The 71,098-nt window shown below is 39.1% G+C and overlaps 6 protein-coding genes and 1 pseudogene across 12 annotated transcripts; 3 read left to right on the plus strand and 4 right to left on the minus strand.

Annotated features, from left to right (window-relative positions):
* Positions 1-662: 662 nt before the first annotated feature.
* LOC130434944 (regucalcin-like) lies at positions 663-3,942 on the minus strand. 5 transcript variants are annotated; one of them, XR_008908740.1, is made up of 6 exons: positions 3,681-3,942; positions 3,138-3,223; positions 2,889-3,056; positions 1,612-2,736; positions 1,294-1,449; positions 663-1,214 (listed from the first exon to the last, which is right to left on the minus strand). XR_008908740.1 is itself a non-coding variant. In XM_056765367.1 (4 exons), the coding sequence occupies exons 1-4, from the start codon at positions 3,708-3,710 to the stop codon at positions 2,453-2,455; spliced, it is 564 nt and encodes a 187-aa protein (XP_056621345.1). In that variant the 5' UTR covers positions 3,711-3,942; the 3' UTR covers positions 663-2,452. The 5 variants fall into 5 exon arrangements, 1 of the variants encoding a protein (XP_056621345.1); XR_008908741.1 differs by having other exon boundaries at positions 663-829; positions 1,019-1,214; positions 1,294-2,736; XR_008908738.1 differs by having other exon boundaries at positions 1,294-2,736.
* A 5,881-nt stretch (positions 3,943-9,823) lies between these two features.
* Positions 9,824-15,171, plus strand: LOC130434564 (meprin A subunit beta-like). The gene is made up of 14 exons (XM_056764791.1): positions 9,824-9,880; positions 10,171-10,189; positions 10,308-10,367; positions 10,458-10,501; positions 10,648-10,726; positions 10,837-10,954; positions 11,668-11,846; positions 11,961-12,179; positions 12,338-12,490; positions 13,471-13,686; positions 13,781-14,248; positions 14,360-14,545; positions 14,656-14,904; positions 15,046-15,171. Coding segments are annotated over exons 1-14 (2,049 nt in total). The 3' UTR covers positions 15,048-15,171.
* Positions 15,172-17,523: 2,352 nt separating this feature from the next.
* Positions 17,524-20,646, minus strand: LOC130434565 (regucalcin-like; annotated as a pseudogene).
* A 248-nt stretch (positions 20,647-20,894) lies between these two features.
* On the minus strand, positions 20,895-26,470 carry LOC130434530 (uncharacterized). 3 transcript variants are annotated; one of them, XM_056764737.1, is made up of 7 exons: positions 25,455-26,470; positions 25,040-25,376; positions 24,102-24,690; positions 23,715-23,903; positions 22,659-23,125; positions 22,379-22,521; positions 20,895-22,296 (listed from the first exon to the last, which is right to left on the minus strand). In XM_056764737.1, the coding sequence occupies exons 3-5, from the start codon at positions 24,259-24,261 to the stop codon at positions 22,758-22,760; spliced, it is 717 nt and encodes a 238-aa protein (XP_056620715.1). In that variant the 5' UTR covers positions 24,262-24,690; positions 25,040-25,376; positions 25,455-26,470; the 3' UTR covers positions 20,895-22,296; positions 22,379-22,521; positions 22,659-22,757. The 3 variants fall into 3 exon arrangements, with proteins under 3 accessions (XP_056620715.1, XP_056620716.1, XP_056620714.1); XM_056764738.1 differs by having other exon boundaries at positions 20,895-22,521; positions 25,040-25,458; positions 25,544-26,470; XM_056764736.1 differs by having other exon boundaries at positions 20,895-22,521.
* An 8,011-nt stretch (positions 26,471-34,481) lies between these two features.
* On the minus strand, positions 34,482-35,861 carry LOC130434566 (zinc finger BED domain-containing protein 5-like). The gene has a single exon (XM_056764792.1). The coding sequence runs from the start codon at positions 35,859-35,861 to the stop codon at positions 34,482-34,484; it is 1,380 nt and encodes a 459-aa protein (XP_056620770.1).
* A 1,132-nt stretch (positions 35,862-36,993) lies between these two features.
* Positions 36,994-37,956, plus strand: LOC130434568 (paraneoplastic antigen Ma6E-like). The gene is made up of 2 exons (XM_056764795.1): positions 36,994-37,321; positions 37,551-37,956. The coding sequence occupies exons 1-2, from the start codon at positions 37,296-37,298 to the stop codon at positions 37,954-37,956; spliced, it is 432 nt and encodes a 143-aa protein (XP_056620773.1). The 5' UTR covers positions 36,994-37,295.
* Positions 37,957-57,431: 19,475 nt separating this feature from the next.
* mysm1 (Myb-like, SWIRM and MPN domains 1) lies at positions 57,432-66,186 on the plus strand. Its single transcript, XM_056765337.1, has 20 exons — positions 57,432-57,491; positions 57,920-57,992; positions 58,115-58,185; positions 58,333-58,398; positions 58,780-58,852; positions 58,975-59,073; positions 59,901-60,348; positions 60,438-60,648; positions 61,189-61,319; positions 61,420-61,523; positions 61,641-61,718; positions 62,778-62,863; positions 62,966-63,020; positions 63,168-63,218; positions 64,095-64,169; positions 64,325-64,513; positions 64,614-64,746; positions 64,839-64,944; positions 65,045-65,102; positions 65,670-66,186. The coding sequence occupies exons 1-20, from the start codon at positions 57,433-57,435 to the stop codon at positions 66,000-66,002; spliced, it is 2,499 nt and encodes an 832-aa protein (XP_056621315.1). The 5' UTR covers position 57,432; the 3' UTR covers positions 66,003-66,186.
* The last annotated feature ends 4,912 nt before the right edge of the window (positions 66,187-71,098 follow it).

Below are 71,098 nucleotides of genomic sequence, written 5' to 3' on the forward strand. Positions count from 1 at the left end.
AATAATGATTTGTATTGCGTGTTATTTTGGCGATAACGGTCTTGATTTGCTGTTCGGCTTGTTGCGTTTCAAGTCTAAAGTAGTATTGCAAATGATTCATGTGGTAAGTGTGATGGTAAAATTTTGTACTTCTATAGGGAAGCACAGTATAGTAAAATAAGGTCAAGTGTATGGGTTTGAAAGAAGGTTCGGGTTGCACGTGAGCAGAGGGCCAAGGCTCAAACGTCACTTGATAGAATGATTGACGCGATGATGACCTCCAGTGGTAGAGGTCACCTAGTGATAAAGCCACCCGTTTGTTCCAATTAAAAGTCAAAATGAAGTTATCTTGAGGCAATTGAAGAAAGTGAGGATTCAGTAAACCTTTTCGGATGACCCCCAACACGTGTTGCATCTGTGAAAGAGTGAAACGGGCATACTGTAGCTTCTAAACGTGATTTGTAATCCATGTTCTAGCTTCGCTAGAAGTCGCAGGCCATGTTCACAATGAACAGAGAGTTCGCTTTTTCAGTACGTGTACATCCAGGTGCTGTTGATTTCATTGGTTACGTGGCGAAAAGAATACCAAACACACCCGTATACAAGAAAATATCTTTATTTGGAGGAGTGCGCTTTTCGTTATTAAAGCGCTACGGCCTATAAAAACATCACTGGGATTTAAACTCATTAAATACAGCAGATAACCAAAAATGTCAATCCAGCGTTTTCTTCACTTTCTCTGGGAATGTTGAAGATTCACATAAACATGAAGTCCACCTTTTGCCCCACGTTGAGATGATCAATAATAAACATTGCAAATGTGGAATCAGGATCGCTATCAAATCCATCCCTGGAAATCATTCATAAATACTTTTGTTCACAGAGTTGGGTTAATGTAAGCAGGATTAGAAAACGTTTACAATTGTTTTACTTTTGTGAGGTCACGTCTAAACAGTGGATTTGTGAATAATTGCATTTTATATCCACTGATCGGGTCTATCAAATCAGTTTACGGCAAATATTTTCCTGTGTGTAATACCACGAAAGAAAGATTTCCATCCGTCCCACGTTATCTTGCATTAAAGCGACGGTTGCACGGTTACAACGGTGGTTAAATAATCAATGCTGATTCATCAGAAAAAATGGTAACGGATCAACAAGCATCATCGCTGTCTTCTTGATTTTCATCCAGAACACGAGAACGATGGATTGGCCGTCACTCCCACACCCGTGCCCTCGGGTGAGAATAAAGGATGTTATGTGTCAGTCATGATGTCAACCCGTGATGTCACCTTACAGTATGTGTTATGTCACCTTAAATAGGCAGCAAGCCGAAGGCTGTATGGTCAGTGAATTTCCATCCATGTCTTCAAACGGCCTGTTGGTGACGTACAGATCAGCGCGATCCTTTCCACCTGCACAACACGAGGAGGTCTTCTCCTGCCACTTTCACCGTCTGCAGTCTGGTGCCTGAAAGAAGTCTGTTAACTTTAGGTATTGGCCGAAAGCCATTTAGATAAAGACGGCCGCTTTAAAGACTTTACCCCATTAAATGGTCTCAAAATGCAATTTTAGTGGGGTTCATTTTCCTCCGGCAACACAAATGGCAAAGATATTGAGAAACTCACACACCTGTTTGTGGGTCAATGAGCAAATCTCTTCCTCCATGGTAGAAGGCGACCCACTGACACCCTCTGGGTCCATACACATACCGTCTGGTATGTCTTCATCGGGCTCTGCCCAGAAAACCCCTCTGCGGTCAGCTTAATTAAACACACACGCGCACACACACACGCGTGCGCGCACTGTGGGAATATGTTTTTATATCATGACATTTATTACAGTGTTTTGATTATCATTTTATTAAATGGTTTTATTATTATGCTTTTCTAACAAAGAGTTGTTAGTTTAAATAAGATCTTATACTGTCATAGATGTGAAACAGCTATATGCCTATTGATGTGCTTCGCAACAGGAATGTGTGTGAAAGAGGAGGCCAGCCTGAGGTGGAGGCAGGGGAGTTAAGATGAGAGCAACTGATAAAATAACTTCTCCTCCTCCTCAGTTCAACAAACACACACACATGTACTATAATAGATGATAAAAGTGCCTGAGATGGGAGATGTAATATGCTGCTCCGCAGAAACTACAGAGATACTGGGTGGGGGATGTTGTGTATGTTGTTTTGCAGAAACTATGCAGGAAAAGAAGTCAGTGATTGGAGGAGAGGAGACAAAGAAGACTTCTGGGATTGGTGGAGGCAGGGGGGATCCCGGCCCCCAGCGGAGGAGAGATCGGCGTGAAAAAACAATAAATGCTGTGAATATGTGCTGTGGGGGGTTGTTGTTCCTGGGAAGGACAGAGGAGTGTTGTCCAGCAACCCAGCGCGCTGTATTTTTGTTAATCTGATTAATAAACCTCAGTTTGATTAGAAATTGCCTTTCTCCAATTTTTGGACATGCAGGACATTTTTTTAAAGTCCAACAGCACGCACACACACACGCGCGCGCGCGCACACGCATGTACGCACGCACGCACAAACAAACACACACACCCTAAAAAATAAATACAGTACGGACATCTTGTCTGGCTGTGGATGTGGTGAAAGAAGTGGTGATCCAGTGACCCGTCCAAAGTGTTGGAGATGTCCACCTGGTCTGAGTGATGAGGAACGGTCAGGATAAAGCGTGTACAGAGACCCCTGTTTCCTCTCCATCACGGCCGGCGGCAGTTCCATTCCCATGGTACAAGGACAGGCTGGGGGAAACGTGGGTATAATAAAATGAACTGCAATACATTACACTTTTACATCACTATACACTTAGCATACAGCAAAACCTAATGCACTGTTCTAGTGTAGAGTCTCCCACATAAATGGTACTTTTTTCGAGTAAATCCCTGCAAAGTACCTCCCGGCTTATCTACTTTTCCATCACTGAAGCAAGCGTTGGGTTTTTCCTTGTCCAGCTGGGCAGCTGTTGTAATGGAGTGCATGACCCGTTGCACAAACACAAAGCGCATTCCGCCCTCGATGACGTAACCGCCTGCTTTTCGCACCAAAGAGCCTACAGGTTTCTCTGGGACAGTAAAAACACACAACGCCCTTCTCACAGGCGCTTGGATCTCATAAAATACTGAAAAACTTTCTGATGCCTCACCTGTAGTGATACTCTCCTCACGACCAGACGGGACTCTCGCCAAATTCATTCTTTCCTGGGGGGTGTCCTCAGGGATGCGGGAATGTCTGAAAACGAGTGTGCATTATAAGTGTGTTTGTCAAACAGTTACACAACAGATTTATATTAGGTTAACTGTCCCTTTCAATTTCTAGCACATAACAGACATGGACTTTTAAAGGTTGTAAACGCTCGGGAGATCTTGTCAAAACGAGGAAGTTAAAGGTATAGAGACACTGACAAATAAAGTGTTTGTGTATGGTGTATTGTGTGTTTTTGTTTTATTTTCAATGATCTACCACCACGTATAAACAGACGTTGAAAGCCACACAGTTTACCGTGAATGATTTATTTCATCATTCTCTCAGAGAAGTTAATTGACTCGGTCACCATTCACAATATGCACACATTTGTGCCTAATCTTATCCTTAATAATACAAGCCCAAAAACGGCTCCGTTATTGTCTCGTCGGCGCACTGCTGACGTTATTGCGAACAGAATCACACGTGTGATGACGGGACTTACTTACACCCCTCCTAGCCTCGAAACCGCCATCGGTCCGGCGAGGGAGAGACGAGCTCGCAGCCTCTGCGTGCACACACAGCTCTCCCTCTAACAGCTGGCCTCCGTTACACGAGAAATGACAGATTTTGCATCTACAACGGTGTTTTGTGGTTTGCATCGGTGGATCCTTTAGCTAAAAAGTGCCCGCCGTTCGAACTGTAATGTTGTTTAGCCATTTCTACGTCGTGCATTGCGCTCAGTCTTCTTCTTCTTCGCAGATAGGTTGTAGCTAGAAGGGATGCAGCTACGGCCGGAAGTGGTGCAACATCTCGCCATATAATTCCAATAAATTACATTAGCTAACCCCTACACCTACCCAAACCCTAAACCTAACCTTACAATAATACAAAATATAAATCAATTGTTTTTAGAGTGACGCAAATTATACGGTTTTGAAGTGCGCGTGCCAAGTGGAGGTGGCTGTATCCCGTCTATTATGTAGAGAAACAAATACGTACAGCACTGAAATATGTAACGTGTTGATAACGTTAGTCTATGAACATTTGACATTACGACCTTTACAAATAAAACCAAATGATTGCTTCCATTGTGTTACATCTGATCTTTGACCTTACGTCCGTCCAGTACGTTACGTGATGTGACTTGACGTGCTTCGGCTCGTTGCCGTTGTATCAAAGTCGGCTTTAAAGCCTTACGTGTGAATCCATTTGTGTGTGAGGGCTTCCAACGACGTCAACTGGTCATAAGACAAACACAACACGGTGTATTTACCACGATCAATCTATACTTTGTTAAAGCACTGCTTGGTCTGCAGTTGGAGCGTTGCCATTGGCTGTTGGTTTGAATAATTAATGAGGGAGGTCTGTCACAGTTGTTCTTTAACGATTTTCGTCTATAAATATCATTGTGTTTCGAGTTGCGTTTTGAACAATAGGGTGTATGATAAGGGCTCTGTCGGGATCGTGTTCACAACGTTAGACGTTCATTGAAGTTCGCCTCCTACCGTCGTCGAAAGTAGCAGTGCCGATGGGAGGTATAAATAGCAGGCGCGCGAGCCGTTGAATCGGCTGGGCCAGAGAGCGTCGCCTTGGCAAAGCCAACATGCTACTAGAGTCGCTAGCTGAGTGGCGCGCTATTGCACCTCTGACCCAGGCCCCTGGTGCCGTCGGTACGCCGATGGGCATCAGGTTTTGCTTCTTGCAAGTTTATAAAAGTCACAGGTTATTGTTTAACCTATACTTTATTTAACCTATTCAACGGCAAGAAGTGAAGCCGTCCCACCGGAAGTAAGTCGAATCCCCTGCTGTAGTCGTTTATATAAGAAAACTCAGCATTATAAAGAAACTCGGCAATAATCTTAGAAAAAACGCCATGCAGTGTGTAAACCACCCTCTCGGAACCCACCAACCGTGACGCTCTTGAGGCTGCGGTCTTTCTCCTCCTCGTTAGAGTTCCCGCCCGTCTCCCGCCCGGACCGACGTCGGTTCGAGGCCCGCGCAGAACAGGTTACGTATGCAGCTTGTGTTTTGGATCAAAACGTAGGAACATAGGAAGAGATTGGTATCAAAATGAGTTATCACATCAAGTTTTTCTGCTTGTGCGTTCTGATTAATATCAATCAAACTGCAGTTGGTTTGTTTTGTTTTAAGCCATATGACTTCAAGAAATAAGAGAATCTGGTTTACTGAATGAGCATTGAGGAGGAGAGCCCTACTCATAAAATGTCCTTCTAATGCATTTCTTTTTTCTCTATTTCCTCAGAATATTTGTCATTCTTATTGCTCTCTTATTGCCTTTTTTCCCCGTGCCTTGCTTAATGCCCGTTTATTTACATCAATCCTTAAGTGCCTTAATGCAGTATACAAAGAGTATGGTTCCAAAATGAGATAACTCGGTTCTTTAAAACATTTCTAAAATCGTGTTTGTCATGATGTTTTGGGTGCCTTTTTTTTTACTACATTTAAAGTTTCTAAATATATTCCATTTTGTTCTTATAGAAAAGCATACATTTAAGATAGTTATAGAGGTTCATGTACCTGTCTGATTTGAACAAAGGCTATAGGCCTCATAGGACGGGCACCAAGCAGATATGGACCTCACATCTGCTTAGCATCAAACACACACAAATGCTTTTGAAGACACTAGTTGGTACCAGTCACAGACGAACACAGTATACGCTATTGTATTGATTTGAGCACATGTTCACCCTTTAAATACACTAAACACTATGCCAGGTGTAGTAAATGACAACGTGCAACAATGTGCCTTTCGTTTTAAGATGGATGGATGTATGTGCATTTCTTTTTTAAGCTTTTAAAAGGTTTTGCCACAGTTAAATACTGATATATGGAGCTTGACATGTAACTGTGGAAGGTCAGAAAAGGATGGACTTACAAAAATAGGTGATGCCATGTGAAACCTGTTTTAAACCTGGTCTAAACGGTGAGAACAACGTGAGAACAATGTATAAAAGATGGAGTCAGATATGTAATGGTCGGAGATCTTCAGATGATCTCTGTATGTCTCACTTTGACTTGTTCGAACAAATTAAAGATTGAAACCTTTGAAACTTGGCTTCTTGGTCTTCGTGATTTCTCTCAACATTTGATGATCGATTTCGCCACAAAACTGCGCCTCCCTTCACTAGCTGGCCTCCGTTACATCCGGTACATACCGGATGAACCTAAAGATAAGCTTCATTCACCAGCTAAAAACACAAGTATGAAACTGAGCCATCTAGTGGTGAAGGGGGGTAAACCGAAAATTAAAATGAAGCGAAATTGTATCAGATTATCGGTTACTTTACGGGACAGTAAAAGCCGGTGTTAAAATAGATTTTAACTACCTCTTGCATTGTTTAATAACACATTGTTAAAAGTGCAGCGCAAACAAATCTCAACGAATATTGTTTGGCGTCGTATAAACAGACTGTAAAAATCCGGCCAACTCAGTAGTTTGCCCAGACTTGAAAACATACAACATATCCATTTCGAAGAAAGTTGGTCAAGGTACGAAACATCCAGACTTCCATTTCCATCGTCTTTTGCATAAATTGCTATAATTTATTAAGTTTTGGGGTTAGTAGCCTAGGCTAATGGTTTGCCAATTTTTTTCCAAAGCAGCTTTACAGGGGCAAACAGGAAAAACATAAAAAGAAAAAATACAGAACAGTGCATGGTGTTTATAGAACGAGCAAGATCATTCTAATAAAAAATATCTAATTAATAAATAAATAAATCCAGTCTCCCGTTGATCAAACACTGCCCTGCTGTGGTGGGGAACCCAAACTCCAATGATTGATTAATGGAGAAAAAACCTTGGGAGAAACCAGGCTCAGCAGGGAGGGCCAGATCCCCACTTACGTGTCATAGATGCACTCAGCGACCCCGACCAAAAGCCACCGAGCAAATATCCACGAGGAAGAGGGAGAGCCCACCATCCGCAACCCAGAAAGATCCCACTCTCCGAAATACGTACAGGTTCAACCTGGTCCCACTCCACGATCGACACCAGAAAACAGAGGAACAACCAGGGAAAATAGCAATGGCATGTTGTAACTTTATTCCTCTGTTGTCCGACATCGACCACAAAACAAGGCCAAACTGGACCCACACAGCATCAATAGTATTTAGTTTGATCACAACTATTCAAGACAGATAAAGCATCCGCTTATTTCTGAAAACAGTCGATCTCCTGGACGAGTGCAGTGCATTGGGAGCATACACTGGTTGTGGGTGTGGGTGTGCCCTTTCTCTCGTTCTCGCTGGTTGTCATGTGGGCTTGCTTGTCCAGGAGAATTGTCCAAAAAGGGACCAAGAACCCTTTTATCAGTGTAAAGAAGTATGCATGAAATAGCTTGTTTTTTTACCCCTGTTTTTTTAGCTGTGTTAACCCTCAAGTGCTGTTAATTACAACTGCACAAATTTGCTGTTAGTGGATAAATTTGGGCACTTTGTGATTCCATTGATATTCAACATTAATGTCAGAAAACAATTTCTTTGTTTGTTTGTTTAATGTTAAAACTTTTAAGGTATGCATTTATTTAGTGACTTAACATCATTAACTCCATTCATTTGAATGTACAATAACCATTTTGACGTGATCAAATCTAGAACGTAGATTTTTTTTCAATGTAAAAATTGTGGAATTAAAAAAAAACATAAAGGTTTGTAAAACTGTGCAAAGATGCCAAAATATGCTTACAAACAAATTTGACCATCCCATCAGAAAGAAAGTGGGAAAAATAATTTGAAGAGTTTGGTTCCAAAATGAGATAACTCATGTTTTTTATTGTGCATTCCAATTAATATCAATCAAAATGCAGTTAATAATAAATAATAAAAACATGTTAACATAATTAAAAACAGTTATCTCTAGTTGGAACCAAATTCTTCATTTATTTGTAAATGACAATAAAACAAATAATAAAACAATAAACATCAAGTTTCTAAAAGATCAAGTGTCTCTGCATGCTATAGTAAACCTCTTTGCTAATGTTCAGCTACAAAATTAATTGTAACGTGTACTGTCACAGAGGTAGCAGTAGTAATGTTTTGTCTGAAAGCATCAACAAATCTTGCACAGGACTTATTGGGTAAACATTAAAGTGTGTGTGTGTGTGAGTGTGCGTGCATGGGTGTGTGTGAGCGTGCGTGCATGGGTGTGTGTGCGCGATATTTTGAAGTGCTGGTTACAATTTAGCTTTCTTTCTCACAGGGCACAGCCTCTGTCCGGCTAACCATGCGCTTATTTACAGATGAACTGTGTTCATATTTATTTATTGCATAACATTGACAGGTTTTGGAAACTTTCTTTTATTTTTACTCTATTATTCATGTGTTGGCTGCCACACAATGAATTTAATGTGCCATTTCTCCCTACCGCTCACAGCATCGTGACTCATAGAGAGAAAAACCCTGCGCTGGGAAACTGATATATAATTTTTTACGATGCATAGATTGTGAAGTTTTGAAATTAATTTGGAATTGTTGTTTGGATTAATTTCAAATGCACTGGAAATGTACAATTCCAAATTTAGAACATTTAATTTGGAATTGTACATTTAAGTACTTATATCTTTGTTCATTTGACGCTACAAAAGAAGTTAACGTTTGCATTCTCATAATCACTGAAGGAAACAGCCAAGCATTGCTGTCAAATGAGATTGTGAATGTTTCAGTGGTTCTAGAGGAGCAGATCATCCAACACAACCTGGACGACTACCCTAATGGGTCTTCTTTACTGTGTTGACTTATATACAATCCCAAGAGACTTAAGTACACATTCGCGGAGATACAAAAAGTTTCAAGGGTATTGGCAGTGTCAGTTGTTCTGCAAATGTTTATGGATTGCGCAATAGGTTACTTCAAGACAAAGTGTAATGGCAAAATACTGCTTTTCTTGGTAGAGTTCAAATTAGCCAATTTGTACTAATGTTTTTTTTACTGTCTACATTGTTAGCTACATTGTTTGAACACTAAACTAAAATATGTCTCATATGTTACAGGAAATCCTGCCTTGATGCCCGATGGCTCCTGGGGTGGGCGCAGGCTCCCCGTGGCCCGAGGTGGTTCGGATGGGCGGTAGAAAATGGAATGGAATGGAATGTTACAGGAAATTGTAATGCATTTGTTCTTAAAATGTTAAAGGCAGTAAGCTTTGTCCATAAGCCATTTTTATGTAGTACTGTTCAAAAAGATAAGTTAATTCAACAAGCTACTTACATTAACTAGTGTTTACAACTAATAACTATAAGTGTATGCAAACAGATACTTAGTTTAAACAACTTAATATCAGTAAACATTGTTGGTCTTACTAATCTTGGGTTCTTTTAACTCAAAATTAACATTCCACAAACAAAATATGAAGTTAAAAAGACTTGATTCTAAGTTCAAAGGTTTTTTGTTTGCATTAACTCAATATTTTAAGGCAGCCAGGTTAAAAATTATTTTAAGTTGAATTAACCTTTTTGTTTTTACAGTTAACTGTTATTACAAGTAATAACATGATGACAGTGTAATAAATCTGGCCATATCAGGTGCTGGTTACTCTTTATCAGTGCAAGCCAAGCTATTCTGTTCTATAAATTGGTCAGTACACAAAGGTCCACTGAACGTCGGAGATGAAAAGAGACTAATGGTGACATGGCCTATCTGCAGACAGTTCTCATTCTGTGTTTTTGTGCTACAAGCCTGTGTTTGGTGAGTTTTGAATAAAGCACTTTCGTTCTCCATTATTTTCCATCTACTGCAAGGAAGATTTGTGTAATTTCATGGAATCAATGCTGAATGTTGTTTATTTATAATTTCTGATTTATTTAATAGTATTAAGCAATGTTTATGCTTAAATATTTGCCAACAAGATAATAAGAATAAAGTTTTGGTTCATATTGGTTCATATTGACAGTATAATTTAGAGTTTGCTTTTTATTCTTTTTTTGCGTAATAATAATATCATCTACTTTGACACTCATTATTTGCCTTTTTCACAGCCAACATCCTCTCTCTCAGGTGGAAATTTACATTTAATTATATTTACTTCTTAATACAATGTTGTACACCATTTGCACAATGATCCGAAGTGGAGGGTTTTATTCAGTATATTTTCTGATTTTTTTCTAAATTGCAGGCAACACAGAAATTGATGTTGATAATGGGAAAGACAACGACATCTTTGACATAAATAAAGGTTTGTGCAAACATCAATGTGTAAAATCTGAAGTATTATTGTTTTAAACTACTGATGCTACACTTCTGGTACTGTTGTCGTGTTCAACAGAGGCAGGCCTTCATTTGGTGGAGGGAGATATAGTGATTGATGAGGTCAGTGCTTTATTTCATTCTGCTTTACATGTTATAATATAGAACACTTCTATCATCACGCATAAAAAAATATATTTCAGGGCGATATGTGAATCCTAAATAATGTTTGTTCTGTTGGTTATTCATGTTGGGTTTGTGGTTTTCAGACACAAAGCAAAAATGCTATTTTGGGAGAAAAATATCGCTGGCCTACCACTGTGCCATACTTCTTGGATAAGTCCCTAGGTGAATCTCGACAACAACAGAATAAATCAGGATAAATTTACATTCACATGTTCCTGACAAGCCTCTCCTTATATTTTGCTCACTCCTTGTCTTTCTGTAAATTTAAACAGAGATTAATGCCAAAGGTGTGATCCTGAAAGCATTTGAACAATACAGACTCAAGACGTGTATTGACTTCAAGGAGTGGAGCGGAGAACCAAACTACATTTCTGTATATAAAGGCAGTGGGTGAGAACACCAACCAAACAGAAACATGATATTTTCAATTTTATTTAACCATCATGTTGTAATTAACCCAATATGCTTTAAGACTATTCAGCACACATTTTTGTGGAATAACTGATACTAGACACTTTATACAGTAATACCAACAATTTCACTTTTGCAACTGTTAAACATTTTTTTGTGAATTTTAGATCTTTTTGTCTTATTTGAGATTTTTTACATGTTTTTTGAAAACAGTAAAAAATGTTGATATAAAGAAATAGACTGCACTTTTACAAGTCAGGTGTAAATTAACACGAAAAACATTCACTTTTACTTAATTTACAAAACATTCTCTGGCACCCCAGCTGCCAAATATTACCATTTTGTAAGGTTTTCTTTTCCGTGTACTCTTGTATTTTCTGTCACTTACTGTTTTGCTCATTTTCATAAGTTTTCTATATTTGAAGGGAAGGTTAACCAAAATGATTTCATCATTTACTCATTTACATATCTGTTGTCAACAACTGAGGTACTTATTGACCTGCACTGGTTTTGTGTCCATACAATAGAAGTCAATGGGTACCGGCCATTCTTCAAAATATCTTCTTTTGTGTCATGCTAAAAAAAAAAGTCATAAAGGCTTGAAATGACAAAAGGTAAACTGATCCATGTTGCACTGTGCTGAATATCAATATCAGAAATGTGACATCCAGATTGTTACTCTGTTCCATCAGATGTCATTCTTCGATTGGGAACCGACAAGTTGGAAAGCAGGAATTGTCAATTGGTGCAAACTGTGATCGTTTGGGAACTGTTGAGCATGAGTTTCTTCATGCTTTGGGTTTCTGGCATGAGCAATCCAGATACGACAGAGATGATTATGTTGTCATAATGTGGGATCAGATTGAAGAAGGTAATAATTCTGTGTTATAACTTCAGAATGTTAATTAAACCAATCTATAGCTTAATCTTTTTCTATAATAATGTTTCCCAATATAACTTTCAATATTGTCTGTCTGTTACATAGGTCACGCACACAACTTCGAGATACACAGTGACAAGGTGTCAACCTCTCTTGGTGTGCCATATGACTACAATTCTGTTTTGCACTACAGTAAGACATCCTTCAACAAAGACAAAGAGCCAACTATCGTCACAAAGATACCAGAGTTCATGGATGTGATCGGCCAGCGTATGGAGTTTAGTGACAGTGACCTGCTCAAGCTCAACAGGCTATATAACTGCAGTACGTTTATGATTCTAACTCATATTGTACTTAGTTTGGAGTTTGAGTTCTGCAGATGATTAGCTGATTTATAAGATAAAACAGTTGAATAATTATCTAAAATTATGGTCAACATCTCCACAACCCTTAAAACTCTTTTCCTTTAATAATTATTTCAGGTGCTGGCTTAACTTTCCTGGACTCATGCCAGTTTGAACAGCCGAACATCTGTGGTATGATCCAGGGTGAGGGTGGGAATTCCATGTGGACTCGAGTACAATCGGCAGAGGGCGGTCCAAAAACAGACTTTACCGTTCTGGGGCAATGTCAAGGTATGGATAGAAAATGTAGAGTAAACAGCCAAGGAAAAAACAAAAGACAGCTATAGTTTTGCTTTTAATGAGGAATTCCAGCCCAGTGTCTGTTGAATTTTAACAATAACATACCTCAGGAAGGACATAAAGTCACTAAACAGCAATGTGAAAGACGAGAGAATGCAAAGATGCATGAAAGTTGTAAAAAAGTATTCTGTTCTTCTGAAACCATCTCCAATCTCCATATTCTGTGATTTTAATTTTTGTGTCATCATTTATTATTATCAGCCACCCTTTATGTTTGTCACTGGGTTTTGCAAATATCTAAACCAATATGCAGTAATAAAAAGTGTTTTTAAACTACAGGGTTTCTTCCATATTATGAAAAACAGCAAATTTGGACATGTGAGGTTTCAAAAGGACAGTGATGATATAAACTTGTTTCCTATACAGTATTCAACATCTGTCAATATTGCATCTTTTTCATATTTTGACCAGTTTGGTTGTTTCTGAAAATAAATGCATATATTTGCATTCAAATTTGGGAGAAATGTAGTCACTGAATTACAGAATGAAACAAAAATCACCATTTTGTAAATCAGAAAAGCAGAAAATAATTTTAAGAGTTACCTTCATTTTTTCTGTGGCTCAAGTATTACTCTGTACATTAACATTAACAAGCACTTTATTCATGATCCATAACTCTTAATGCACTCCTATCATTACTTTTGGCATCACAAACTGCTTGGCTTGTAAGTTGCTGTATTTACATAACAGTGATTTGTTTTATAATGTTGTTATGGTGGCACTTTGGTCTTCATGATAATACGTTTATTGATACCATAGAGCGCCATAAAGAAAGTATTATTCATTTTTGCCCTGTGGTAGCTTCTTTTTGTCAAAGCAGCATAATATGACTTTCATAACTTTCATAAAGAGGTGGAGATCTGGCAAAACTGAAGGCTTTGCATTGTCTGATAAAAGTTTCCACTTGCCAGGTTTCGGGTACTTCATGCATTTCAGCACATTGACAGGAAATCACGGAGACAAGGCGTACCTGGAGAGTCGTCTCTTTTACCCCACCAGAGACTTTCAGTGCCTGCAATTCTATCATTACAACAGCGGGGGCGATGATGATCAACTAAACATTTGGGTGCGTGTGTACACCGATGACGAATCCAAAGGAGACCTGAGATTGGTTGAGGCCATAAGTGGTAATAAATCTTAAATATCCAATAAAACGTTTAAGTTTTGATGTAATGAATATATCTTTGAATTATGTGCAATGATCTGTATTTTACTATTTAGGGGGTCCTAAAAACTCCTGGGAGCTGTACCATGTGAGCCTTAAGGTCTCTCAAAAATTCAGGGTGGTGTTCGAGGGGGTTAAAGGACGTCATGCATCAAAAGGGGGGCTGTCTCTGGATGACATCAACCTCTCTGAGACGCAGTGTCCTCACCACACTTGGCGAATAAGTGACTTTTCCAGCCTTCTCGCCACAACCCCAGTGGGTTCCAAAATCTTCAGTCCACCCTTCTTGTCCAGGGAAGGTTACTCTTTTCAGGTTAGCCTGTATATTAACGGGAAGACAGATAGCCCAGATAAGATGGCAATCTACTTCCACTTGACTTCCGGACCTTATGATGAGCATCTCAAATGGCCGTGTCCGTGGCGACAAGCTTCCATGGAGATGATGGACCAGACTCCAGACATCCAAAAACGCATGAACAACCAGAGGATGGTCACTACAGATCCAAATAAGACCTCTACTGATTGTAAGATAAAAAATGTGGAGTTCTAAAGCAATAGTGCAATAGATCATAGTGCAGCAGACACCATTGTTGTCACCTTTATGGTTTCATAAACAACATATTCTCTTTGTAAAGCTGCAGGTAATGTGGAATATTACTGGGACGACCCACGAAAAGTTGGTAGTCTGGTCACTGACTCCGACGGCAATTCATACTATAGGGGGCCAGGTTACGGCACCACCAATTTCATCACGCATGAACACCTCAAGAGCCGAAGTTTTATTAAAGGAAATGACGTGATCTTTCTCCTGTCTCTTGAAGGTTTGCTTTAAGATGTTTTATTAGAAAACCAACAATTTTTATCCCACAACGCGCAAAGTACATACCACACTGGTATGTGAACCGTGGTTAACGTTTTTTGTTTACAATAGATGCAACTGGACTTTTGAAGCAGCAGCTTGCAGACTTTGGGATACCATATATCAGAGATCTGAAACAAGCAAATGACGAGTCTGTGACAGCTTCCAACGGCAGTTCAACAGCAACGTTGGCGATAAGTGTCTTTGTGGCAGCTGCCATGTTTATGGCTGTCGCCCTGGGCGCACTGTACTATGTGCAGAGAGTTCGGAAAAGACAGATGGAAAGAGATGGAGAGGCTGAACCAGAGAGGACCGATGGCTGTGAGTGTCCACATGTATAGCAAATGATCCTGTTTGATTCTCTCCCGATACTATGACAAGTGTAACATTATACTTTGGACATACATCTTATATTTTTATTAATGGTATACTTACTCCAATTGTTTCTGATTTTTTTTACAGAATCCTAAACATAGCCCAAAATACCCAAGGATGTGGACTAAACATTAAACTTCGCGATTTCATTGCAGAAGACAAAAATTGTTAAATGCAATAACTAAAAGAAATGTGAATAAATTTCCCTGGAACCTGTCAGAGTGCAGCAGATTATCGGAAACATCCCCAATTCAAAGAAAATTTCATTTTGACAAAAAAATTACCTTAAATCATTGGTGCTCACGGTTTATTACGTCTGAGTGTGTAACAACGAGGGGTTGTAATATCAAAAGTTATTCATCAAATAAATGAAAAATGCCATTTCCCCATGCTCCGCGTCTTCCCTCAGATGAGGAAAACCACATTATCTGATACCATGACCCAGTTGTCATCCTGCGTGCATTCAAGCAGTAGATTAACTTTATCCTGGTCTCCTCTTCTGGTCCCCAGAGTTCTATCTAGATTCCATTTTCCAGTAACTCTAAAACCACTGATTACACCTGCACCTATTGCTAATAAACCAGATTTTGCATTATATTCCCTGTGGTTGAGTCACATTTGTGCGCAGTCTTGTTTTGCCCCGGTTGACATTTATGAGGCGCTTTTGGATTACTTTGTTTGGATCGTGACTTGGATTTAGAACTTTGGCTACCTCCCTAACCCCCACCTGTTTAAATACTCTTGAATGTTATCTGACTGATATATTGTTTAACCCTTTGCTTCCATTAAAACTGCGCATGGATCCTCAAGCTTCTGTGTCCGAGTCCTCGTTACAACATTTCACAGACCTTAGATTTCTTTGACTTTGTGTTTTTCTGTCTTGGCTTTGGAAAACATACATATTTTTCTCTTTCTCCAGAATCTACAAAATCAAATTACGCTTAATTCAGATTGGTTTAATTCAGCCAAACATGTATTGTAGTATCGGCTATGCAGGATTGGTTCTGGAAGATTTCACAGGTTACCATTTTAAAAAACGCGAACTGCATCTCCCAGGCAGGAATGGGCAGTATGTATGATAAATGTATTTTTAACAGTAGCGAACCCTCATGGTCCCCTAGGCCATTTGTTATCAAGTAATTTGGTCATCAAATTGTTAGTTATTTATGATTTAATAGGCTGCCGTGCCTCATTTCATTCTGCCTGCCGATGTGAGCTTAATTCGAGACGGGTGATTTTGATTTGTCAGTCTTAAATTTTACATATTCTGCATAACAGTGACATCTTATCAGATAAATGGTAAATTAACTGCATTATTTTCCAAACGTTTAGTTCACTGTAACGTTACCAGTTTAATATTTAGATTTATTATAATCATTGTTAAGTCAGTGGTGAATATCAGTTTACTCTCCGCTAGTGTAGGTTTTTCTTTGCTGAGAGCACTGTCGCTTTTTAAACTGGTGTTCTGTACTATTGTTTGTGTTGGTTTTATGATCAGAATGGGAGGCAGTGTCGGTCATGGGTGTGTGCAACTTGGTCCATTATTCTGTTGAAGAGCACATACATGCGGCACACCGATCATAATGCACATTTGTAATAATGATTTGTATTGCGTGTTATTTTGCGATAACGGTCTTGCTGTGCTGTTCGGCTTGTTGCGTTTCAAGTCTAAAGTAGTATTGCAAATGATTCATGTGGTAAGTGTGATGGTAAAATTTTGTACTTCTATAGGGAAGCACAGTATAGTAAAATAAGGTCAAGTGTATGGGTTTGAAAGGGGGTTCGGGTTGCACGTGAGCAGAGGGCCAAGGCTCAAACGTCACTTAATAGAATGATTGACGCGATGATGACCTCCAGTGGTAGAGGTCACCTAGTGGTAAAAGCCACCTGTTTGTTCCAATAAAAAGTCAAAATGAAGTTATCTTGAGGCAATTGAAGAAAGTGAGGATTCAGTAAACCTTTTCGGATGACCCCCAACACGTGTTGCATCTGTGAAAGAGTGAAACGGGCATACTGTAGCTTCTAAACATGATTTGTAATCCATGTTCTAGCTTCGCTAGAAGTCGCAATGAACAGAGAGTTTGCTTTTTCAGTACGTGTAAATCCAGGTGCTGTTGATTTCATTGGTTACGTGGCGAAAAGAATACCAAAAACACCCGTATACAAGAAAATATCTTTATTTGGAGGAGTGCGCTTTTCGTTATTAAAGCACTACGGCCTATAAAAACATCACTGGGATTCAAACTCATTAAATACAGCAGATTACCAAAAATGTAAATCCAGCGTTTTCTTCACTTTCTCTGGGAATGTTGAAGATTCACACAAACTTGAAGTCCACCTTTTGCCCCACGTTGAGATGATCAATAATAAACATTGCAAATGTGGAATCAGGATCGCTATCAAATCCATCCCTGGAAATCATTCATGAATACTTTTGTTCACAGAGTTGTGTTAATGTAAGCAGGATTAGAAAATGTTTACAATTGTTTTACTTTTGTGAGGTCATGTCTAAACAGTGGATTTGTGAATAGTTGCATTTTATATCCACTGATCGGGTCTATCAAATCAGTTTACGGGGTTTGCAGGCCATGTTTGTGTTTGTGGGTCAAGGAGCAAATCTCTTCCTCCATGGTAGAAGGCGACCCACTGACACCCTCTGGGTCCATACACATACCGTCTGGTATGTCTTCATCGGGCTCTGCCCAGGAAACCCCTCTGTGGTCAGCTTAATTAAACACACACACACGCGCGTGCACGCACGCACAAATACACACACCCTGAAAAATAAATACAGTACGGACATCCAGTCTGGCTGTGGTGAAAGATGCGGTGATCCAGTGACCCGTCCAAACTATTGGAGATGTCCACCTGGTCTGAGTGATGAGGAACGGTCAGGATAAAGCGTGTACAGAGACCCCTGTTTCCTCTCCATCACGGCCGGTGGCAGTTCCATTCCCATGGTACATGGACAGGCAGGGGGAAACGTGGGTATGATAAAATGAACTGCAATACATTACACTTCTACATCACTATACACGTAGCATACAACAAAACCTAATTGACTGTTCTAGTGTAGTCTCTATGGTGTTTTTTCTATTATAGTATTGAGGTTTCTTATATAAAATAATACATTAAGCTAGTTATACGTTTCATGTATTCTTATGAAACAATATTGGGCCTCATGTAAAGTTTGAGCTCTAGAACACCTGCATGAACAACAAACAGCTTATCTTACAGTTGTGTTCAAAATTATTCAACCCTCACTGAAATTGATTGTTTTGGTCGGTTTGACATTGATTATGATCATTCAGTCATCCTGCTTACAATTAAATCAAAGAGGCACGTGTAGGTCAGACAGATATAACATAACATTTATAATGAAATAACCACAAATGTCTTTTCTGAGCTCACATCATTATCAGTTTTATGCAACCCCCAAGTGACATTCAATCTTAGTACTTAGTACAACATCCTTTTACAATTATAACAGCTTTTAAACGTGAAGCATAGCTTGACACAAGTGTCTTGCAGCGATCTACGGGTATCTTCGCCCATTCATCATGGGCAAAAGCCTCCAGTTCAGTCACATTCTTAGGCTTGCGCACTGCAACTGCTTTCTTTAAGTCCCACCAGAGGTTCTCAATCGGATTTAAGTCTGGTGACTGCGATGGCCACTTCAAAATGTTCCAGCCTTTAATCTGCAACCATGCTCTAGTGGACTTGGAGGTATGCTTGGGATCATTGTCCTGTTGAAAGGTCCAACGTCTTCCAAGCCTCAGGTTTGTGACGGACTGCATCACATTGTCATCCAATATCTCCTGGTACTGAAGAGAATTCATGGTACCTTGCACACGCTGAAGCTTCCCAGTACCTGCAGAAGCAAAACAGCCCCAAAGCATGATTGACCCCCCGCCATGCTTCACAGTAGGCAAGGTGTTCTTTTCTTCATAGGCCTTGTTCTTCCTCCTCCAAACATAGCGTTGATCCATGGGCCCAAACAGTTCTAATTTTGTTTCATAAGTCCACAGAACACTATCCCCAAACTTCTGTGGTTTGTCCACATGACTTTTGGCATACTGCAGTCGACTCTTCTTATTCTTTGGGGACAGCAAGGGGGTGCGCCTGGGAGTTCTGGCATGGAGGCCTTCATTACGCAGGGTGCGCCGTATTGTCTGAGCAGAAACTTCAGTACCCACATCTGACAAATCTTTTCTCAGCTCCTCAGCAGTCACACGGGGACTTTTCTCCACTCTATGCTTCAGGTAGCGCACAGCAGTCGAAGTCAGCATCTTCTTTCTGCCACGACTAGGTAGCGTTTCAACAGTGCCCTTTGCCTTGAATTTGCGAATGATGCTTCCTATGGTGTCTCTTGGTATGTTTAACATCTTTGCAATCTTCTTATAGCCATTGCCCTTCCTGTGAAGAGTAATCACCTGTTCTCTTGTCTTCCTGGACCATTCTCTTGACCTCACCATGTTTGTAACCACACCAGTAAATGTCTAGAAGGAGCTGAGTATCACAGTCATTTTAAAGCTGCCTAATTGGTGCTTATTAGGCTTTATTGCTGCTCCCTGATATCCACAGGTGTTTTCAATACCTGATTGAAAACACTTCATTGAACCTCTGTTCTTCAGAGTGGTAGTCTTTAAGGGGTTGAATAATTATGTCAATGAAGAATTCACAAAAGAAACATTTACTACTGTATTACAAAACTAATTGATGTCATTTTAGTTGCATATGGTTCTTTAAGAAGTCCTTGTAGGATTTCATTCTGAATACAATTACAAATGTACACTAAATTCCCTAAAACCATTTACAGCATTGGGGGTTGAATAATTTTAAACACAACTGTAACTGCACACACACCACAAATAAGTTTTAATAAGGAAGTTTGGGTTGTCGCATAGAGTCAAGGACACTGGTATCGCTAAACGATGAGCTCATTTTTAATAAAAACAAGTGTAAATCATGTATCAGCCGAAACCCCCGGAAAAGTGTCAAGATAAAGGGGCACTTGTTTTTGAGAGGCTCACGCTACGACTAAATCCTAATATGGTAGGCCGGAACTATGAGCGCAGGGGGACAGGATAATGAAAAGGTGATGTCATTTGAAACCTGATTGGAAGAAGACGATGTCATGCACACATGATTGGTTTAAACTGTGATAACAACTTGAAAACAATGTATAAATGATGGAGTCAGATATGTATTCGTTGGATCACTTCAGATGAACTCTGAATATCCCGCTTTGCTTGCCCTGGCAAATAAAGTTTAAACTCTTGGCACCTGGAACACGTTTATCTGAGATTTCTTTCTGCGATGGAAGGCCGATTCGGCACAACATCTCCCACATAAATGGTACTTTTTTCGAGTAAATCCCTGCAAAGTATCTCCTGGCTTATCTACTTTTCCATCACTGAAGCGAGCGTTGGGTTTTTCCTTGTCCAGCTGGGCAGCTGTTGTAATGTAGTGCACAACCCGTTGAACAAACGCAAAGCGCATTCCCCCCGAGATGACGTAACCACCTGCTTTTCGCACCACAGAGCCTACAGGTTTCTCCGGGACAATAAAAACACACAACGCCCTTCTCACAGGCGCTTGGATCTCATTAAACACTGACAAACTTTCTGATGCCTCACCTGTAGTGATACTCTCCTCACGACCAGACGCGACTCTCGCCGAATTCATTCTTTCCTGGGGGGTGTGCTCAGGGATGCGGGAATGTCTTATAAATACAAGTGTGCATTAGAAGTGTGTTTGTCAAACCGTTACACAACAGATTTATATTAGGTTAACTGTCCCTTTCCATTTCGAACACTTGGGAGATCTTGTCAAAAAGAGGAAGTTAAAGGAATAAAGACACTGACAAATAAAGTGTATGGTGTATTGTGTTTTATTTTCATTGATCTACCACCAGGTATAAACAGACGTTGAAAGCCACACAGTTTACCGTGAATGACTGAATTCATTATTTTCTTAGACAAGTGAATTGACTCGGTCACCATTCACAATATGCACACATTTGTGCCTAATCTTATCCTTAATAATACAAGCCCAAAAACGGCTCCGTTATTGTCTCGTCGTCACACTGCTGACGTTATTGCGAACATAATCACACGTGTAATTATGGGTCTTCCTTACACCCCCTCCTAGCCTCGAAACCGCCACCGGTCCGGTTTGCATCGGTGGATCCTGCCGCTCAAAGTGCCCGCCGTTCGAATTGTAATGTTGTTTAGCCATTTCTACGTCGAAGGGATGTAGCTACGTCCGGAAGTGGTGCAACATCTCGCCATATAATTGCAATAAATTACATAAGCTAACCCCTACGCCTACCCCAATCCTACACATAACCTTACAATAATACAAAATATAAATCAACTGTTTTTAGAGTGATGCAAATTATACGGTTTTGAAGTGCGCTTGCCCGGTGGAGGTGGCTGTATCCCGTCTATTATGTAGAGAAACAAATATGTACACCACTGAAATATGTAACGTGTTGATAACGTTAGTCTATGAACATTTGACACTACGACCTGTACAAACAAAACCAAAAGATTGCTTCCATTGTGTTACGTCTGATCTTTGACCTTATGTCTGTCCAGTACGTTACGTGACGTGACGTCCTTCGGCTCGATCACACCTGCACTCTAGGCTTGAGGCGACGGCCACATTGCCGTTGTATCAGAGTCGATTTTAAAAGCCTTTCTTTGTGAATCCATTTGTGTGTGAGGGCTTCCAACGACGTGGCCGGAATCACTTGTGTAGGAGCAGTAGATGAAGTGATACTTGGTGGAGGTCTGAAGACAGTAGACATAGCTGGCATTACCCGGGACAAGGTTTTATGAGCTGTCATTACCATGTCTGATTGTTCTTTTAAGACCTTGGTCCCTGCCTTGCTGGGAATGTGTTCATACACAATTTGTTGATAGACAGGTGGAGGGAGAACCGACGGTTGATGTGGTGCTGGAGGTAAGTCTTTTGAGGAGACAGACGCAGTCTTTGATATTGTGGCTGATGGCATTCTTGTTGACTGTAGGTTGACGAGCCTCTCTTGACGACGGATGAAATCCCTCACCGTCTTGATGTTAATTTTTGATAGAGGAATACCCACTTTACACTGAATCCTCCACCAATATGCAGTGCTGAATTCTCTCATAGGCTTTCAGGATGGATGTTTTTTCTGGGCTTGCTTTGGATCTTTGAGGTAAGCCCAGGCAAAGAAGTTTGATCAGTGTGTACATTAGTCGGTTTTGCTGAGCGCTGATGTCCTGCTGAGCCGGTGCGTAGCGTTTGGCCATCTTGACCCGCTGAATCACAGCAGCATCAGCAAGATCGTCCCTGTGCGGCAATACAACGTGTTACCCCAGTGTGTTCTGTACAGCTGATGAAACTTCTGTGGTTGCTTGTCATGTTCCCTTACAGCGTGCCATGCGGCGCAAGCCTGTTCCTTTGCTCTGTCATCAGGCTCAGCTTATTCTCAGTCTTGCCAATCTCCACAAGCAGAGAACAGAAGTTTTCCAGCTGCTGGAATCCAGGCAGCGGGTTGGGGCTACAGGCATCCTCCTGTTGAAAAGTAGAACAATGCATTGTTAAGATACATTTTTTGCATCAATTGGCTTTGTAAAATGTCAGTTTTCACTCAGACTAAAAAGATTGTAAAAATGCTAGTGATGCATTCAGGTGAATAGAACATGACTCACAAAGGCTGGAGGGTAAGCAGTGGTGGTCTCCTCCGTGGTAAGGTTTATGTGGGCCGGGTCAGTAGTCACCCTGTCCTGGTCGGCCTCAGGATCGCTCTGTTAGGCATCGTCCTCCTCATTGGGGTCATGCTCGTCAGGCTGAACCACTTCCTCCTCTGGACTGGGCCCGTCCTTTGAGAGGTCACTGAGGGAGAAGGCAACAGATTCACCTGTGCTTTGGCTAAAGTGGTACTCCAAACCAAGCAGCTCATTTGAAGTCACAGCAGCAGGGGCACGGAAATTCTTCTCCACGGTTTCTCCAAACAGCTGCTGGCAGAGGGTGTTAAGGCGCTCGATCAGAGGCGCAGAGTAGGATCTGAGTTTTCTGCCTTTACTACCAAACACAGCATCAGAGCTGCGGTCTGAGTTCCACCGAGCGATTCCACTAATCAGGTAAACTTGATATGGACGTGCAGCACAGTGGGGACCTTGAAACGACAGAAAATGGCATTAAAATCATAACATGACCATACATGTTAAGGATGACTCAAAGCATTGTTTATTTGCAGCAGGATATAAAGGAACTACACTAAAAAAAAATCGACGGGTGGCAAAGCAGGTGAGTATGTTAGGTGAGTATGATGCAGTTCAGCAGGCACAGATAAGGAACTAGTGAGCAGGAAAGCATGAGTATATATGAAAGGCAGAGCAGATAATCTGACCAGAAGCAGGGTAATGAGTAGTCCAGTAATGATTAAAACAGGTGCAGTGGTTATCCAAGAGAGATCAGTACATTTAATAACTGGTAAGGTTCTAATAAACGTTGGCTTCACAAACTTATTTGAAGATTTCTTTCCAGGAACAAGGAGCGATAGATCTGAGAGAGAGATCTGTTTGGGTAATCAGGCAATGAATGAGTGTGTGGCCTTGGTGTGTCCATGACAATCATGAGTAAGCGCTATCACAGCATTTGTGTTTCATCAAATCAGATAAGTATCATTTACAATTGGGGGACATCACATATAGAGGTAAGAACAGAATATCTGACAACATCTTGCACATTTGAATTCATTTTACCTGGTATCATGTGAGGCAGAGTTTTGTAGAATCCTTCCAGGCTGTTGCTTCCACGGAGACATTTGAAATAAGGTACTTCCATCCTGTTGATGTTGGTGCTATGAGCCACTCTGTACATGCTCATCTCTGGAGGATCCTGAATGCACTCTAGGTGTCGTTGCTGGCCTTCCCATACACCGTCTATTGCTTCTGTAAAAAATCATGACACATATTCAATGAGATATTCAATGAGATATTCATGAGATAGTATACATGTGTAAGCAGTACATGATTAATATACTGTTTATTTACATGACACGCTAACAGTATGCAGTGCAACAATATATAGATAATAAAGTTTACAAGTACCGTATATGCGCTTTTATATTTTTGCATCAAATGATTTACCTGCCGATTTGAAGAGGCTGACTCCACCCTCGTCTACCCCAGCAGGACCTTTGAGCTCATCTATGGCTATCTGGATGAGCCGGAAGGTTTCCTGAGCCCCAAGTGTGACTCTGCGAACATGGTGCTTCAGCTGTTCCCTGGATACATAAAGTCGCACCATGTCTTCATCAGCCACGGTGTCAAAAACGGTCGGGTCCTTCGCTCTAACAGCTTTGATGAGCAGCTCCAACAACAGCTTGAACACAGCGTACTTTGAGTGGCTGTCTGTGCGAATGGCTGCATCAAAGCGATGTATTCAGTGGAAGATGTCCAAACGCACCACCATACCATTCTCCACCCACGTCTGGAATAAGCTCTCCACAGCGCTTGGGCCTTGTGCCCGACAACAACCGCGGTCAATGTACAAGATGTTGGGCACAGGTTGATTGGCCTGGTGGAAGCGGTCCATTACTCCCTGACACATGGGCTTCAGACACTGAGTGGACTCTTCACAGGTAAGAACAAATGAGACAATCTGCGAATGCTCATTGCCTATGCTGCTAAACCACTCCGCCGTGCCTTTACCCTCCCCAGACAGCTTCTTCACCACCTGCAAGATACGACATACTCGCTACGTAAATACACTTGTATTTTTAATCAATTTTATTCCTGTTTTATTGTTTCTTAAAATCTAAAGTATGTGTGATCTTAAATCATTTACATTTTAAAGATACGTCTTTCTGTCAATCATTTTATGTAAAGCGCTTTGAATTGTGTATGAAATGTGCTATATAAATAAACTTGCTTGCCTTGCTTTCAAAACCGTTTACACATGTTTTACGGAACACACCCAAAATGTAATTCTTTCTGTATCTATCTTTGTGTTGTACAGAGGAAAGTTAGTCATTCAGGTTTTGACAAAAAATGTTCTAAACTATATTGTGTACTGCTGGATGTACCTTTTTAGTGTAGTTCATCTTTAGCACATTGCCAAAAGTGGAGAGAATCTGGTTCCTGTAGTCCTGTACGTTGTTGGCCTCCGCCAGAAGGAAAGCATGGCGAAGCAGGCGAGCAGAGGGAAGCTCTCTTTGAGGAGGTGGAGCCTCAAACGTGTGTCCTAAGGCCGACACAATTCCCCCAGGCTTCAGGAGAGTCATGAGGAGTGTGGTGTAAAGGTCTTTCCTGTGGAGATACTCCTCAACATGATTCTCCTGAATTTGTCGCCACACTTTAACCATGGTGTTCCCTTCAGTGCGGTCCCTCAAAAGCCGCACCACATTTTTGTCCACACCACGCCTGTAAAGTGTGATTTTTAATATGGCAACTAATTCCTGGCACGTAAGTTGCGTTTACGCCACTCTCCAGTGTACTAACTTGTCTGTCAGAATAACAGGAAACATGCCTTGGTGAGCCTCACTGAGTTGACAAAGAATGGCAGAATCCCACGCCAACCACCTGCCCACCTTGCAACTACCACCACCCCTGGCTGCTTTTGTACATGGTCCGCAGCACAGGACCTCTGTTAATATACAGTACCAGCCGGAAACGTCACAAACATGACGAACCTGCAATAAAAAAAATATGTTGGTGTATTTACTTAATAACAATTCATTTAATTGTATTTAATTATTCCAACTGTAATAATAAATATCTAATTAACAACATGTAATACCTTGGTATGGTAGCCTGATTTGTAGAGGTACACGTTCATACTTTGACCCACACATTCTTCTCCTCGAGGACACTTCAGTGAGTACACTCAAAAAAAATGTTTTTGCTGCCTGTTCAATTTACTTAACTTGCTTAAGTTAAATCAACACAACTTTTGGAAAATATGGTTACAACATGATTGTTTTATGTTTAGTCATATAACTGAATCCATTCATGTTGGGACAACATAAAGGAGTTGTGTTGTGTTAACATAAAATAGTTATAATAGGGCAGAGGACTTATATTTCCCAGCATGCTTTGCGTACACTGCATTTTGAGAGTTATTTTCTTAAATAAGTGTTTTATATTGTGCACTTTTCAGTTAAAAGAAACACTTGTTAGTGTTTAATGTTCATTTATCTTAAAAGTTTTAAAGAGTTAGTTATATTTTTGAGTTTGGTGGTTACCCTTGTTCAGAAAAGTGTTGCCTTTGGTTAGGTCGTGGGCGGTAACAATAATTGTTTTGCATTTCTGTTGAGTTCTATTTTCTCAATATCATCTTATTGAAGTTAAATGATATAATGTCTAATAAATGTTACAAATGTATAATATAAAAAATGTTGAGCAATTCATTTTATTTTAGTGTTTTTATTTGACCTACAGACTTAGTTGCTCTAAGTTCCAATCATTAAGTACAATCAACACAAATGGATAACATTAGCAAAGCTTATTTCTGTTAAATAAATTGAACTAAATCAGGTCATCTTAGATCAAGCTATAGTCATTAAATTCAAGACAATAATTTACATTTATTCAAAATAAGTGTGTGATGTACCATTTAATTAACATAATAAACATAAGTTATGAGCGATTTACTTAAAACATTATGTTACGATTAATTGTATATTACCTTTTCCATTTAAGCAACTAAGTTTTGTGGGACCAGTTGACATAACTTCATTAATTAAATACAACATTTAATTTCTAAGAGTGTATTTCCAAACTCCAACAGGCCGCCACACAAAGATGTGACCCCGAAAGAAGAGATGTGGAGTTGGCACAGTACCACTTATGTAGCCTGGAGGTTCTGGAGGGTAAAACCACATGCGGTCCTTCTGTGCAGAATACTGGATGTAGAGCTCCCACATCTCCTGGAAGCTATGGCTCTCAAACCCTTTCTGTCCGTAAACACATCGGTGGATGTTGGCTTCCAGGGCGATTGCAACTTCTGGAAAGCTCTCTGCATACTCTGTCAGGTGGTCTTTTATCCACTGATTTTGTGCTTGCCCCTTTCCAACTTTTTTAGAGAGTTCTTCTCTGTGCTTGTCGATCAAACTGCAATTACAAAATTATTTAAAAGATAGTAGCCTATGCAGCGATAACAACCATATACTTCTGTCAATAGACTGAGATACTATTTGCTATCTACTACTTTTTTAAAATTATGATTTCTGTTAAACCTTAAATAGAGGACGCTTACTACTTCATGTAGCCCACATCATTTGACACAAGCCAGTGAAATGGTGCGTTGAGATACTGGCCAAAGGGTAGCACCATCTTCCCCAGACACTGCTGTCATGATGGTGCTCTTATCCCTTCAGTACGTAGTGCTCTTTCAGCATGGGCCAGTGCAGTGGAATCATTGAGCAGCTGAGGAGGGGGAAGAGGAAAACTCATTCTCCTGTTTCTGCAGTCACGGGCCCCATTTGTCGCCACCAATAAGGCCTGCTGACGACCCCCTTGAGCAGCGGGGTTTTGAAGACGGATGACTGGCCTCGCCATATCAAGGTGCACTGAAATAAAAACACAATTTTTAAGATGACAATAATGCACTGATAATAATAATAACACATAACACTAAGATTTTTTTTGTCACCAGCCAATTAACAATGTGTTCCCTTTCAGCCATAGTAAAGCCTCACAAACATCATCACTAGTAATGTTCATGTGCAAAGATAAATTACAGGTATAATCACTGTGATCTATTGTATGGACACAAAAGCAATGCAAGTGAGTGCCTGTTAACAACATTCTTCAAAATATCTTCTTTTGTGTCTTGTAGAAGACCGAAAGTCCCTTTCAAGTAATGTCACATAGTTTCACATGTAAGCACAATTCATACTATATAAATCGTCTTTAACTTAAATGTTCCTGCACTACCGATGTAACGTTATGATTTATCAAACCGTGTTAAAGTTGGCAACATGTTAACATTGGTTACAGAACGTGACTTATTTAGAAGTACTACTAGTAGTAGTAGGAGGGCTACAAAAAGTGATAGTATTTAGAATATCTTACATTTTCATTTGAGAAATCTGGTCGCCTAAACATCGCATATTAAATGCACAGTATGTAACATCAATCAAAATGTGACGAGAAGTGGACAATTAACAGATGTTGACTTACCTTTTTCTTACTTTCGCATGAAATCCTCTTAATGTTATGCCCATCAAAGATAACTAAACCACAAAGTTGTAAATAATAATAAACTAATGCTATAAATAAGATGCTAGAGCTCTTCTTTGACAACATGTGTTGAAGGATCCGAGGCCTGTGATTGGTAGTCTACAATCACAAACTACAACTTGATTGGTAGTCTACAGTCAAAGTCGCCAATCGGAGCAGCGCATCTTCTCTGTGCCCTGATTGGTGGTCTACGGTCGATGCCGGCATTCGCGATTGGTAGTCTACGTTCAGAGTCTACGGTGACTGTAGACTCTCGACCAATGAAATATCCTAAATGTCTACAGTCACCGTAGACGTTGTACGACCGTAGAAACAACTTATGCCGTCGGTTCGCCGATGTGCATCAGGTTTTGCTTCTTGCAAGTGTATAAAAGTCACAGGTTACTGTTTAACCTACCACCGGAAGTAAATCGAATTCCCTGCTGTAGTCGTTTATATAAGAAAACTCGGTAATAATCTTAGAAAAACCGCTAGACAGTCTGTAAACCTCCCTCTCCGACCCACCAACCGAGACGCTCTTGAGGCTGCGGTTTCTCGCCTCCTTAGAGTTCCCGCCCGTCTCCCGTCCGGACGTCGGTACGAGGCTCACGCAGAGCGGTGCGAGAAGGACCGGTTACGTAAGCGGCCCATGTTTTTGGCAAAATATGAAGAGATTGGTTCCAAAATGAGTTATCATCACATCAAGTTGATTTAATTGTGTGTTCCGATTAATATCAATCAAACTGCAGTTGGTTTGATTTGATCTAAGCCACAGTTGCTCCACAAACACAGCTAGCTAACACAATAAAACGCACCCAAAACATCATAAAAACATGATTTTAGAAATGTTTTAAAGAACAGAGTTATCTCATTTTGGAACCAAACTCTTCTATATGGGGAGTCTGCAGACCTGGAGCATGCAGTTTTGCGCCCCAGGCAGTTTTACGCCCCTGCTGTTCCTTATTTCTCCAGTAGGGGGAGTATGCAGTTTCACGCCCCTGCTGTATGATTCATACAAGTTTATAGCGATTTATTTTTCTAAAACTTTTTGAAATAACAAGACACTACAACTGCATGATCATTTAATATTTTTTTAATTATTTCCAAGTATTATTACAAATAAGATCAATGAACATAATAGGCCTAATTAGCCAGCCAACAACTACTATTAAGAAAACAAGATGCAATATTAATTGAGCACTAATAACCACAAACGTGATAAAACCCACATTAGGTGCACATACATTTTAATCCAGATCATTAAATTAAAATATCCAATGGAATATATCAAAGAGGTATATTGTATGTACGATAGATAATTGGATCATCTGAACAACTCAAATCAAGATCCATATGGCACTAATGTTTTCAATTTGAGTTTGAACATGTTTGTGGTTGTTGGTGCTCAATTGTTTTATTTTTATAAAAAAAAACTTGAATACGTGTGCAGCTTAACTGAAATGGTTTATATATAATATATAATGCAAGTTAACAGGGTCAGAAGAATATCTTACCAGGAAAGGCCATCTCGCATTGACTACAGAGACAAAATGAGAATAAATTATAAAGAAAATAAATATGAAAATGAGTAAGAGATATCAAGTTGGCATACACGTCGTTAGCTAAGGTTGATCCAGACACATCATTGACCTGGTCGCCAATAAGTATTAATTGTATTGTCTTTGAGTTTAAATTTCACACAAACATATCTATCTATCTATCTATCTATCTATCTATCTATCTATCTATCTATCTATCTATCTATCTATCTATCTATCTATCTATCTATCTATCTATCTATCTATCTATCTATCTATATAGATAGATAGATAGATAGATAGATAGATAGATAGATAGATAGATATATATATATATATGTTAAGATGTTTAAATTAATTCATAACAATATAAAAAATATGCATGTTGGGCCATTTTTTAGAATCAAAAACGATTATTTACCTCTAACTCGCGATAGACGACGAAGTTATCTGTTAGGTCTGTACCGGTGTTTCATAATGAACAAGCGAACACCTAGTGGAGAAATAAGGAACAACAGGGTCCTAAAACTGCATAGGGCGTAAAACTGCAGGGGCGTAAAACTGCATGCTTGTAAATTATTACTGTTAAATTACAGTAATAAGACCCTCGAAGCAGTTATAAAATGCAATTGCTTTTATAAAACGGTTACTGCATACGCGTAGCATAGTTTCATAAATACCAATCAGGCATTTTATAATTTTATAAAGCAATAATAATTAAAAAATATATAATAATTTTATTAAGCCATAAAAAATCAGGACCAGAATTGGCAGGATTTTTTTTGCCAATAAGCTTGTAAAGTGACGTCTACTGTGTAACAATTTACGTGCACAGAGCAAGTTTACTGCTTTTCAGGACAAATCAACTAATTTAAATGAGCCAGTCTGCACCCTCCCGTATCTTCCACTAGCAATATTTGAATAGCTCTTTTCCAAAACGCTATAAATCCATTTTAATAGTTTTCATGAAAATGACATTTTTTAACCTAGACCCATATATTTTGTTAATATTCAATTTATCCTGTTAAACAGTGTTGGGTAAGTTACTCCGAAAATGTAATTAATTAATTAGTTACTCATTACATATTCAATAGTGTAATTAGATTACTGTCCAAATTACTCTGTCCAAAAAGTATTTAGTTACTCATTACTAATTACTTTCTATATCCTACATCAACCTTAGTTAAGTGATTCAAGGATAGACATGAAACGGCTTATTTAATTCATTCAAATAAATAATATTATTAACTGAGTATTACAAATGTGAGAATTATACATTAAAGCACAGATTTTGAAGTAAGATTTTGAATTTTGATGTCAATTACGCTATTGCATACGTATATATTTAACAAAGTATTTAGTTTAATTACATCAAAAGTAACTGTAATTAAATTACAGAAAAAATAATAGTAATCACTTACATTACTTTTTTCAAGGGAAAAGTAATTAAATTACAGTAACTAATTACTTAGTAACTAGTTACACCCAACACTGCTGTTAAAATGGTCTGTTAGCTCATTCTGAAATTGTTAAACAATGATTGTTAAATGAAACAACAATATTGTCGATTATAAATTTATTTTTTATTTTTTTCAAAACACTACAAATCCATCCTTTTAAAAAAAATGGTATTTATTTTAAAAACAAACAAACAAGAGAACATGAAACATATGACATCAGGGACTCATACCATAAATTAATTAAAATCAAATAAATGCAAATGCATGAAATAAATAACAGCCAAATGAAACAATTGTAACAAACTAAATGGTAAAATAAAATAAATATTATCATGTTTCAATATTTTCCATCACATACAACAAATAATTTGGAAATAACACATACAAATACCACTAACGAACGAATTCTGATTGCCCAGAGGACATATCGCATTTAGGCTAAAAACAGGTTCGGGACTTACAGCGTTTTGGAAAGAAACTGCATCCTGCAGTACATTTTAAACAAGGAAATATAGCGATTTGGCATGAAACATTGATGGAGCAGTGAATAGGTTTAGTAAACGGCAAAATGGCGTGACAAACTATTTTTTTTTAATTTGGCACTTAATACGTTTTGGAAAAGAGCTCTTAATTTATTTCACGCAGAGGCACCTGTCTGTCAGAAAATGCACCTTCCCGTATCCCACTAGGAACGTGTCACAAGCATGAAACTCAACCCATTAGACTGTATAAATCCTATAACCATACTTTCATAATCATTTCATGCTGGGGCAAACACAAGCAAATTTAAGATGGGGGTGCTTTTCACGGCAAGCCTGTTTGCCAGGAAATGCACCCTCCCGTATCTCCCACTAGGAACGTGTCACAAGCATGAAACTCACCCCATCAGACTGTATAAGTCCTATAACCATACTTTCATAATTATTTCATGCTGGGGCGAGCAAAGGCACATTTAAGAGAAGGGTGCTTTTCACGGCAGGCCTGTTTGCCTGAAAATGCACCCTCCCGTATCTCCCTCTAGGAATGTGTCACAAGCATGAAACTCACCCCATCAGACTGTATGAGTCTTATAATCATACTTTCATAATTGTTTCATGCTGGGGCGAACACAAGCAAATTTAAGATGGGGGTGCTTTTCATGGCAAGCTTGTTTGCCAGGAAATGCACCCTCCCGTATCTCCCACTAGGAACGTGTCACAAGCATGAAACTCACCCCATCAGACTGTATGAGTCTTATAATCATACTTTCATAATTATTTCATGCAGCGGCGAACACGAGCAAATTTAAGATGGGGGTGCATTTCACGGCAAGTCATGGATCTTTCCGTCAATGTATAGTTTTTCATGATTACATTACAATTTGTATGTGAAATATAATATAAATTCAGATGTACGGTGATATGGGACGACAGAAGTTTTAAACATATTAGCCTCAACTCTTCTTCTGATATAGCATACACCAAGCATTTATTGCAATATAGTTCTAATTATTACAAGAAACTTTTTTTTTCATTTTTAATTAAGAAAAAAAAATCAGTAAAAACATCTTGATAACAAAAGAAACAATCTAGGAAATAAATAAAATATAACTGATAAAATCTTCAAGGCTTGCATTGTCAGAAAAGTGAAAAAGAAACATTTCCAAGATACCTCGACAAACACAAGTTAAACATAAACTACTTGGCACAGGTAGTAAAACAAATATTGCAGCAAGGGAAACTTTTACTGGCATGCAGGACACAAGAAATTCAAATCCACTGGAGGGCTCTGTACACAATCATGGTGGTACCACCTTTCACATCCGTCACAGCAAACCTGGGAAAACAGTGACATGTAGTGGTACATGTTTTGAAATATAGGGTATTTCTAAAAATAGGTGATATCTGAATAAACTGATTTTTAATATTCTTACTATTCCTTAAATTTTGGAAGTTCTCAACAACATAATCTTGTGTTCTGACTACAATAGGATTTCCTACATCACACCTTGTTCAATAGAGAGTAACCACAGATTTTTACACAAAATCAACATTAATAATGAATACATTAATAGATGTTGTAGAAAGATGTAATTACTACTGCAATCGTACATTTTTTTGTATATTTTGTAATGTGAATAACCCACCCATTGTGTTTTACCCTTGTCCTCCATCCCACAATAAAAGCACAAGCCGCTTAGATCATCTGGTAAGACAAACAGTATTCAACAAATAAGTTAACTAGCAAAAATTCACTAGCATAGAGCTGCATTTTTATGATAGGCCTATTAAATGCATAAAACCAACAACATGAATTGATTAACATGCTGAGCAAACAAAAATAAACAGACCTGATTCTCTGAGGAGGGAAGTAGCTATCTCAAGCCTCAACTTGTCCACTGCCTTCTGTGAGGTGTGAATATTTATCACCTCCCCCTGTAAAATGTTCTCTGCAAACTGAAGTGAAGTTTGATTAGCAAAATGGCACAATCCATGCACTATGTCAACCAACACTAGGAAAATATCCCATAACACCCAATTATACTTGTTACTTTATGAATGAATGGCATCTACACTAATATTTGTTCGTCTGTTTAATTCTAATTCCAAGGTTACAGTAGTCATCTTGATCTAGTTTGTATCCAGTCCAGATGACCACTGTAGTCACCTGGATACAATCCTTATTCAAACAATGAAGTGACCACAACAGCACTGACAACTAGACGAGTCTTAAAGACAAATCGCCTGTGAAGACTTTGTCACTAGATGTCCACCTGCACAAAACCTCAGCTAAAACAAGAGAACCAGACCAGTCCTCAGCAAAAAGGACTCCATTCACCTGTAAAACTGAATGAATATTATGAATGATATCAAACCACAAGAGAATTTCATTTAGCTGGATTATGACATAACTGTTGTATATTCCACTGTCTTGCACTCTATCTACCATTATCTATTTCATTCTTCTTTTTAAATATCCCTGCTTGTAAATATATATATATATATATATATATATATATATATATATATATGCGTGTGTGTGTTATCTGTGTGCACCAAAGGTCTGAGAGTAATGAAATTTCAATCCTCTACATGTATGTAGTTTACATGTGGCAGAATTGACAATAAAGCAGACTTTGACTTTTACTGATGGTTAAAGCATTTCACACCCACTTTTAAGGCCAGGACACCACAGGATGAGCCATCTTGCTGACGTCAATGAAGGAGACTGCTGCATGTCCACCTTGAGACATTGCAGCCCTTTTTCCTCATGAATGCTCTAAAGCAGGGGTTCTCAACCTTTTGCAAGCTGGGCCCCCCAAAGCTGCTTCATTGAAATAGGGATGAGAAATCGTGTGACGTGCCTGCATCAGTGATAAAGTCTGCAAGGCTGGGAAACATGTCGCAGTTCCCTTGACTGATGCGGCCATGCCAGAGGTCTAGTTTTTGTGTGAAGGCGTGCACTTTGTCTGCAAGGATCAAAATATGAGTTCCGCGGCCTTGCAAAGACAGGTTGAGGCCATTCAAGCGGTCAAATATATCGACCAAATAGGACAGAGACGCAAGCCACATAGTGTCATCCAGATGCTTCGCCAGATCTGATTTGATTTCTGTCAAAAACCACTTCACCTCCTCTCGAAGCTCATACAACCGCTGTAGCACCCGCCCCCTGGAGAGCCAGCGAACTTCAGTGTGCAGAAGCAGCTGTTCGTGCCCTGACCCCATCTCCTGGCAGAGGACCCCAAACAAGCGAGAGTTTAACGGCCGTGATTTGATAAGATTTATCATTTTCACGGATTGGTTCAGCACGGAGTCAAAAAGAACCTGCATTTTTTTAGCAGCTAGTGCTTCGCGATGGACCATGCAATGTGTCCATTTCACAAGTGGAGCTACTTGCTGAACTCGAGCAGCTAGGCCACGCTCACGCCCCGTCATTGCTTGCGCACCATCCGTGCATAGGCCAACGCATCGGTCCCAAGCCAAACCATTTTCAAGGATAAAAATATTAAGGACATTGAAAATGGCTTCTCCTGTAGTGTGCAACTGAAGAGGCCGGCAAAACAGTACATCCTCCTCAATCGCCTTGTCCCGTAGATACCTGACATAGGTGAGGAGCTGTTCCTGCCCAGCAATATCAGTGGATTCGTCCAGCTGCAGCGCGTAGTAAGGACTCTTTTTTACAAACTCGATCAGTTGCTCTCTGATATCATTGGACATGTCTACAATTCTCCTAGCGACTGTGTCATTGGACAGTGGTACTGCACCGAGTTTGGCTGCTGCACTATCGCCTATCATTATTCTGCACATGTCTTGCGCTGCCGGCAAAATGAGAGTCTCTGCGATTGTATGCGGTTTACCCAGTTTACCGATTCTTTTGGCCACTACATACGATGCCTCCAAACACTGTTTAGACACAGTGCTGTGCACTGAAATGGTTGCCTGTTGCTGATGGAGGCCATCAAGCTTTCTTTTAAAATATTCAGCTGGCTTATTTTTAATGCCAGGATGCTTTGTTTCGAGGTGCCTTTTTAATTTGCAGGGCTTCATACTGTCGTTTGCCAGCACCTCGGCACACACGACACACTGAGGTCTCAGATCAGCCGTAACTGTAAACCCAAACTGCAGGTATGCTTCATCGTACCTTCTATGCTTTTTTGCAGCTGGTGGTGCGTCGGTTGGCTTGTTGGTCCGCACAAGAAATTTCTCCATTTTTGTTATGTGTTTTAAATAAAGTTTAGGCAATATGTAACTGTGTGTGTGGCTGTGTTGAGAGACGTATCAGGGGCTAATCAATCGGGACTTAGGGACGATCTTTAATTAAACGAACAAAATAATTATTTTGCAGGCAATTCAGATTTTATTTGAATACTTAAAGATTGTAGTGTGTGTGTGTGTGTCTTAGTCGTGTGGGTTGTTTTAGCTAAGTGTAGCTACTGCCTAGCAGTTAAAAAAAAATACTGGCAAGGGCTGAGATTTGATCTAATCTTTAACAAAAATGTTTGTGGGTTTAGTCTTTAAAAAGACTGTTGGGGTTTTGTAGTAAAGGCCTATGTAAATCGAGATTGATAACAGACTAGCGAGAGCTGGCACAAGTGAACTTGGCAAGAGACTAGACTAGAGTGAATGGAGAGCTATGTCTTGAGTCAATTTAAATCGCAGTTATTTATTTTTGTATTTTGAGTGAGTGAACATTTACATTTACAACCCGCTCTGCAAGCTAGGGCGGGAACGGCGGCGGCCATGCGCATGCGCGATTCATTTGCAGCCTGGACGCGGAGGGGTGTGTGTCTCCTCTCTGCTCTGAGTGCTGCGTGAGGCTACTGAGAGTCTGACCGCCTTGAAGTGCTTTTGGACGGGAGAGGGGCTAACGGCAGCACCCGCTGCTCGTTGTGAACAGTAGGCCTAACTGCAGAGTGACTCGTGCTTTCGAGTCTCCAAACACCACAAAAGTCTCCAAAAACAACAGTAAAATTCGCTGGATTTGTCACATTGACAAAAACAAGTCGCCAGGAGGATGATTTGTTTGTGTTATAAGCAGTGCTTGAAGTGGGGGAAAAGGTGGCGGTACTCTCTTTGCATTGGCAAATCATTACTTTTTACAGTGAAAAACAAAACTTGGAGATATTGCTGTTACAACAATTTAGTGTTTTTTATTTATTAACAACATAAATGTATTTAAAAATGTTTTTTTGTGTGAAGAAGTGTGAAGAAGTGTGAAGAAGAACTTTGGAAAGAAGTACATGCACATCTTTCCCTGCCCATTCCTCATGCAAATCTAAAAAATACAGTGGTACTTTATATTGTAAAATATACATTATAAAAAATATCATAGGAGTCAAGGTGATATTTATTTAGCTTATGGTTCTGTATATTTCATTAGCGTTGCTTTATTAGAATGTTGATTCTCTCTCTAAAAAAACATGTACTGTATTGTATTCTATCTCTTTCACATTTAGTCATTTGGCAGACGGTTTTATCCAAAGCTTCCATCTTTTAAATGTTTTTCTTTTTTCCTTTAAAGCTACTTTGAAACGATGCAACATTGACAGTGGTTCTCAACTCCAGTCCTCAGGCCCCCCCTGACAGAATACTTTGGATGTCTCCCTATTGTACACCTGAACAAGTTAATGAGATAATGAAGTGATGATTGAGTCGTTAATGATGAACAGGTGATGTTAACAAACACAATCACTAGAATAAAAACCATAATAGTGTTGAGCTTTCATTAAGTGTGGCTCTTACCCTTGATTTATTATGTTACATTTTTTGCTAGCTGAAATAGTTTGTTTCTGAAGTACATTTATAAGAGCCTGACAAAAGACAAAATTATTTCGTCCTGCTGTTGGTAATAGCTGAACCAATGTTGGTTGATTTTTGGTGTGTCACGATATTTGTCAGACTTAAATCCCCTGCAGAGGAGAGCGGTGCTGCAGAGGAGAGCGGTGCTGCAGAGGAGAGCGGTGCTGCAGAGGAGCTTGGTGCTGCATGGAAGAATGGTGCTGCAGAGGAGAGTGGTGCTGCATGGAAGAATGGAGCTGCAGAGGAGAGTGGTGCTGCAGGGGAGAGTGGTGCTGCAGGGGAGAGTGGTGCTGCAGGGGAGAGTGGTGCTGCAGGGGAGAGTGGTGCTGCAGGGGAGAGTGGTGCTGCAGAGGAGAGTGGTGCTGCAGATGCTGGAGCTGCTCTTATGTCAGGAGCTGCCGAGAGGGTGGAGGATGCTGGTGCTTCCATAAAGTCAGAGGCTGGAGAGAGTGGTGCTGCTGGTGAGACTGGTGCTGGTGAGGCCAGTGGTTGCTTTATTTTATGAGGAATTCGGGGCAGCTTTACCCTAGCAATTTTTAAGTGATCTTCATTCACTTTTTTATAAACAGTACCATCCTCTCTGAGCAGATCAGAACTTTTCCCCTGTAGTGCAATCACTGTAAAGGGGCCAAGGAAATCTGACTCCAGCTTGCCACCTTTTCTCTGTTGGCTTCTAACATTTTGTCTCCACACCTGGTCTCCTATTTTTAAGGCAGGTTTGGGAGCACCATGCTTCATTCGCCTCCTTGTGCTCTCCTGCTGTTTGGTGATATTGCCCTGAACAATATCCTTAATGTCATCAAGTCGCTTTATGTCCTCTGAAACAGCTTCCTCCGCCACAACAACCTCAACACTGCTGTCTAGCTGTGAACACATTTTTGTTTCTTTCATTCCATGATTTCAGATTTGTGTCGTTAGACCTAAAGTTAAATTTAGTAGGGGAGTAACGGTATTTGTTTTCGTACAGAACTGTTACGGGGCAAATTTCACATGGAAGCGATCATTCCTTTGCCCTTCTTCCTCCGACTTCTGCTAACGGACACCATGCTGCATTGTCATGGAACATGCAAGCTAAGATAATGAGGAAACTATGCTGCTCCAATTCGCCATGTGGATTCCAAACGTCTACATAATTCTACTACATTCTACTACTACTACCGGGAGACTGCATTCATTTATTTATATATTTCGAAATTAGATATTATTTATTATAATGATCTTACTAGTTGTATAAATACCATGCACTGTGCAGTGTTTTAACTTTTCTGTTTTTCCTGTTTGCCCCTGTAAAGCTGCTTTGAAACAATACACATTGTGAAAAGCGCTATATAAATAAACTTGAATTGAAATGAACAATGACTGCATGCAGACCTACCTTTTTGTGTAGCACCATTACCTCAATAGGACCTGGCTGTGCACTAACTGCATGAGCCCTGGAGTAGGGCATACGAATGATCATATCCACGTGGAATTTTCTCCGTGATGGTTCGGTCTGAATCCAAATACGGTTACACCCCTAATATTTAGAAATTCATTTACCAACCATAAAGTTTTCTAGCACCTTTTTTAGTTACCGAGCCTCTCACCCAAATATCAAAAAGAATGGGGAAAACTGAGTTGTTATTTGCTTCGTAGTCCGCAACCCAAACATGACAGCTTCCAAGTTCTTTTCCACCAGCTTTACGAGAGCTCTAAAAAACAAAATTGTTACTGAGAATAGGAATCTATTAAGCCGCTTTGTTTTATAATTATTGCCCCACTTGCATTTGCTGCTTTAAATTTAAAACTACATTGTAAAAATAAAAAATGATGTACATAAAGTTTTATAATGCACACGTGTTAAATCAACTATTTGTGTTACCTTTGTATGGTACCATTCATCCTCTCCACCAATCCGTTGGTTTGAGGATGGTAGGGAGAACAAAGGCTCCTTTCAATTCCCAACATGGCACATAGATTCTTGTTTATCTGTTAATAGAGAGAACATATAGGCTTAATGTCGAACCTCACATGCAGAAATCGGAAAACAGGTCTCATAGAATCCGGAATAAGTCTTTTGTACGTACTTAATTGAGCAAAAAGCAGTTTCAAAATACCTTTAAATGAGCTACCAAAGATTAGATAAGATGGTAATCACACAAACAGACTGAGAAGAGACTCAAAGACTTTTTAAATATTACAACAGCATAAAACTCCAAAAAATGGAAACACCTAACTATGTTTACTGATTACCTTAAAACTCCATAGATATTTCTGATAGTTAATACTGCTGTTTACACCTGTGAACTGTTTTTTTCAACAAGCAGATGTAATGAGACGTTTTAACCAGTTTAGTCAAGTGACATCCGACATATACCCTATTTTAATCTATATTATCCAAATATTCAAATATGGTTTTGAAAGAAATTTGTAAAGAAAGGGTAAATATGTTTGTGATAGGAAAGCATAGATCAAAACATAAAAATTTTAAGTTTTTTGAAAAGTATCACATTCACAAACTCAGAGTCTTCATCTGTCAGTATCCTCTTCGGAGCCTCAAACTGATGGAAAAATTTAATGATGCATTCAGACACCTCAGCTGCTGTTTTGTTGCGAAGAGGATAAGCTTGTAGCCATTTAGTCTGGTAGTCCACCATGACACAGATGTACTGATATCCACTTTTTGTGGTTTTCAGTTTACCTATCACGTCCATTCCCAAAAGCTCAAATTTTAACCTGAAAAAACAATAATACAATCAAATATATCATATCATCAATCTGGATAAAAATCCAGAGTATAACTGTATCATTTGAGCACATCCACATTGCTGCATATTTCTTAATTTCCTAATCTTGTTTAAATGGACAAAATATGTTTAAGAAGATTAATGAGAAATTAAAGAACCCAGTCATTTTCAATCCCAAATGTGATATGCTGAAACATTTTGAAAGTAAAATTCAAGTACTTTATAATTCTTTTCCTCAGCACATTAAATCTCTATTTTTTCCAATTTAAATGTTTTTCTGTGATGACAAAAATATATATTTTCCTTAGATGTTTACATATTCCAAAGGTTCATTTACTATCATATGGCGTACAAATCATTACTTTGATCACCAAATTCTTATGTTATCAGAAAAATGTAATACTAATATCTGTTTGAATTTATGTATGCTAGCAAATAAGGAATTGCACAAAAATATGATGGCTGTTGTCGTGGTTTGCTAATTTTATTGGAGATTATGCACAGCATTGGTTATAGCCTAAAAATGTATATTAACTGTAAATTTATTCCTCAAATCAAAAAAGTTTTGCTCAAGGATCAAAAAGGATGTTGATTCAGGAATGTTGTGCTTAATGAAACACTGTACCCCTTTCACAAACAGTTTGGCCTGTAGTCTATGTATGTCATCTTACATTTTTATCAGTCAATTAGGTACATTTCTTGAATCATCCTTAAGATTTGCAAACCAGTTAATGCATTTCTCAAAAGAGAAATTACATTATTAGAAAACCGGAATGTGTATTTGTGTTTTTGAAAGAAAACGTTGAACATTAACCATTATGTAATCCCAATAGAGCAGTGCCTTGCAGCCACCTACAGGCGGTTTTATTTTTATATATTCAGTCATTTTGCATAAACATAGCCACTAAATTAAGACTTATTCTCACAGACTAGCAATTAGTTAGCACTTATCATTCTTGCTTTTCAACTAGACCAATCCAGCTCTTTATGTAATTGACTTGTGTGAGTAGTGAAGAAATAAATTAAATGACCAACTTGTAAGACTAGTCTAAGTGGTTTATGCATCTGGCCCCTGGTATTAAAGGGCTCTGGTTTATAGCTTGCTAGAAATTCATAATCTATTTTTTTATAACATAGGAATTCCCTTCTAGCTACAACCTATCTGCATTTTGGTTTCGCAAACGTTTGTTTTTACTTCTCAACGGTCTGACAGCCGTGTCAAAATACGGGGACCAATCGAAGAAGAACAAAGAAGGAGACAGAGCGCAATGAAGGACGTAGAAATGACTAAACAACATTACAGTTCGAACGGCGGTCACTTTTGATCGACAGGATCCACCGATGCAAACCACAAAACACCGCTGTAGATGAAAAATCGGTCATTTCACGTGTACGGAGGCCAGCTGATGGCAGAGGTTGCGAGCTCGTCTCTCCCTCGCCGGACCGATGGCGGTTTCGTGGCTGGGAGGGGGTGTAAGTAAGACCCGTATTACACGTGTGATTTAGTTCGCAATAACGTTAGCAGTGTGACGACGAGACAATAACGGAGCCGTTTTTGGAGTTGGATTAAGGATAAAATTAGTGAATGGTGACCGAGTAATATTGTGAATGGTGACCGAGTCAATACTCTTTGTATTGAAAATATGATGAATTAAATCATTAGATCAATGACAATGAAACAAAATACACCATACACAAACACTTTATTTGTCAGTTTCTTTATTCCTTTAACTTCCTCTTTTTGACAAGATCTCCCAAGTGTTAACGACCTTAAGAAGTCCATGTCTGGTCTGTGCTCGAAATGGAAACGTCATCGCGGGGGGAAATGCGCTTTACGTTTGTTCACCGGGTCATGCACTCCATTACAACAGCTGACCAGCTTGACAAGTAAAAGCTCACCGCTCGCTTTAGTGAAGAAGATCCAGCTGGGAGGTACTTTGCAGGTATATACTCAAAGAAAGTACCATTTATTTGGGAGTCTCTACAATAGAACAGTGCATTAGGGTTTGCTGTATGCTAGTGTTGTTGTGGCGAAATCAATCATCAAATGTTGAGAGACATGACGAAGACCAAGAAGCCAAGTTTCAAGGGTTTCGATCTTTAATTTGTTTGAACAAGTTAAAAAGAGACATACAGAGTTCAGCTGAAGATGTCTGACCAATACATGTCTGACTTCATTGCCTATACCTTGTTCTCACGTTGTTATCACAGTTAAAATCAATCAGGTTTCACATAACATCACCTATTTTTGTTAGTTCATCCTCTTCTGACCTTCCACAGTTAAATGTCAAGCTCCAGATCAGTATTTAACTGTGGCAAAACCTTTTAAAAGCTTAAAAAAGAAATGCACATACATCCATCTTAAAAAGAAATCCACTTTGTTGCACGTTGTCATTTACTAAACCTGGCTTAGTGTTTAGTGTATTTAAAGGGTAAACTTGTGCTTAAATCAATATATTAGTGTATACTGTGTTCGTCTGTGACTAGTACCAACTAGGGTCTTCAAAAGCGTGTGTGTGTGATGCTAAGCAGATGTGAAGTCCATATCTGCTTAGTGCCCATTCTATGAGGCCCATAGCCTTTGTTAAAATCAGAGAAGTACATGAACTTCTATAACTATCTTAAATGTATGCTTTTATATAAGAATAAAATGTAATATATTTAGAAACATTAAATGTAGTCTTTTATATAAGAAAAGTTTGTAATATACTTAGAAAAGTATAGTGTACCCTAGTGTATAGTGATGTAAAAGTGTGATGTATTGCAGTTCATTTTATCATACCCACGTTTCCCCCAGCGTGTCCGTGTACCATGGGAATGGAACTGTCTTGGGCCGTGATGGAGAGGAAACAGGGGTCTCTGTACACGCTTTATCCTGAAGGTTCTTGATCACTCAGACCAGGTGGACATCTCCCAACAGTTTGGACAGGTCACTGGATCACCGCATCTTTTACCACATCGACAGCCAGACTGGATGTCCGTACTGTATTTATTTTTCAGGGGGTGTGTGTGTTTGTGTGTAAGTAAGCTGACCGCAGAGGGGTTTACTGGGCAGAGCCCGATGAAGACATACCAGACGGTATGTGTATGGACCCAGAGGGCATCAGTGGGTTGCCTGCTACCAGGGAGGAAGAGATTTGCGCATTAACACACAATCAGGTGTGTGACTTTGTCAATGCCTTTGCCATTTGTGTTTGTGTCACCGGAGGAAAATTAACCCCCTAAAATTGCATTTTAAGACCATTTATTGGAGTAAAGGCTTTAAAGCGGCCATCTATATCGGTATGACTTTTGGTCAAACCAAATGTTAATAGACTTTTTTCAGGCACTTGACTGCAGGCAGTAAAACTGGCAGGACAAGACCTCCTCGTGTTGTGCAGGTGGGAAGGATCACGCTGATCTGTGCGTCACCATCACAGTGGTTAAAGACATGGATGGAGATTCACTGGCCAAACAGTCTGCGGCTGGATTCTTATTTAAGGTGGCATAACACATACTGTAAGCAAGGTGACATCTAGGGATGCATCGATCCGATACTCTGGATCGGAATTGGGGCTGATACCGGTCTTTTTCGCTGGATCGGATATCGGACTGATGGGTTCCCTACAAATATGATCCGTTGCGATACCTGTGGAACAAAATATTACCAATCAGGAAACGACCATAAAAGTTGTATATGATGTTGTGTATTTCGATAGCTTTATGAGAGGAATAAACCAATATAGAATAATTAATAAACTCTGACCCTTGCTGGTGCTGAAATCTGTCAATCTCCATCCAAGCACTCTGACCTTTGCTGGTGCTGAAATCTGTCAATCTCCATCCAATCATGCGTGTGTCCGGGAACAGTCAGGACGTTACTCATTCCAATGTTTTCAATATTCTTCATAATCACTAGATAATAGACTGTGGTTAATGTTTTCAATAACCTTCATATTCACTAGATAATAGACTGTGGTTTTGTTTAAAATGCATTTTGCCGGAGACGGTACTCGCTTAGTGTAACATTATTAGATTCAAGCAAAAAAAAAAAACACAGCAGGTGAGTCTGTATATCCCTGTGCAAGGCGTTTCCACAAATATTGTTGCCCTTTAAATGTAAAAGCTAACAAAGGCTGAGTCTCTGGGTGTACAGGTACAGAGAAAAAAGCTGCAAACAAATCATTGACTGTAAAATACTTATGCGAGTATGGTACAGAATTCATAACAGTCGGAACATCAGGTACAATTGGAGTGGTATGATTAACTGCTCGCAAATCTTGAGTTAATCGCCAAGTTCTCCCATCGGCTTTCACTACAGGATTAATTGTTGTGTTGTATTGTATGGTGAATGTGTTTGTTCAAGGACACCCTGGTTGACAAAATTTTCAAGCAAAGGCTTAATACCATCTTACTTATCTTTAGACAAAGGGCATTGTTTAATGTAGACAGGCTTGTGTGGGATCTGGCAAGACCAAAGGTGACCATTTGAGGCATCGTAAAGCACCCTGACCTCTCAGCAGGAGTTTAACAGGCTCCAGCAAGTCTGATCCAACTGCCCCCTCTTAAGCATCCATCATTTGGTCAGGATAGTTTCTAGGACGATGGACTATATGGCCTAAAATGAATGTGGCCTATGTTTTCATATCCTCTTGAAATTATCTGTCTTTTACCTGAATCACAAAAGAATGGTCTAAATGGATATACCTCTATATCTCCACATTGTATGTTTGTCTCCATGTTATTCGGCCTCGCCTATAACCTCAAAAGCATGTGTGTTTAGTTATATTCTGTTTATATTTTCATTCTTATACAAACTTCAGACCAATGTACTTATAATCCTGGCATGTTTTATATCTAAATGTTTCTCTCTGCATTCCTTGAAAGATGATGAATAGCACAGTAATGTGTTTTATACCATACTCCTTTTATGTCATTTTAAGAGTTTTACAATGCCAAACTCCTAAGTGATCCTAAATGCAAATGAGCTAATAAGCGAAACAAAGAAACTTGATTTTGCGCCTAAAATCATCTCATCGCATTGGATCGCCCACTTTGGAGTGGCGTGAAGCCCCCTGGCTTAAAACATCCGTGAACGGAGCAAACGATGCTCATCTCGTGTCCTCGCGCTCCTGCCTGGCACGTCATCGAGACCTGTCTATGAAACCAGTGTCATCCTTGAACTGAGACCATAACAAAGGGTTAATCATGGAGTCCACCCGTGTAGGCATGCTGCACCCGGAAACAGGCACTTGTGAACCCCTTGGCAGTCCACCTGTTGGCAAAGGATCGACGGATGCCTGTAAACTGGACAGAAAAGAAAAAACAACTTTTCGATCAGTAAACTTTATATCCATACCTAATTTATGCATCATGTCACGACCTAAAAGATTTAATGGAGCACCTGGAATAATTGTGAATTTGTAAAAAAATGTTTGGTGGCTCCAATGGAGGTGTCACAGCACAGGTAATGTCAGTTCTGGAAATTCCCTCAGAGTGAATTATTTGATTAGTTATAGGACCCTCATAACAATTAGAAGTCATAGACGAAGCATCTGCACCTGTATCAAGCAGAAAGGTTTGAGGGGTCCCATTCACCATAGGAGACTTTCTGACATCACTCTGTCCGCATCCCTATGCTTGGTTCGGGTGCCACTGGGTTCGATATCTAGCACCCGAGTTCTCATTCCTCCGCTTTGGTGAGTGTGTGTCACCAGAAGTCAGCTGAAGTGACTCAAACTTCTGCAACTGCCTGCACTCTCGTTTGAAATGGCCCTTTTTGCAGCAGTGAAAATATACTATACCAGACTTCCTCCTTTGGCTAGGATACGGTTGCTGTGGGTTTGAGTACGGCCGCTTTTTTGGTAGCATGTAAACATCGCATTCTCAACTTTGACAGTGAAACCACCAGATGTGTCTAGCTCCCTAATTCTTTTTCCTAGAGCTTGTAGAGTCATATCATGCAAGTTCGAAGTTGTTATTCTGATTAATTGCGCTTGTTTGGTGTTCATGTTATTTAAAAACGTGTTAATAAACAGAGGCTTTATGTCATTATTAAAAGGTAATTTAGAATCTTCGGTCCACACTTTCTTAAAACACACAAAGAATTTAGCCGCTGATTCTCTCGCTGCCTGTTTAGTGCTTGCAGCAAAGGATAAATCCTTGTAGCTTCCTAAACATTCAAGAAAAACTCTCAACTGTTTAAAGAATGTTTCAAAATTTGCAGAAATTTCCCAAAACCACTGCTGGTAATTTTATCATTGTCAATTGATAATGCGGGACACTTTTCAATCAGCATTTTTTCCGTTACATCTTTCTCGAGTGTTCTTAACAACACCGCTCGGAACTTGCTACCTGTGAAATGTGCATATTTTGTATGTGTTTCCAAAATATTTACATATTTACCCGCTTCCTGTGGGGAAGGCAACCTTTTTCAAATTGCTTCCATATCAGACATTCTTAACGCTCTCACATTTACAGTGTTGCCAGCTCTTGCCCAAACCATTGAGTTTTGAGGTTTTGTACTCATGTCAGATTCATCATCAATCAAGTTAGCAACAGTTTTATTAGGCAATTTCATATCAACTATTTTTTTCCTGTCCTTAGTTTTAATTTTGGGTTGCGCCTTCAGCAGGGGTGCAGAGGGAAAACTCTCGGTTTGGCAAGGGACAGAGTAGGCCGGAGGCTTTTCTGACAACAATCGCTTTTGGTTTGCAACATAAGCAACAATTTGGGTTTTTTCGGGACCCTGGTCCCAAACCTTTTTCAAGCCTTTCCATACGACATAAGCTTCAGTCATGTATGGATAATCCCATAATGCGTCGCCCCAACCTTCTTTCACCATGCCTTTGCCAATTCAATTCTCTCATCAGAAAATGAACCGTCCCTCGGATAGGGAACCTCAATTTGCGTTTTCATTTCCTCTGACCACCCTGCGAGGTTGCTAACATACGGTTCGACGTAAAAACCTTGATTATTTCTTTACATAAATGCCACTGGCGTTTTGCCAGGCAACGGTTTTGAAACAGAACTCCCCATTTTTCACTTCAATACCGGCACTGACACAATAATACAGTTAAAAATAGCGGTAATTGAAACTTTGAAAAGTTTCGGTTCTAGGTACCAATATATATTATATAACTCTTGTGTTCAATCCACCAACAGTTTCAACTATAGTGCATGTATCGTATTGCGATCTTGGGTGATTTATCAAATTCACCAATCACAATGTATCAACATACAGTAATAGTGATATCAATATATATATTTTTCTGAGTAGCAAAGCTGCATCGTGATCCAAGAATACAGTGTGATCAGGACTGTATATCAAATTCACTCGTGGGTTAATAATTGTTTAACCAATTACTGTTGCCAGCCACTTTGTCACAATAATGGGACATCAAATCCCACTAACAATGAGTTGAAAAAACCCTAATTCGTCTATACGAACGAAATAGAAATCACTCACAAGAATCCTACAGGGTAAGCGTTATATTTCTTCAGAAATATTAAAAACACTTACCCCTTTTAATGTAGGTCTGTGACCGATCGTCGAAAAAAATAAGAAATAAGAACAGCAACGGTTAGGCCTTGCAGAGCCAAAGTAGCCGTTGCCGTCCTGCAAATGAAAACAAAACATCTTTGTAACGAGGTTCAATTAAAAGGAAGGAAGGTAACAGGAACCCGCAGACATTTAAACATTTAATTCAATAATAACAAAGCAAAAAGGCAGCCGGCAGCCCCTCAAAGTCGACTGCCAGCGAATTAAACATACATACAAACGTAAAAGACTTAAACATGTTCGGGCCCGGTCCACTCTAGTCAGCAGTCCCGTCGCTCGTCCTCTTATGCTCCCAATCTCCTCCGTGAGATATGCAGGACCGGTGTGCACACAGCTGAATCAAACTATCAATCACGCCACCGGTCCCGCCTCACGGCTCCCGTCACATCTTCCTAACCACAATCTTTATTATAATTACTTTAAAAACCCTTATCCCACATTCCCCATTAATACAACCCTTCGTACCCGTCTCAATAGTCCAATGAGACCCACCTATGTGCACCTTCGCAGATGGTCACGGACAACAAAGTCCTCCGATTCCGGCATGAACACCCGACGGAAGTCACACAGCTATGATATACAAACATTAAAACCTTCTTTTACATACTAAAACCAACATTCTATTCACTATAATAAACAGGTGGGTTACCTTTCCAATATTCCCTTCCGGGTCTCTCACAGGACACTATGCACCACACCATTGACATGCGAATCGGTGTGTCACCTATTCCTTCCGGCCAGAAACAGACACCTCTCCCCACTCTTTCCTACCGGGCAGCTTTATTCCTCTAGCCACACCCCTTCTCTTCAGCTACTCCCTCGGTCGTACCCCCTACATTCCGCCCCCTCGAATTGCATCGGCAACCCGACGATGAAAAAAACCTTTTTAATCTTCTACCTCGTTTGTCTCCCCAGTTGATCGTGTCAACCGATAGGGATTAGAATGTTTACCGGCTGTACTCCTAGCAAATCTGCGGGGACCCTGCCCTATTTGTGTGGCATGTTCCATCCCCTCTAACACCCTCACTTCTCAAAGACTGCTTACAGGCGGATCTGGAGATCTAATCTCTTCCCATGAATCAACCTGCCACAGTCCCCCCGGGTGATACTCTACCTCCTCAACATCATTACTACCTTCAATTTCTCCCTGGGCCTTTTTATCGGCTCCAGAGCGCCCTCCTACCCCCACCACTGCCCTTGGTACACCCCTAAATTCTGCTCTGTGTACCTGTCGTATTGGGCCCTCTTAGCCCACGGGGATAATGGAGTATCATCATGGAGTAGGCGAACCACATTATACAGCGTGACGTCCCATCTGTCCTACATCTTATTACGGCCCTTAATGGAATGATAACGGGTATACACCAACTCTCCCTCTCCTATACCATTGACTATTGGGCACATAATTCTAATTTCGTAACTGCCTCCATGACTTCAACGATTCCCTCACTTGCCTATAGGCTTCTTCCAATACTTCCTGATGCTCCCTTACACAATCTTCCACCCCACCGTCCCCTCTTCACTTTCATGTCCAAATAGAAAATCTACAGGTAGACGCGGCTCCCTGCCGAACATTAGGTAATAAGGGGTCCTACCAGTTGACTGATGGACTGTGGTGTTATAGTCATAAACCAATTGCGCAAGATACCACGGCCAGCGTCTCTTGGGGAGGAAAGTGCGTGGCAAATCATGCAATGTACGGTTAAACCGTTCACACTGACCATTACCTTGTGGATGATAGTGCGACTCTTCTGAATGTTATAGATTTTACACAGCTGCTGTATTAAGCTACTCTCAAAATTCCTGCCTTGATCAGAATGAATCCTACTAGGGGGACCAAACTGATTGAACCAGTGCTTCGCCAACACGTCTGCCACCGTCCTAGCCTGGTCTTTGGTAGGGATGGCTTGGGTATACTTGGAAAAAACGTCTGTTAGGACCAGTACGTTCTCTCGGCCATCAGATGCTTGCTCCAACACTGTGAAGTCTATTGCTACCACCTCATGGGGCCGATTCGCCTGGATGCTCCCCAAAAAGGGCCTAACGTTAGGCTGCACAGCTTTAGCAAAGATACACCTAACACATTCCTGGCACCACTTCTCCACATCCCTCATCATACCTGGCCAATAGCAGTGTCCCCGCACCAGCTGCAGAGTTCTCTCCAGCTCTTGATGCCCATGCTTATCATGGAGGCTACACAGTGCTTCTTCCTGCAAACACTTTGGCAAAACCTCCATCCGGAGGGTGAAGGCCACGATACATCAATGTATCCTTCTCCCTCAGGTGCTCCCACTGCCTAAGGAGTTCTTCGTCCCTACCCCAAACACTGCTCGCTCCTTTTGGCTGGGGAACCGCCCCTCCCTCAAATACGGCATCACTGGTCCAATCACTAGATCTTGTTCCTGCAGCCTAGCCAACTCTATTTCCGAGCACCCTGGGAAAGTAGAAACTTCTGCCTGAACACCCAAGTATAGCTCATCCACTATATCCCCTGACATCTCAGGCAACTGTTGTTCGCTATACTGACGAGACAGTGCGTCAGCGTTGCCATTTCTACTGCTCCCAATTTAGCTGTATTCAAATTCCGCGAGGGATTATTATCCGTGTACACAACACAGGGTGACCCTAGCAGATATTTCCTTAATTTCTCAGAGACTGCCCACTTAAGGATCAGGTACTCCAACTTCATTGAGCTGTAGTTCCGCATGTTTCTTTCTGACGGCCTAAGGCCCCTACTAGCAAACGCAACCGGCCGTAGCTGACCATCATGTTCCTGCGACAGTACTCCCCCTAACCCTGAGTGACTGGCATCCACCTCTAACACAAACGGCTTCTGGAAATCGGCATAAGCTAAATGCGGAGCTGAAATCAAAGCTCCGGAAGTTGAGAAAAACACTCATTATAGCAACTCTCGGTTATAGTTGTAACCATTGACCCCATTTCCAACAAAGAATGAATTATCCTATCCCCAAACTTCACTTCTACTACTGGGCAATGGCTTACAAGTATTTGCATTGTCTCAATATTCAAGCCTGATGTTTTCCCCACCAGTGTATGGCTCTGTACACTGGCGGGTTCTAGTTTCCCTCTTGAGTCAGATTTTCCATTCCTGCTTGTATCGGCCTAAGCTGTGGAGGAGCAGAACAATAACATGCCATGTGACCCAACTGATCACCCCCCGAAAAAATCTCAACTCGCTCTCCACCCTCCTTCTATTTCTAGAGGGAGGAGTAGGGGTAGAAGCCGTTACATTCGGTTTTACTTGATTTAATGCCTTCACCGATAATTCCAACTGACTCTGCTGTGCCTCTATTAGAGCTCTAAATTCTGCATACTCCAACTGATTGATATGCTTCTGTTCATGAAACCCTTTAATCTGAGCCTCATTGGCAAATGTGGGGTGTCTTTTTTTTATTTTGTTTAAAGTACTGTCCCTCACATTGTGTCATCCATTGAACAGCTCCCCAACGTAACATAACAAATTGTCCAATTCGGATTTAACCGTACTAGATCTCTTAGTCTCACACCCAATGTTTGATCTCTCACCCCATCACAAAATTGGTCACGAAGATCTTTTTGAGACTTAGCCTCAGCCAGTTCGTTTGACTTCACAATTTGATCAGTCAAAGTCATTAAAGCATGGGAATAATCTAATAAAGATTCTCCCTCCCGTTGTTTACGATTAAAAAAACGACGTTGCAGGGAAAAGTGAGAATTTGAACATCCATAAATTTCTCTTAGCACTCGAAATTTACCTTCCACACACTCCTTTTCCACCTTTGGAAGATATTTTACCTCTAGTCGAGCGGCTACCTCTAAATGATTATACACCCATAACACTTTCTCTTTAATCGTAGCTTTAGTTTGAACATGCATTTCAACTAGTTCAATCCATTCCTCTATGGTAAGAGCTTCTGTCCCATTCAAAACCCCTGAGAATTTTGGTACCTTCTCAGCCTGTTGAATCAACAACACTTGTTGCCCTCTGTCCATTACAGGTGAATCAGCATTGTCCATATTTCCACTTGCATCCACAGCACAGCAAATCAAGTTAAAGAAACCAAAAGAAATTCATGCAAACACAGCGTGACATTCACATAAAAACCAATGTTGAGATTCTCTGTACATTCAAATAATTAAGGTCTCATTTTTGCCTACAGCGCTTTACTTTCCATCCTTGCAGCAGCCATGCAGTGGGAAAGGTTTGACATAAAACAACAAACAAACAAAAAATAATACTAGTCACGCCTGGGCCTCCTCTCTAGGCCAAGACACCCTCCCGTGTCGGGCAGACTAAAAAACCGTCATCACACAAAAAGAGACCAAAAGAAACCCTAAACAAAATAATAAAAAAACAAGAGCAACAGTTAGGCCTTGCAGAGCCAAAATAGCCGTTGCCGTACTGCAAATGAAATCAAAACATTCCATTTTCTTCCGCTTATCCGAACTACCTCGGGTCACGGGGAGCCTGTGCCTATCTCAGGAATCATCGGGCATCAAGGCAGGATACACCCTGGATGGAGTGCCAACCCATCGCAGGGCACACACACTCACTCATTCACTCACGCACTCACACCCTACGGACAATTTTTTCCAGAGATGCCAATCAACCTACCATGCATGTCTTTGGACCAGGGGAGGAAACCGGAGTACCCGGAGGAAACCCCCGAAGCACGGGGAGAACATGCAAACTCCACACACACAAGTTGGAAGCGGGAATTGAACCCCCAACCCTGGAGGTGCGAGGCGAACTTGCTAACCACTAAGCCACCGAAATTCAGTGCTTAGTCCACAAAGAAGCATTTTTTGACAAAAGATAGTGACATGAATTGCCTTTTGTCACTAGAGGTGTTGTAGGGTAGTTTCTGACGCGTGAAACCCAAACAATAAAATCCTACTCCAAATATTGCTTTATCTGATTTATTCATCACACAGCTCATACAGGTCAATTTGTTGATTTTCTAATGCACCATGCTCATAAAATATAATTGGATGTCTCCAAACATTTACCTCCAGACATGGTCAAAAAATGTTGTGCTTCCCCTGTTCCCCATGATTACACACACCTGGTTCTCTTACTCTTTGTCCACCTTTATACTCAGTAGGCATATAGTCCACCCGGTGGTAAAACACAGAAGTACAACGGACATAATGGCTCTTACATATAGTATGTATGTTTCATCCATTTCGCCATGAAATTAAACATCGAACACATAGAGATATACATTAACTGTGTTGTTACTCATTGACTATGTTCTCATACAGTACAAATTCACATTAGCCTGACATTTACAACCTTTCAGAGGTGGACAGTACTGAAAGGGATAGTTCACCCAAATTAAAGAATCTGTCATGATTTACTCACTCTCTTGTGATTTCAAACATTTATGACTTTCTTTCTTCTGCAGAACACAAAACTCTGAGGTACATTTTCACATAGAATGAATAAATAATACAATATAAATGAACAATTTCCAAAGTGTAAATGGCGCACAATAAGCCACCTAACATGAATCTGTTTTTTTTAGTTAACAATGTTTTGTGAATTATTTGTGATATAAAAGATTTGCACCTGGGAAGGCCGGTGTAATATGTTGTGTGTATTGTCCTGTACACACCAGCATACCGTCAAACACATGTTTTTCCTCTCGTACATCCCTGTCTGTGGTTACACAGTCTCACTGACCCGAAGCTGAAAAATCAGGCCTCTGTCTTACACTGTACTGTAATCTGAAACACATACAGACAATTTGTAACTTATGATAGATCCTGAATATAAAAGTGCTTGAGATCACATGTCACAATGTCCAGTGTATGAAATTAATCGGCATCTAGCGGTGAGGTTGCAAATAGCAGCCAATGGCTCACTGCCCCCTTCCCTTTATGAAGCACTGTAAAAAGTGATTAGTTTTCCCAATTATGTTAAGTAGCTTCTACTTAAAAATAAACACATTTATAAAATTTCTAGCTTAACTAAAAAATATTTTGTTCATGCAACACAAAAATATAAATTACAAGAAAAGCTCAAAAGTATGCATAAAGTGAATGGAAAAATTTGAGTTGTGGAAACTACAGTTAAAATTAAGTAAACCTTACATACACTTCCAGTGAAAGAACTTAATATTATCAGTACAAATGCTGTGAGGAAAACCCATAATCCCTTGCACCTGAAAATTTTGATTATTAATGCTTCTTTTAATTAAAAGCAATTTTAGGGCATTTATATAGATGTTAATAAGATGTATAACGAAATTTAGGATGCTTTTAGTATTATTGATGCTATTTTGTAGTGAATAATCATTTTCTGTGAAGTTACCATTCAGGTGATTTTTGTTTGCTTTGGTGAGCATGGTCCCTGTTCAACCCGTCACATTTCTTATTACAATAAGGAAGACACATATCAGAAATGCAGAATGTTGTGTGCTTCTGTGGAGAATCTGACACCAAATCAGTCATCAATTGTTTCAAAACTGTTTGTTGTTCTAAAGTACTTCACTATGCTGTATGAAAATTAAGTTAAATTAATGAAATATTTAAGTATAGCCCACAGGAGCACTACAAGTTGATGGAACTTGTGCTAAAAAAAACGTAAGTAAAGAAGGTCAAGCGAACTGACATAATTGTGTAAACGCAACAAAGATTATCTTGTTATTTTTATCTAATATTACCTTAAGTTGATTTTACTTAAACAACATGATGCAAAAATGGTGCACATATATTTTAAGTAAAATCAACACAAATTATTTTACAGTGTATGATGACAGAAGACTGAGATTGTCAGATTGTGAGATTGATAGAGCAATTTGTCTGTTTAGCGCTACTGAAATAACCTGCCGAATTCCTGGCGAAGGGGAATAGCTCATACTCAGATAATAAAAACATAAGGCTTCATTATGTAATCTCTTTATTCACCTCTGAAGACATAGTCACGTATATTATATTGCAATTCTGTCAATAGGACCTATTGAAATGTTGCAAACCTGAAAGTGAATATATCTGAGCAGGTCAAAGTGCTCCGTGTAAAGTCTGAAGTACTGCATTACAAGAGAGTTGTGCATGTAGTTTGGGAAATGATCTGGCATTAGGAAATCGCTAAAACACATCAATTTCTTTTGAGTTGTTCACAATAACAGAACGATACAGGCTGGTGCGTTCAGTCTTTTTTCTCTCATGACCATGAAAATACTAAGACATTTTGTATTTTGTGTTCTGTGCATGGAGTTGAATGTGGGTATATAAGAACCTATGAAGAATTCTGTGTATGTTCACTTTTTCTTACTGTTTTACTTTTTATTTATTTATTATAAAGTATAACTTCATTTTTTTGATTATGGTCAATATGTTTCATGTACTGCTTTGTAACAATTAAAACTGTTAAATGCGCTATATAAATAAAGAGTTGAGTAAACCCTAGAATCAGACATTTGAAATGTTTAATGTTGTCCTTAAACCTCCAGAGTCTGCGAATATCTTCACTGCTCTCAAAACACACTGACAACATTTGATGCAGACCAGCCCAGAGCAGCCTGCTCCAATCACAACAACACGCTTAGCCATGTTGCTTAGCAACACTGTCAGCACTGAATGAATGTAATAAATATAAAAATAGGAAGGAATGATTCAAATTGTTCAATGAATCCACATTGGCATAGATCTACAGCAGTTGATTTGGCATTAAGAAGCACATGCCAGATATCAATGATAGAACATTCCAAACAGAAATCCTAGACATATGCTGAAAACTAAACACTGAATATGAAAATTATAATTCTCACCATAGATGAAGACTGTCTGAGGTCTTTAAAATAAAAAAGTACAAGAGAGTTCTACAGCAACAGTCGCTCTATAGCAACGGTCTCATTGAAATCAAGCTGTTATGTAACCAATCGAGTGTGTCTGAAGTCTCACAGAGAAGGCTTGTCTGTGCTGGCACTGGTTTAGGGTGGATGCAACGGTTAATTGTTATAGATGTTCAAGGATGTTTAATCATTTGCCATCACTACAGACGTGCAATTTCCCTTTCACTGTGTTCTTCTAAATCTTATAATTTAACTAAAGATCAATTTTCATTGCTTAAGATTCCATAGGTTTAACCATGATTTTGAGTAGTGCGGTTGTTTTGTTGATACAGGAAGCTGGGGAGGGACCTGTAGAGGGGCTCGCGTCATGTCAAAATCATAGGTCAAAACTAATGCAGATTGTAAAACGTTAAAAGCAAGGCAGTGTTTTAAGTTTTAGTTCTCTTTATTTATCTGTAATTACATTTTCTCATATGTTTACCCCTGACATTTATGTTTAAATTGTAGAATATTTTGCTCTTGTGAAAATTCATGAAAAATTGACCATAAGCATTTTGTTAAATATTACTTTTGTCAACGGTAAACGTTCACCTAAAAAGGAAATTCTGTCATAATTTACTCATCCTATGGTTGTTTCAAACCTATATAAATTTGTTCTGCTAAACACAAAAAAGATATTTTGAAGAATGTGAGTTACCATACAGATCTCATCCCCCATCTACTGGCATAGTTGGGGAAATAGATTTTTTACAATTCTATAATTTATAATTGAGTCAATGGGGGGTGAGATCTGTTTGGTTACTGACATTTTTGGGGTTTACTATCCCTTTAAGACGTTTAGAGCAGCATACAGGACTTGAAGCATATAACAAAAAAAGCCAAAAAAATCGGATTTTATGCTATGTACATTTCGTTAAACTCTACTGAATGTTGTAAACCTGATCACAACGGAACAAACACGTTTAGCCTGGTCCTGGTGTCAATTTCTGACGAAAGCCATTCAAGGAAAGGGGGTACTTTTCCTTCTCTCCATTCAGATAGACATGTCCATCCATCGAGGTGCACACACTTATACATTTTATTACACTGCCACCTAGGGGTAAACCAAAATATTACAACATATATTGCTCAGACACAAAGCTTATATATATATATATATTTATCGCAGTCTATAACTGAAGTCTAAGTGTAAATGTATGTTACTAGCAAGTTGATTTGCTATTAAATGACTTAAACACAAATACATATTTAGTCACATTTAAGTAAACCACTTGCAAAGGAGTAGTGCTGTTTTTATATTTTAAGGTTATGATAAAAATGTTACTGTGTATTTAGGTGACATTATAACCGTTATAGAAATAAGATGAATTAAAATTAATTAATTTTCTTTTCTTGTACTCTGAACCATATAAGTATTAACAAAGGTTTTTGCCAAAGATTTATTATCTTTGGTATGACTTTATGGCATTACTGCATGTTTATTACACTAATCCAACTAATTATTTGTTTTATGATTAATTTAAAAATGATTAAAGTTAACTTTCAAATGTATTGCATTTAGAAACAGAACAATACTATAGTTCATTATAAATACACTGTTCCATTTTGTTTATATATTATTATTATTATTATTATAATTATTTTTGAAGTGCTGTTTTATGTTGCTTAGTTTGGTCTTGAAAGGTTGAGCAAAAAGTTTGCCTGTATATCACAAATATTCTTAAAATTAGAGCAGTTGTGTTAAAATATAACTATTTTACAGTTTTATTTTCTTTCTAAACCCATATGAAAGTGCCAAGGCAGTAGCTACTACAGAAGGGACAACACATGGCATCCTCCTGACCGTGGGCGGCGCTATGAGAAACACAAAGCCCTGGAACCCACAAACCGTCTTTCTTCTCACATAAGCAACAAATATGGCTGACGAGCTGGATGTTGTGGACATTGAGGGTGATGAACGCGATGAAAATGTGGGGTAGGAGTTTATTTCTACTCATATCCGGCTGTTTAGTGAATATTGTTAAATACTTTATAGAACTGAGTTCATGACTGATCGGAAGCGAAACAGTAGCGATCAAAAACGAAAGGGCAGGATGAAGGAATCCACATTCAAACTGGTGTAACTTGATCAAAGACACCTTTAATGAACATATAGTGGATTATAACTGTGGGGCTTTCGTTGGTTATTAGACTTTGCTAATACGACTTGTAGATTTCTAGTACGAACTGTTTAATATGCAACTCTAATGGCACCAGTCATGTGTTATAATGACCGTGTTAACATCATAGCTTAATTATGTTTGAAATAACTCACCATTAACACACACCTGAAACTTTTCTTTTCCTAAATTCATGATTTTTTTCTGTATGTAAGACTTGACATAATGCATCCTTACTCTATAGTGACCTGAGCAGTGCTGAGATACTTCAGGACCAATACTTACAGTCTGCATGGAAAAAAACCAGCAGTATTCGGGTGAAGCAACTTTATCATTATTTTTGTATAGTGTTGACCAATGGTATATTAGAAAATATGCACTTTAAAACTTGCTACAGATATGTGTTGGGAGAAGCTTTGACGTGTTTGTCTCTTTTCAGCCATGGACGCTGGACAGCTCTATCAGTGATGAAAACAGGCAGGCCATTGAAAGCATGCTGCTCGAAGAACAGTATCCTTCAGTCTTACACATAAAGGTTCACACTAATTATAAGTGCTGGTTTTTGTGTGGTTTTAGTGTGTTTACATTTTCTTATAAATGTTTAAAAGTATGTGATCAGTCATTGAAAGCATAAGGCTGTTTTTCTTAATAAAAAAGATATTATTTTGCCAGTAAAAAAGCACCAAAGGTGGCATGGAGCAATGAGAAGACTAAAGTCAAAAAGTAGGTATAGACAATCCACCATTTTTAAAGGGATACTCCACCCATTAATAAAAATTCTGCCATTAATTCTTCACCTTCTAGTTGTTACAAACCGTTCCAAAAAATATTTCGTTTGATTGAACACAAAGAAAGTTATTTGAAAAACTGTTCTTATGATGATCAATGGTGCCCCCGAACGGTCGATGGCTAACATTTATTCTAAATATCTTTTTTTGTGTGCAACCGAACAAATACATTTATACAGGTTTAAAAGAACTTGATGGTGAGGTAAGCAAAAAATAATTTTCTATTTAGGGTGAAGTATCCCTTGAAAATATTTGTTCATAATATGACAACACAAAATAGTTTTTTTTAAGTAGTAACTATTAGTTTTCTTTTTAGGTCATTGGTGAAGACCTCTGTAGCTTCAACACGTTGGGCTGAAGAGGAGAAGGATCTCTTTGAAAAGGGACTTGTATGTTTTCTATTGTGTTTTATGAAATTTAGCAATGGTCTTCTATTTACCATACAAGAACACTGAGCAAAAGACTTCCCTCTTGTATTAAATTCTAGTTTGTATTTTGTATTGATTTATAGGCTGAATTTGGACGCAGATGGACCAAAATTGCCAAACTGATCGGTACTAGGACGGTTCTACAGGTGAAGAGCTATGCAAAGCATTACTTCAAAAATAGGGTAAGATTTCATTTTTTTTTCAATTCCAAATCACCAAAAGAAAACTTGTATATACTAGTTTCAGAGTATTTATGGTTTAAAGCCATTAAAGGAGTATTTCAAAATGAAAAAATCATTTACACACCCTCTTGTCATTTCAAAGCGGTATGACTTTCTTTCTTCTGCAGAACACAAAAGATAATATTTTGAAAAATGCTGGTAACCAAACAGCACAGCTCCCCATTCACTTCTATTGAATGGGAACAAAGTCAATGGAGGGTATTCTGAAAAAAATCTAAATATCGTCTTTTGTGTTCTGCGAAGAAATAAAGTCGTATAGGTTTGAAATTACATGAGGGCGAGTAAATGACGACAGAATTTTAATTTTTAACTTCTCCTTTAATGTGTACAATGGTACAGAAAAGCTTTCCTGTAGCTCAGTGGTAAAGCATGGCATTAGCAACGCCAACGTCTTGGGTTCGATCCCAGGATTGCACATACTCAAAAAACAAATGTATAGTATCATGCAAAGTAAATCACTTTGGCTAAACAATTTTTTATTTAAATAAAAGTTCATGACCTGAACAACCTTGCATGGCAGAAAAGGTTTTTGATAATTTCGTCCGTTATGACATAAAACGAAACACGTAATTTCATGGTTACCAAAAATATCTAAATTAATAATATTTTAATCACTTAATTTTGTTATATCACAAAGTTATTTTCAAATAACTGTATTTATGAAAAGTTTGTTTTAATGAATTTATCAGTAACAAAACTTGAGCATCAAGTGTCTCCATCAGGGGTACTGCTGATAATTTCATTATTCTTTGCATTTGACTTTTTAGACGAGAACAGAAACACCTGCTGAAGTATCTACAACCGAAGCAGCTCCAAGCCCTGATTTCCCATCTACAACTATAGTCCCTTCAGTCCAGCCTGATATCTCCGCACTGACCAATGCTGTGCGCATCGAGCGGCTCTCGGATGACGAGGATGTTGACATCACTGACGACTCCAGCAATGATGGGTTCCAGGTGGAAAACCAGTCGGACTGTGACGACAAAGAAGAAATCTGTCCAATGTCACCCCAAACAGATGATCTTTTAAACTCTCTGACACAATCACAAACCTCAGCTTCAGAAGGATTTACCGATCCAGACACAAATGAAATCGCTGGCCTCTCTCAGAATAGGATTGATCTAGAACCAGATGAGGAAAGTGTAAACAACTTATCAATGTCATGCAGTCCAGGCAAAGACAGCCTTCTTGAGGAAGAGAGTAGTGATGGATTAGGTATGTTGTCATACAATGACTGTGACTACAGAGAAATTATTGCTATGAGTTATTCATAGCTTCATTATTAAAATATTATTTCACCCCAGATAAGATGGAGTCAGTTGAATGTCCAGAGGAGGAAGTGGAGGAAGACCAGGAAGATGAGGAGGAGCTCAGACCTCCGGAACAGGAGGTCACATTGGACTTAAACACAGTCACAGAGGAGGAGAAGCAGGCCATCTCTGAATTTTTTGAGGGTCGTCCATCCAAAACCCCAGAGAGATATCTTAAAATCCGAAATTACATCCTCGACCAGTGGTGAGACTTTGTATTTAATGTGCAGGAACTTTTCGGTTATGTATAGGGGAATACATTTTTAAGACTTTTGATTTATTTCCACTGTCTCATTGTGTTGAATATAGTAAATAATATCTGACCACCAGTAAGTCGGTTATGTTAAAGGAATTTTTGGCGACAGTTCACCCAAAAATGAAAATTCTTTCATCAGTTACTCATCCTCAAGTTGCTACAAACATGTATACATTTCTATGTTCTGACCAACACAAAGAAAGATATTTGAAAGAATGTTGGCAGCTGAGGTTTCTGGGGCACCATTGACTACAATAGTATAAATAAATTATTGTATATGGAACACAAAATGTTTTAAGAAAACAGACAGTTCTGGGGCACCTTTGACAACCATTGAACCACAAGTCAATGATGCCCCGGAAATCTCAGTTGCTAAGATTCTTCCCAATGTCTTTTTCAGGTTTGGAACAACTTGAGGTTGAGTAATTTGAACAGAAGTTTTGGGTGAAACATCCCTTTAAAATTGTCAGTCGTTTTATGTCTGTGTAGGGGGAAAAGTAAACCTAAGTACCTGAACAAGACATCGGTTCGTCCAGGTTTGAAGAATTGCGGGGATGTAAACTGCATTGGTCGAATACACACCTACCTTGAACTCATTGGAGCGATCAACTTCAACTGCGGTAATGCTTCTTTAGATTTTTTTTCATTCTTTTTTAATTACTAATTTTTAAAACCAAAAAATTACTACTTTACACTCACATTTTGTCCCGTCATTTGTAGATCAGGCAATCTATAACCGCCCGCGATTGGTCGACCGCTCTCGACTAAAGGAAAGCAAAGACAGCCTGGAGGCTTATCATCTTGCACAGAGACTCCAGTCTATGGTAGGAAACAGTGGAATGGAATCTTATTTTCATGATGTTGTCCATTAGAAGCTGTATTTTCCATGCATTTTCACTGATTGTTTAAAAGATTGCTCTGTTTTGGTGTGTTTTTTTTAGCGTACAAGGAAGCGCAGAACTCGGGACATGTGGGGAAATTGGTGCGACTCTAAAGATCTGGAGGGCCAGACGTTTGAAGTAAAAAAAAAATCTATAGACCATATCTGTTCTTTGGGTTGCGTTTTTGAGGTAGCATGAAAACATCTACAATGAAACACAAGCAGAAGGACTTTTTGTGTAAATTTGGCAAAAAGTCATTTTGAGGTAAATGTTCGGATTAATGAAAATGTTTGTATTTTCAAATGTTAGTTGGTGCGAAAGAAATGTCCACCTGCTCCATAGCACGTGTAAATAGTGCGTAATACCGGTGGTAACGTTCTTTATTCTTTTAGACAAACTTATGAAACTGCATTTTGATGCACTATGTATCATAATGATATTTCACGAGTTCTTACCCTCTCATTTAATTTTTTTACTTTTTAACTAAGTAAACGCAGAGGCTGTTACTGGCCTTCTCTACACAGCCATCTAATCACAGCAGAGAAGAGGCGGGACAAACACTACATTGACCAACCATCATAAACAACGATGGAGAAGTTAATATTAATGGTTACTGCATTTTCATATTAAGTAATGTTCTTTAAAATAAGATACTAGTAGGCTAACTGTTGTGGATATTCTAAATCACACCAACCTACGCATCTCCGGAATAACGTGCAGTGCCTCCAATTTGTTCTCAGGCAGCTGGTTGTTTTCAGAAGAGCACAAGGTATTATTATTTTAGCTGGCTAAAAATGCTTTGCTGGACACAGTTTACATTTATTTGTGATACAAATAGCCTATTGGTATATTGTGCAATATATTGTAGCCAAGCAAGAGAATGAAGTCCAGAGGATTCCGGAATTTCTAGGCGTAATTTACCTGCTTTAATTCATAGGCGGAGATTATGCTAATTTCGAATGAGTTCATGCGAGCCCTGTTTACAAGCGATTGGAATTCATTAACATACACTCATTTTACTATCAAATCTGAGGTTTGCAAAGTATTTGTGAATCTGGAGGAAAGTTTTCGGGAAGGTCTGTTTTATGTGAAAAATACTCAGAATTTACTCATATATTTACGAATGTTTCATGAATGATTCCCATTATGTTGTATGGGAAACTTAATTTTGTAAAAGAAATGTTGTGTGTTATTCAGCATCTAAGTGCAGAGGAACTGGCTCTCAGGAGGGAGGAGATGAGGAAAAAAGGACCAAAACCATCTAAACTCTCCAAACAAAGAGGGTAAACACACACACTGTTGTGTTTGCGGTGTTAACCAATGCATTAGAATAATAAGCTCTACAATATTTAAAATCATGTATAATGGCTTTTTTATGTCTGAAGCTCATTCGATCCGTTCCAGCTAATTCCATGCAAGTCTTTTGGAGAGGACAGACAGGTACAGACTGTTCATGTCTGAGATTTCTGCTCTTTTTTGTAATGCAAAATAAACTTAGTTTAGCTTTCTGCCTGCAGTGAATTTATTGAGAGAACACAAGTTACTTCACACTTATTGTAAATTGTTTGATGTTTCTTGTTCCATCAGGAACCCTACAGAGTGCTTGTTTGTGCTGAAGCTCTTGTGGTCATGGATTTAGTAAGTATCACGTGACAAATGTATGTTTTGCTTTTTGGCTCAAAACAAAACTACCATTTCTAAGGATTTGTCGGTTTCCATGTCCTCTCAGGTTAAAACGTCATTTGAAGCACATGTAAACAGTATAGTTCGAACTGCATATTTTCATTTGCGCAATATTAATCGCCTTCGTCCGTCTCTATCAGTGGAGAATACTGGAGAAGTTGCTTTACTTGCATCTCGATTTGATTTTTGTAATTCTCTTCTTTACGGCTTGCCCTCAAAGCTTCTTCACTAACTTCAATTAGTTCAAAACTCAGCAGCACGATTAATATCTAGAACCTCAGTAACTGAACATATAACTCCAAAACTGGAACAATTGAATTGGCTTCCCGGTCAAATAAATAAAATTAATTCTTCTTTTTGTTTACAAAACACTTAATAAACTTGCTCTGTCGTACTTGTCAGATCTGCTCCATAACTACACCCAGACTCATATTTTAAGATCATCAACTGCACATACTCTTGTTCCTCTTCGAGTTCGCACAATGTCTTTTGGGTCCAGATCCACTCCAGACTTTGGAAACTCGTTACCCCAAGATGCTCGGGAAAGAGAAAATCTTTCGACTTTTATATCTCCTCCTAAAACTTGATGATTTTATCACTTGTTTAGGGATATTTATGGTCTTACTTTTGTATGCTTGTATATGATTACTTTGATTTATGTCTGTTAGATCATATGTTGTATTAATGGTTTTATGGATTGTTGTTTTGTCCTTGAGTGGTCTAGTAAGGCGCCTTGAAATAAAATAATTATTATTATAAAATGTAGTCTAAATTAAGCTTCATTTTTGGTCTCCCTTTTAATAATTGGTATTTTATATTTTGTTTTCCCAGCATGCTCATGTATCTATGGGAGAGGTGATTGGCCTTTTAGGAGGAACGTATAAAGAGGACGAAAAGGTTTTAAAGGTTAGATTTAATCATTAATTTTTGGGGGCATTTTGCTTTTCAGACAAAAATGTGTGTCACATCACCCAAAGTTTGTATTTGCAGTTTTATTTGTTATATGAGTTTATTTGTGGTATTTTAATTTGTGATGCATGTCTATGTTTTTGTGTGTACAGATCTGTGCAGCTGAACCTTGTAACAGTTTGAGCACAGGTATGCAGTGTGAGATGGATCCCGTCTCTCAAACTCAAGCCTCCGAACTGCTTGCAGACAAAGGTCACAATGTCGTGGGCTGGTACCATTCTCATCCGGCCTTTGACCCAAATCCCTCCCTCAGAGATATTGACACTCAGGCCAAATACCAGGTTAGAGATTTAATTTCTGTTATGCTCCTGCTACAGTTTTTTTTGGCAGTAGAGATTAAGCTGCATTTTTATAATCTTTATTTATTTTTGTGAATTGCAGAGTTATTTCTCTCGAGGTGGTGCTCCATTTATCGGGATGATTGTCAGCCCATATAACCCCAGTAACTCCTCCCCTTTCTCTCAGACCACCTGTCTGGTGGTACAGGAGGAGGTTGGACCCTCTGGACCTGAGAGTATGTTAGAGCATTTGGTAGAGTGGTTGTGGAACTTAGTTTGGATCACTAAGGCAAGGCACTGAAATTTGTAATTCTTTGTTGTGTTTCAGAACTTCCATACCGGTTTAACATGCAGTATTTGTCTGAGCTTCCTGATTGGTCAGAAGTGATGAGAAGAACAGAATGGGTGGTGTTCAAGTATAGACAGTGTCATGGGTATGCTGTGTTTGTGTGTATACTGCAATCATGCAAATTGAATTATTCTTTAGTTTGAGCTTATTATTACTGACGTTTGGTTATTCTTGTCTTTGTTTAGGAGTGTACCAATGGACAGGCTTTTTCGTAGAGATTCTTCTCTCACTTGCCTGGAAAAGGTACCGTTTCATTAAACATCATCCACCCAATAAGATTTAGTTTCAGTATCATGCCCCTTTGACTTATTTCATATATATTTAATTCCCCGTGAACCGGAAGTTGAGATCGGTTTTACTTGCGTATTCTGACACATTTCCGAGTGAAAAGGAATCTGAAAGAAGAAAATGTGTTGGCGTGGCTTGCGTTTTTCACTGCGAATTGATTGGATGTGTAAAAACACCTGTTGCAGCAGATTGACAGTGGAGAGGGGGGTTAACTGATGGTCCGACCAAGCCGTCTTATTTACGTCGTTTCAAATGGATAGTCATTTTAGGGGAGGAAGTGCATTTTCAGCTTTTACCTGCAGATTATGAGGGTACATGAATTTAAATAAGAAAATGACCCACATTGATAAGATATTACTATAAACGCTGCAATATTTCATGAAAAAGTAAGAATTTTTTTATTTCACTGGCACTTTAACTTCTGTGTTAAGTCACTGTGTCACTCACAGTCCAGTTCTTCTGTGGTAAAAGAGTTCTCATGCCTTAATAAATATATTTTGTATCGATCTTGTCTCTCAACAGATGCTTGCATCAGCCCGTAACATTTTGGAGCAGGTATCAGATGCTGAAGTAGAGACTTGGCTCGTTCAATTCCAAACCTTGTTTCAGACACATTTTCTTCCTGATACTGGCTCTTCCACCTCTCAGCCTCATGAACCAATATCACAGCACCATTTACTGTCATTCTACTCCGAGCCAATCAACAACATCCTCATCACAGATGAAGAACAGCAAACAGTTGATTCTGACTGCCAAGATAAAGTGTTCACGATAGGAACTGATAACCATATCATAAACTGTAAGAAAGAAGAGAATGCAGATTTTACAGAGACTATCAGTTCAGAAACTGTGTGAAATAATCCATAGAATTTTACAATGGATTTACCGTATAGAATTGGCTCTTGCAGAAGTAAAAAAATATAAACACACTGTTCAAAACTGATATTTAGAAACTTGCGTGATACATTACAAATGACATAATGTAACTTTTTACTTTCATTAATATAATCTTTCCATTAAAATGTTAGTTTTCATGAAATTTAAGTTTCAACATGCAATCTCTTCATTGTGAAATTTTTAAATACATGATAGTTCTTTCTTGTTTGATAACTATTTATTAGAAAACTTGGAGCTTACTGAAGTAACCGAGTCGATAACAAATATACCATGTTGACCGCTTCATTCAGAAGAACATCATTTTGGGAGTTATCTTTATGTTTCCAGAGAGTCCAAACAGACTAATCGAAGCCTAACACGGCTGTTTTGGTACTCAAAAAATGTTTGTGTTGTCATTTTTAAATAAGTGGGTAACTGAACAGCGTTTTGTAACGTATACAGAACATCCCGAGTCTGGAAGTTGAGACGTCTATATGATATGATTTAACATTAAAACATTATCTATTTACAGAACCTAAAAAAGTCTATTCCGTGATTTGATGGCTTGAGAATATACAAATGGCTATTATACAAATGACCGATCTAGTCACTGTAATATAAACGCGTTGAAGTCTCTTCCGAAAGCATACATTTAAATGAACTAAAACCGAAACCTGCACCGTTTGCAAAACCTGCAGATTAATTAGGAAAAAACGCTGTATGAATGACGTAGATGCGCCATCTAGTGGCTGTTTATGGAAGTCTCGAGGCCACAATATTCTTTACTTTTTGTGTTCAATTATTGTTTCAGGAATTATTACTGATTACAATAATTCCTTAAAGTAGGTCAAGTATAAAGTACCCAAGGACCATTTGTAAATGCCATCTTAATTGACATTAGCATAAGATATTGGCACAAATCATCAACCTATTGTTTAGGTGACTCTTAAACTAATAAACATTTGAACTGATATTTCCAAAAGTTATAATAGTTTGTTTTTGTGTTACTTAGTTTTCTGTTTTTAATCATGTAACATTTAATTAATAGCAATAAACACTATTTTTAAGGGGATTGGGCAAGGGTGCGTGCGGTCTTCCATCTTTTTTGTCCTTGCCTGATCACATGCCTGATACATTTTATTTTGCAAATATACATATATATATATATATATAAACACACAGATTTTTCCCACATAATTTATAATCACTATAAAATGTAAAATGTTTTACTGAATGATGAAATTTGAAAGTGTTACAATTATCTCCAATCAGTGTCAGGAATCCTTTGTATCAGCTGCATGTTGTGAATTTTTAGTGTGTATGTATGTAAATGAATTGTTACTTCAGATGTTATTGGCAGTTTATTTCGGGCAGAATAATATCATGCTGCGATTTGATAAAAACCTTAGAAACTTTACCACAAAGGGTTTCAAGTACTGAGATGTTTACACACTTGACACATTTTTTGCATTTGTGTTTTGCTGTTGATTTATTCTAAAATCTAGAAGTTGGAAAGTCAATAATGTATGTTAATATCATATATTCACTCAATACACCAGTTATATTGTTCATTTCAGGACAAATATCCTGTCGACAGCCATGGATGGATTATGACATCAAAGTGCCCCGGGGCCAGTTACCTCCAAGTGCCCCCTCCCACAATTTTTCAGTTCTTTCCCTTAGCTGTGCATTAACAGTTATAGAAAGTGAAAGTTAAGATGATAATGAATATTAAAACCATTCTCTCTCTGCGTCAAATGCTTGCGCTACGCTAAAAATAATCTGTACAGGGTTAATAGAAGTCTAATATTAGCTACACGGCGAAAATTCAACAATGGACCAAATTAAGGCACACAACTTTAATTAACTGTCAAATTTACACATATTTATCACATAAATAAATTTAAAAAAAAAATCTCACTATAAATTATACTTGTTATACAGTTGTGTTCAAAATTATTCAACCCCCAATGCTGTAAATGGTTTTAGGGAATTTAGTGTACATTTGTAATTGTATTCAGAATGAAATCCTACAAGGACTTCTTAAAGAGACATATGCAACTAAAATGACATCAATTAGTTTTGTAATACAGTAGTAAATGTTTCTTTTGTGAATTCTTCATTGACATAATTATTCAACCCCTTAAAGACTACCACTCTGAAGAACAGAGGTTCAATGAAGTGTTTTCAATCAGGTATTGAAAACACCTGTGGATATCAGGGAGCAGCAATAAAGCCTAATAAGCACCAATTAGGCAGCTTTAAAATGACTGTGATACTCAGCTCCTTCTAGACATTTACTGGTGTGGTTACAAACATGGTGAGGTCAAGAGAATGGTCCAGGAAGACAAGAGAACAGGTGATTACTCTTCACAGGAAGGGCAATGGCTATAAGAAGATTGCAAAGATGTTAAACATACCAAGAGACACCATAGGAAGCATCATTTGCAAATTCAAGGCAAAGGGCACTGTTGAAACGCTACCTGGTCGTGGCAGAAAGAAGATGCTGACTTCGACTGCTGTGCACTACCTGAAGCGTAGAGTGGAGAAAAGTCCCTGTGTGACTGCTGAGGAACTGAGAAAAGATTTGTCAGATGTGGGTACTGAAGTTTCTGCTCAGACAATACGGCGCACCCTGCGTAATGAAGGCCTCCATGCCAGAACTCCCAGGCGCACCCCTTGCTGTCCCCACAGAATAAGAAGAGTCGACTGCAGTATGCCAAAAGTCATGTGGACAAACCACAGAAGTTTTGGGATAGTGTTCTGTGGACTGATGAAACAACATTAGAACTGTTTGGGCCCATGGATCAACGCTATGTTTGGAGGAGGAAGAACAAGGCCTATGAAGAAAAGAACACCTTGCCTACTGTGAAGCATGGCGGGGGTCAATCATGCTTTGGGGCTGTTTTGCTTCTGCAGGTACTGGGAAGCTTCAGCGTGTGCAAGGTACCATGAATTCTCTTCAGTACCAGGAGATATTGGATGACAATGTGATGCAGTCCGTTACAAACCTGAGGCTTGGAAGACGTTGGACCTTTCAACAGGACAATGATCCCAAGCATACCTCCAAGTCCACTAGAGCATGGTTGCAGATTAAAGGCTGGAACATTTTGAAGTGGCCATCGCAGTCACCAGACTTAAATCCTATTGAGAACCTGGTGGGACTTAAAGAAAGCAGTTGCAGTGCGCAAGCCTAAGAGTGTGACTGAACTGGAGGCTTTTGCCCATGATGAATGGGCGAAGATACCCATAGATCGCTGCAAGACACTTGTGTCAAGCTATGCTTCACGTTTAAAAGCTGTTATAACTGTAAAAGGATGTTGTACTAAGTACTAAGATTGAATGTCACTTGGGGGTTGAATAAAACTGATAATGATGTGAGCTCAGAAAAGACATTTGTGGTTATTTCATTATAAATGTTATGTTATATTTGTCTGACCTACACGTGCCTCTTTGATTTAATTGTAAGCAGGATGACTGAATGATCATAATCAATGTCAAACCGACCAAAACAATCAATTTCAGTGGGGGTTGAATCATTTTGAACACAACTGTATATGTCTGTAAACATCAAATCATCAAGCAAAAGATTTAGAAAATGCATTTCCAATGTGTTAATTTAATGAATAAGTTAAATTTTATTTAAGTTAACAATAGCACAAAAACATATTTTTCCATGATTTGTTGATCATTCCATTTTTTTTACAGGGTATCCACAGAGGATATTAGACTATCTATATTAAACATAGATTAACATTGGTTTTCATTGTTGTTGGGTTTTTTGTACCAAACTGGATGGTGCAATCTCAAAGCCTCGAAGGGCACTGCCCCCATTGGCCCGGTCAGTCATCCCTACCGACAGCCTTCAAACTCCCATCCACTTAATGCAATAATGTCATTATGATCCAGAAGATTCTGGGTCTGAATTTAAAGGTACAGTGAGTAGCATTTTGAAGGATTTATTTACCAAAATGTAATATATAATACAAAACTATGTTGTGAGTGGTGAAGAAATGCCTTACAAAATGAACCGAAATGTTTATATTACCTTACAATAAGCCGATTTATGTAATTTATCAAATTGCACAGCCACTGAGCGCGTTTCGTAAAACGAAGGATGCACGGACTATGTTCTTCTTCTTCGGCTGTGTTTTGGAGGCAGCTTGCAAAGCCACTACATAGAAGGATTAGCAGAAGAAGAGGAAGAGCAATAACAAAATTTCCTTGTGGTGTTTTTTTTTATTACAAATAGAAACGGTTCTTTGTTGCAGTAAGAAGTGAAATTAGTGCTGATGGCGGACCACACATAATCTGTGTCGTCAAAAAAGAGAAAATACGCTGCAGCAAGGCGAAGTTCAGACAAAAAACGGCAGAAAACCCGAATAAACATCGGCGTGGCTTTGCAAATGGAGGACACTGAAGCAGGAAAAGGGTTTGCGACGCCGAAGTTGCCAGCTTTCTGCTGGACCGGTAAGTTTGTCTTATTTCCGCAACATAATTGAACTGTTTGTTTGATAGCTTTAGCTAATAGATGAGCATGATAATCAAGAGAAGTGGAGCTGTAGGATGCAATTTCCTACATCGCCAATAGTGGCCTCTGAAATTTACACACAGAACCTTTAATGATGATGGAGAGGATGATCAGGAGCCACATGTGAAATAAAACAGTTTGGGATATGTATCGCTAGTGTTAAGGTGATTCGTGTCTGTTGCATTTATCTTTTAACAGAAAATGAATGGCCACCAGAATGAGATCGGCAGATATCTGGGTGAAGGCGATTTTGGAGTCCTCTATGAAGGGACCCGTCTGTAGGATGGCTTAATGATTTGATGTTTACTCTCTTTTTTATCCTGTCTTGTCCTCCACTTTTTGATATCTCATCCTATTCTTTTCAAACCTTAATGTATCCTATGTCCTCTTTAATGTTGTATATGTATTATAGTTCTGTTCTGTTAAGGCTGTATGCTTACACATATCCATTTTTTGTTTTGTTGATAAGGTGGCAGTAAAAGTTGTTAAGAAGACAGAGTAAATCATGGAGGATCACATGAACATTGTAAGTACCTTGTGTTAT

Source organism: Triplophysa dalaica, chromosome 13, assembly GCF_015846415.1.
Source record: "Triplophysa dalaica isolate WHDGS20190420 chromosome 13, ASM1584641v1, whole genome shotgun sequence".
Lineage (NCBI taxonomy): Eukaryota > Metazoa > Chordata > Actinopteri > Cypriniformes > Nemacheilidae > Triplophysa > Triplophysa dalaica.

Coding starts and splice junctions, on each gene's coding strand:
- LOC130434530 (XM_056764738.1), bottom strand. CDS start 24,261: ATGGTGCGACTTTATGTATCCAGGGAACAGCTGAAGCACCATGTTCGC. Junction 23,904..24,101: donor CAGCCTCTTCAAATCGGCAG/GTAAATCATTTG, acceptor GATTTTTTACAG/AAGCAATAGACGGTGTATGG. Junction 23,126..23,714: donor TCTGCCTCACATGATACCAG/GTAAAATGAATT, acceptor TGTCGTTTCAAG/GTCCCCACTGTGCTGCACGT.
- LOC130434564 (XM_056764791.1), top strand. CDS start 9,824: ATGGCCTATCTGCAGACAGTTCTCATTCTGTGTTTTTGTGCTACAAGC. Junction 11,847..11,960: donor GTGGGATCAGATTGAAGAAG/GTAATAATTCTG, acceptor TCTGTTACATAG/GTCACGCACACAACTTCGAG. Junction 14,546..14,655: donor CTTTCTCCTGTCTCTTGAAG/GTTTGCTTTAAG, acceptor TGTTTACAATAG/ATGCAACTGGACTTTTGAAG.
- mysm1 (XM_056765337.1), top strand. CDS start 57,433: ATGGCTGACGAGCTGGATGTTGTGGACATTGAGGGTGATGAACGCGAT. Junction 57,993..58,114: donor AAAAAACCAGCAGTATTCGG/GTGAAGCAACTT, acceptor GTCTCTTTTCAG/CCATGGACGCTGGACAGCTC. Junction 58,853..58,974: donor ATCTCTTTGAAAAGGGACTT/GTATGTTTTCTA, acceptor ATTGATTTATAG/GCTGAATTTGGACGCAGATG.
- LOC130434566 (XM_056764792.1), bottom strand. CDS start 35,861: ATGGAGAAATTTCTTGTGCGGACCAACAAGCCAACCGACGCACCACCA.
- LOC130434944 (XM_056765367.1), bottom strand. CDS start 3,710: ATGGCGGTTTCGAGGCTAGGAGGGGT. Junction 3,224..3,684: donor GTTTCGAGGCTAGGAGGGGT/GTAAGTAAGTCC, acceptor ACTCGTTTTCAG/ACATTCCCGCATCCCTGAGG. Junction 3,057..3,137: donor TGAGGAGAGTATCACTACAG/GTGAGGCATCAG, acceptor TTACTGTCCCAG/AGAAACCTGTAGGCTCTTTG.
- LOC130434568 (XM_056764795.1), top strand. CDS start 37,296: ATGATTGAGTCGTTAATGATGAACAG. Junction 37,322..37,550: donor GAGTCGTTAATGATGAACAG/GTGATGTTAACA, acceptor GATATTTGTCAG/ACTTAAATCCCCTGCAGAGG.